Source organism: Adiantum capillus-veneris, chromosome 12, assembly GCF_014529385.1.
Source record: "Adiantum capillus-veneris isolate H3 chromosome 12, ASM1452938v2, whole genome shotgun sequence".
NCBI lineage: Eukaryota > Viridiplantae > Streptophyta > Polypodiopsida > Polypodiales > Pteridaceae > Adiantum > Adiantum capillus-veneris.
This window is the reverse complement of record NC_140942.1, coordinates 331,216-403,304: the sequence shown is the minus strand read 5'-3', so window position 1 is coordinate 403,304 and position 72,089 is coordinate 331,216. Positions and strand designations below refer to the sequence as shown.

The window sequence follows — 72,089 nt, the reverse complement described above, 5'->3', positions numbered from 1 at the left end:
ATTTTTTGTGAATAATCATGTGAGTTTTGGTAAGCTCAGAAATAACTTCATTCAGAAAATGTGTCCCCCTAACAATTACCAATTCAACAAGACATTTAAACCTTGTCATACTATTGTGTACAGAAACTTAGCTACACTCTGAGCCTTATTGTCTTTTAAAGCAACAGCTTCCACCCACTTAGTATAGTAATCAGTGGCAACCAAAATATACTTGCATCCTTTACTAGTAGTAGGTTTTACAGGCCCAACAAAATCCATACCCCACTTTTGAAATGGTTCTAATTGTAAAATAGGATGATCTGCCATCCTGTCCCTAGAATCAAGCTGGCCAAATTGCTGACATACCACACAACTTCTAGCATAGGAATGAGCATCCTTTAATACAGTAGGCCACCATAAACCAGCCTATAAAATCTTTTTACATATAATGTCACCTGAAAAATGACCTCCTGCTGCCCCAAAATGAGCTTCTTGCAACATAGTTGACTGCTCAAAATCAGGTACACATGTCCTAATTACTTGATCGATCCCTTTTCTATATACGGCTCCAGCAATAACCAAAAAAGGTATACTATTAAGAGCAAAAATCCTCCTTTGATCTATAGAAAACTCGGTGGGCATGATACCATTAGTTAAGAAAATCAGCATATGATCATACCAGGAATCAAAAATAGGACTATGTACTTCAAATAATTTTGCATCTGGTAAGTCATCATGAACGCCTATAGGTTCTTCTCCTGTCTCAATCCAACTTAAATAATCAGCTATTGCATGCTCTTTTCTAGGTGTATGTACAATCACAAAGTCAAACTTTTTGTAGAAGATAGTGCCTATTTGGTCAGGGCATAAACCATTCCTAAGGCTTCTCTTTTAGTAACTGCATAGTTCCTTTCAGTAGGACTTAACACCCTGCTTGCATAATAGACAGGTCGGAACCACCCTCTGATCTTTTCTTGCATCAAAACAGCTCCAATAGCCACATCCAAGGCATCAATAAAAACATGGAATGGCAATATCCAATCAGGAGGTTCCAAAATAGGAGCAACTGACAACATCTTCTTCAGCAGTTGAAATGATTTTTCTTGAGGTTCAGACCATACAAAAGCTACATGCTTTCTGGTCAAGTGAGTAAGAAGCATGCACACATTGGCCAGATATCTGATGTACCTGCTATGCCATTTGACTTGACCCACAAACCTACTCGATTCTTTAATATTGATAGGTGCCTGAGAGCTGATTGAATCACCTCAATCTTTTTTGCATCAATGGACATCCCTTCCTGAGATACCACATGGCCTAACAAAACACCACTTCTGACAGCCATTACACTTTTATAAGGATTCAAAGAGAGTCTGAACATCCGACATCTTTCAAAACACAACTTTAGATGGTGGAGATGCAAATCCCTTTTCCCAAATACTGAGAAGTCATCCACAAAAACTCTCATAAAATCCTGTAGATAAGGCTCAAATGTTTTATAAGCTATAAAATTAAATGATGGTGGCCCATTCTTGAGACAAAAATTCATCACTGTAGATGCAAAAGCTCCCCAATTTGTTATGAAGTTGTTTTGTGTTGATCCTCCTCAGCCACTGTAATATGATTATACCCTAAAAAAAGATTCCAAAAACCTATACATTTCTTTCCCTGCTAACTGCATCCAATATGGAATCACAAAAGGGCATTGGAAATGGATTAGTAATAGTGGCTGCATTCAGTTTTTTGTAGTCAACACAAACTCTGATTTTTTTATTTTTCTTGGGTACCACAATGATTGGTGACAACCATGTAATTTCATGGATTGGTTTGATAAACCCAACTGCTAACAACTTATCAATCTCTGCTTGACCTGTTGTGCAAAATTAGGATTCATCCTATATCTTTGCTGCACAATCGGAACTACATCTTCTGTCACATTAATATGATACTGATGCAACATTGGATCAATCCCTTTGACAGCAGAGTAATCCCAGGCAAATACATCCTTAGACTCCAATAACAACTGCAACAGATCCTGTAGAAATTCTCCATCCACATAAATACTGACCATAACCATTCTAGGATCATCCTCAATTCCCAAATTTAGTTCCTTCAATTCATCTTGCTAAACTCGTTTAGAGCCACCAAACTTTTTGTTGTAGATCTTCTCCACCATGTCTCTGGCATCCTTTTCTTCCTGTTAAACAACTTCTTTTTGTTGGGGGTTCCATCGTTGCATAGCTCCAATAACCAACAAAATTATCAATCCGAAGGGATGAGCTACTTGGCTAGGGCATGGAAACACTCACACGATTAGTGAGCTAATCATGGCAACGTGAATGGTTAACTCTACGAGGTGAGCTTCTCGGCCTATGGAGGAGCTAAGCCACAATGAAGGGCAATCTCCACATCCACTTCTCTTCACCTCCAATCAACCCAATCACACACACTAACAATTGCAAGACGCACACAACACTAATCCTATCATGCAACACACTAATCACAAGCACACACACATAGATCTATCGAGCACCACACTCCAATCAGACCTACATGCACACACAAGAAAATGAGGGCAATCACACAAGACTAGAGTGGGATTAACCACTAATTAGTAAAGATCTAGATAATCTAAGCATCATAGGCAATCATAAGAAGCATGAGAGAGGCATAGTGAAGGAGAATTAAGCATTGATTAGTGTTAACCAAGTCACATGAGCAAGGAGAAGCTCAAGAACTCCATAGCCACACACCTCAAGAGCTCTCACCAAAGAGTGCTCTCAACAAATGAGCTTGAGAACCCTAATTTCTTTTACATACTGCTTTATATACGTAGGGTAAAAATATGCAATGTCCGGGTACCCAATGCCTTTAGGGCTCCACCACTTACTGAAGTTGCAACCTAGGCACACTAATTGACCTATTCTTTATAGCTTGGAACTCTCATTGAGCCCGTAACACATTAAAATATTACAATGGCTTGAAATAAATCGGGAATTTACAATACGTGACCATTTTAGGAAAATGTAAAAAATGTGTAACTCCAATCTTTACTGCTTCTTGCTGTTGATCTTTGATGTGCATCCATACGTCTTTTGTCTTTAGCACCTCCTATTAACTGACGTTGACTTAGTTAACATTCCCCCTTCCGATTTTAGTGCCCGTCCTCGGGTGCATTGCTGAAAAGTGTCCTGGAGACTGTGGAAGGTTTTGATTGGTTGTTGATGGGGTAATAGTCTTCATTTGTCATTGAATTTGTTGATGAGGTTCAATTTGCTGCAACATCTTAATTGGTCCAAATATGTGTGATGTGAGAGATGATGTTGCATTTGTCCTTTTGTAATAGCATAATATGATGCTGTTGTTTTTTTATGAAAAGTATGTACAAGGGAGGTAGAATATGAGGTTCTAACTAGGTTCTAATACTTGGATAACCAAAGGGGAAAAAACCTAGTGGGGAAATATTAATAAAGTACTCAAGGAATTATTTGCTGATAGATATAGAATTGAAAAGGCGGCAAATATGAAAGGGTAGCATGATGGAACGTTGGTCTGCCTATTGTAGTTCACTCAAGGTGCATAGGTGGAAGCAAGAAAGAGTGTCTAATGCATATGTCCAATGGTGGGACATCCTATTTATGCATACATAGAAAACAATATGTTGTGCAAGAGAAGTTTTGAGGGGTTCTTCAGAAAGATGGTGTAGCTATAAAAGCACATGACATGGCTTTGCAAGCTGGCACCCCTTTAAGAATGGTTTTCGTCGTCAAGGATATGTGCTCTCATCTTACTGTACACTATGCGTGAGTGTTGGACTCTACAACACTCCACCAATTGTAAGTTAATGGACTTCAACTCTTATGCTCATCTCATCCAACATGAGCGACATGACTCTAGATATGCTCAACTCTTCCAGCTTGAGTGTAAGCCTAATAACTACGACCCTTAGCGTAGAGTTTAATATGACTTAAAGCTTTGGGACTAATGCTTTGTTCATTTTATGGCTCAACAACCCGACTCTGACTATGCCAAAGAGTGTTTTTTGCACCCTGGTGACTTGAATTTTTACATTCTTGTGCTCGCTACAAACATTTCTTCAGGTAAAAGTAAGCTTGAATCCTCAAAAAGAGGATTAGTGAAGGACCAAGTTGGCATTGAAGGTTTCTTTTGACATACCTGTTTTATCATCTTTGAATATGCATTCACGTTGATTGGGTTGTCCTTCTTTGACTGTGAAGACTCCATTATCTGGTTGATTCTCCAATTAGTCCTTTTGATAGGAGTCTTTGATGTTTTTGTAGACCTCTATTCACTGTCAGCATTTGGCTTTTGACTAGGAGCATTGGAAGAATTAGGAATCCAAATCTCTTGATGACCTTTGTATCTCCTTTGTTGTCTTTGCTTCGCTCTAGGTCTTGTTGAGTTCTTGAGATCTTCATGCAGGTATGGTGTAGTTGCATTTGGCTTGTGGTTGATTGGTAGCCAAATCTTTGGATATCTTGTGTAGAATCCTTGTCTAAGAGGAAGATTCTTTGAGATCCGTCTTTGTTGTGTATCCTCTTGTGAGTTGTGGTGGACTTCAGCATCTTTTGATGTTGTTCTATTGTATACCTGCTTCTTAGGTATCCTAGGATATTGTCGAGGTTGATACCTAGTGGGTCTTCTTTCTTGGGAGAGGGACTTGAAGTTACTTCATATGCCCTAACCTGTGGTTTGGGTACCCATATCTGTTTGTTACCTCCATAGTACTCTTGTTCCTTTAAGCTCCATTGTGATACTATTCATCCCATGTGTTTGTCTTTTTGTGTTGAATTCCCGTCCTTAATCCAAACCGAATCATTGAATTTGACTAAATTGCTCAGAACAAACACTTGCTTGAGTTTTCCTTTCTTTTATAAGTACTTTGGCTGATATACCTTTAATTTGTTGGGTGTTTCCTTAGAGGTTTCAATTGGGTCACCAATTGACTTGAAGTTTTGAAATCTTGTTTTGCTTGAAGAAGCTGATCCATGAGGGTTCTTTGACGTAGAGGCATATGCTGTCACACCTTCTTTGCTAGTCAGTGGAAGTTCCATTTTAGCTTTACCTTTGTCTGCAAGATTTATATTCAATTCTGGTGACTTTTGCAACTCTGAATCTAGCATTAATGATACGTGTAAATGTTGATGGCTACCTCTTGGAGAAGAGAGTATTAGCTTGTATCTTCTTTGTAGGCCTTGTGTTGGTCTAACCAGTGATGTCCAAGGATGACATCTGCAAGAATTTTGTTTGAATACTTTATTTGAAACTTTACCTGCTCTTCCTGATTTTGGATGCTAAGGGTAGCAACTATTTCTTCTTGACTTGTAGCTTTACCCATGATTTCTTTATTACTTGGCTTGCCCTGAGTAATCTCTAAAATGCTCTGGATTTGTCTTTAACCATATTGCACTTTGCTTCATTATCTAGTATAGCATTGCATTTGATACTCACTCCAATTGTACTGCTGAGAACTATAGCTATTCTCATTGTTGGCTCTACTGAAGATTTATGTCCTGCTTTTTCCATGGTCTCATCTTGATCTAACCGTATCTATATGGAGAGTGGATTGAGACTTTTTGTTCCAATCTGAATTACAGTAGCTGATTCGACTAGCAATGTCTTGATCTTAGGACTTTCTATTCCTTCTTGACTTATTGCAACCTCATTCTTCTTAACTTCTGACTTTGGTGGCATTCTTTGCTCAATAGCTATTGTGGTTGTCCTTTGCTCTGTTTGATCTGCAATTGCTATTACCTGATTTTCTTTAAGCTCTTCTAAAGTTCTGATTGATGGAGATGAATCATCTTCAATAAGATCTTCCATTTGAATTGTGCTTGAGGACTTTGTGCTGTCGTCCACAGGTGACCAGTCTTGGTCTTCATTCTTTGTTGTCTCTGAAGACTACATTGTCATTGAATTCTGTATCTCTAACATCTGTTGGGCCATTGGCATTCCCATTATGATGTTGTCCGGCATATCTTTTCTATGATCACTGAAATTGAGCTATGATGATCAGTGAACTTACTTCAATGGTGGTGGGGACAATTCCCCAGCATTCTGCTCGTTTGTCTCCTAATATGCTCACAAATTCAGGAGCATCTTCTCGTTGTGGTTGGCCACATCTTTTACAAGTGCAAAAGGACATGAGGTTCTTGTCTAACTGAAAATCTAGTTTTACTTCTCTTGAGAGTTTTTCTTCATTCTCACCAACAATGTTGCACTTGATTGTCTCACAATTTGTGCTTGAATTAACTGCTTTTGTTGTGGCAGTGTCCTTAACTCGAACTTTTTCTTCAAATTCATTGATTTGATCACCTGCTTCAATTGATGTTGACTCCATAAGCAATAATATTGCACCTTTTTGCAATTGTTGAGCATTTTTCACTTGCATCTAAGTAAACTTTGATCTTAATAGATCCACTCTACTTTCTAGCAGAATCTGTCTCTTTGGAGGATATTTTGGTGGTGACCTTTGTGTAGATTTCTAGATTGTAGCTCCCATTGACTTTGACTTTTCTATCACTTGTTCAGGCAGCTTGAGGCTTTGCATCATCTTCAGATAGTCCTTGACTTCAATCGGGCCATCCATATGGGTTTGTACAAGATCATGATCTTGCTAATATTTGTTACCATGTGCATCTACATATGCATGTGTGATCTTGGTCACATGTAACAGTTTGAACATTATTGGATTTGTTGGCTTTTGACTTTGATTTGTGAAGATCATTTGAAACTTTTGTCCTTGATGATCTTTATATAAGCATTTCTGTAGACTCTGATGGAATCTGGGTCAATTGGAAACTTCCAAAAACCATATAATCTTTCAAAGGTTTCTGCCCAAGGGGTCTGTTTACTAGAAGCTCTAGGGCTTCTAATTGGTATAGCATTTCCTGGTATATAAGCTGAGCTTGATGAATTTACAGCTCCCCCCTTTCTAGGGTGATCAATATAGCTTGCTTCATTATAAGAGTTCAAAATTATTTCGATCTGATTTAGTCTCACCTTCTGGGACTGTGAAGGTACACTTTGGGTAGCACTGTTGATGTTTGGCATCTGTGAACCTTCTGCATAGTTTCCTATGTATCTACGTAAAACATGACAAATTATTTCCCAAGTCACGTTGTAGAGAGCATTATCTTTGCCCTCATATTATCTATCATGGCATGGCTCTCCTATGATACGAGCTTCTGTGACTTCAGGACCCAAAGCATCATAGATGCTAGACTCTCGTAGACTATATCTACGACTGTTTTGATCAAAGTATATGCTCGTTGGGTTACAACATCGAAGCTTGATTTTTGATGGAGGAGAGTTTGGCCCTGAACAGATTTCTGGGTTCACTCGAGTAATATCCTTCAACTCTAGAGAGGATGGGCTATAATAAATTATTTCCTCTAAAATGAACCATCCTTTCTGATCTATCACTGGACGTACTTCTATGAGCTGGTATGTGTACCATTCAAACATTGCTTGATCCTTTTTGTACAGTTTCCCTTTTTGGTCTGCATAGTGTGCATATGAATTATGTGTACCATACAATGCTAACAACATTCTGTTTGATGTGTCCCTTAGACTCATGAATGATTGCACACTTGTGGCAGTGGATGTAGAATCATTTGCAAACCTAACAGTCTTTTCAATATTCTGTGATATCTCGACACCTTTACCAAAGTCATGCAGGAATTTGTTATTCAAAGAATCAATTTTAAGATTTTCAGATGCCTGTGTATCTTTATGTTGATTTTGCACTCGTAGTGCAATTACTAGTGCTTCTAATGGTAGTGCAAAATCATCTGATTATATTAAAAGTGATAAGTTAAATGCACTTACATCAAGATTTACATTTCCAATTTGCTATGTACCTTGCTTTGCAGCTGATATATTCCTGTTGTCTGGATTTCTTGGACAATCTTCAAAAAAATGTCCACCTTTTCATCCACAATATGAAAAATACTCCATGATTGGTGGTGCTAGGGGTCCATCGTTGCAATAGCTCCAATGACGAACAAAATTATCAATCCGGAGCTATGAGCTACCCGGCTAGGGCATGGAAACACTCACACGATTAGTGAGCTAATCATGGAAACATGAATGGCTAACTCTATGAGCTGAGCTTCTCGGCCTATGGAGGAGCTAAGCCACAATGAAGGGCAATATCCACATCCACTTCTCTTCACCTCTAATCAACCCAATCACACACACTAATGATTGCAAGATGCATACAACACTAATCCTATCATGAAACACACTAATCACAAGCACACACACATAGATCTATCGAGCACCACACTGCAATCAAACTTACATGCACACACAAGCAAAAGAGGGCAATCACCACACAAGATTAGAGAGGGATTAACCACTAATTAGTTACGATATAGCTAATCTAAGCATCATAGGCAATCATAGGAAGCATGAGAGAGGCATAGTGAAAGAGAATGAGTTATTGATTAGTGTTAGTCAAGTCTCATGAGCAAGGAGAAGCTCAAGGACTCCATAGCCACACACCTCAAGTGCTCTCACCAAAGAGTGCTCTCAACAAACGAGCTTGAGAACCCTAATTTCTTCTACACGCAACCTTATATACCTAGGGTAAAATTATGCAATGTCCCAGCACCCAAGGCCTTTAGGGCTCCACTACTTATTGAATATGCAACCTAGGCACACTAACTAGCCTGTGAAGTCCCATTGAGCCCATAACACATTAAAATATTACACTGGCTTGAAATAACGAAATTTACAATATATGACCATTTTGGAAAAAAATGTGAAAAATGTGTAACTCCAATCTTTACTGCTTCTTCACTTTGATCTTCGATGTGCATCCGTACATCTTCGGTCTTTAGCAGCTCCTGTTAACTGACGTTGAATCAATTAACATTTCCCCCTTCCAATTTTAGTGCCTGTCCTCAGGCACTGTTGAAAAGTGTCCGTGGAGGCTGTGGAAGGTTTTGATTGGTTATTGATGGGTTGATTTTGTTAATTGTCATTGAATTTGTTGATGAGGTTCAATGTGTTGCAGCAGCTTCATTGGTCCGAATATGTCTGATGTAAGAGATGTTGTTGCATTTGTCCGTTGTAATAGCATAATGATGAGGTTGTTGTTTATTTATGAAAAGTATGTACAAGGAAAGTAGAATGATGAGGTTCTAATTTAGGGTCTAATACCCGGATGACCAAAGGAAAAAAACCCAGTGGGAAAAAAGTGCCCTTGGATACGCGCATTATTGGAGTACTTACTAGCATGAAAAATATTAATAAATTACTCGAGGGATTATTTGCTGATAGATATGGAATTAAAAAGGTAGCAAATATGAAAGAAAAGCATGATGGAACATTGGTTTGCCTATTGTAGTCCACTCAAGGTGCATGGGTGGAAGCAAAAAAGAGTGTCTAATGCATATGTCCAATAATGGGACGTCCTATTTATGCATACACAAAAATGCATGGAAAACAATATGCTGTGCAAGCAAGATTTTTTGAGAGGTTCTTCAGAAAGATGGTGTAGCTATAAAATCATATGGCATGGCTTTGCAAACTGGCACCCCTTTAAGAATGGTTTTCGTTGTCAAGGATATGTGCTCTCATCTTACTGTGCACGTTGTGTGAGTGTTGGACTCTACGACACTCCACCATTTGTAAGTTACTAGACTTTGACTCTTATGCTCATTTCATCCAGCATGAGCAACATGACTTAGATATGCTCAACTCTTCTAGCTTGAGCGTAAGCCTAATAACTACGACTCTTAGCACATAGTTTAATATGACTTGAAGCTTTGGGACTAATACTTTGCTCATTTTATGGCTCAGCAGTCCGACTCTCACTATGCCAAATAGTGTTTTTTGCACCGTGGCGGCTTGACTTTTTACATTCTTGAGCTTACTACTATAAAAATTTCTTCAGGTAAAAGTAAGCTTGAATCCTCAAAAAGAGGATTAGTGAAGGACCAAGTTGGCATTGCATGTTTCTTTTGCCATACCTGTTTTATCTTCTTTAAATCTGCATTCACGTTGGTTGGGTTGTCCTTCTTTGATTGTGAAGACTCCATTATTTGTTTGATTCTCCAATTGGTCTTGTTGATAGAGTCATTGATGTTGTTGTAGGCCTCTGTTGGCTGTCGGCATCTGGCTTTTGACTAGGAGCATCGAAAGATTTAGGAATCCAAATCTCTTGGTAACTTTTGTATCTCCTTTGTTGACTTTTCTTCACTCTAGGTCTTGTTGATTTCTTGATATCTTCATGCAGGCCTGGTGTAGTTTCATTTGTCTTGTGGTTGACTGGTAGCCAAATCTTTGTATACCGTGTGTAGAATCCTTGTCCAAGAGGAAGATTCTTTGAGATCCGTCTTTGTTTTGTATCCTCTTGTGAGCTGTGGTAGAGTTTTAGCATCAATTTATGTTGTTCTATTGTATACCTGCTTCTTAGGTATCCTAGGGTATTGTTGAGATTGATACCTTGTGGGCCTTCTTTCTTGGGAGGGACTTGAAGTTACTTCGTATGCTCTTACCTTCGGTTTTGATACCCATATCTATCTGTTACCTCCGTAGTACTCTTGTTCTTTTAAGCTCCATTGTGATGCTATCCATCCCATGTGTTTGTCTTTTTGTGTTGATTTTTTGTCTTTAATACAAACCGGATCATTGACTTTGACTAAATTTCTCGGAACAAACACTTGCTTGACTTTCCTTTGCTTTCTTGAGTACTTTGGCTGATAAAGCTTTGATTTGTTGGGTGGCTCCTTAGAGTTTTTAGTTGGGTCAGCAATTGACTTTAAGTTTTGAAAGCCTGACTTGCTTGAAGAAGCTGATCCATGAGGGTTCTTTGATGTAGAGGCATATGCTGTCACATCTTCTTTGCTAATCGGTGGAGGGTGCACTTTGGCCTTACCTTTTTCTGCAAGATTTGTCTTCTTCACCTCTGGTCTCGGTGGTATTCTCTGCTCAATAGCTATCGTGGTTGCTCTTTGCTCTGTTTGATCTTCACTTGTTATTGCCTAATTTGCTTTAAGCTCTTCTGCAGTTTTGTTCAATGAAGATGTATCATCTTCAACAAGATCTTCCATTTAAATTGTACTTGAGGACTTTGTGTTGTCGTCCGCAAGTGACCATTGCTGGTTGTCAGTCTTGGTTTTGTGTGATGACTCCGTCATGTTTGAGTTCTGTATCTTTGACATCTTTTGAGCCATTGGCATTCCCATTATGACACGTCTAGCATATCCTTTGCAGTGATCACGTGAAATTGAGCTATGATGATCTGTGAACTTACTTCAATGGTGGTGGAGATGATTCTTCAGCATTCTGCTTGTTTGTTTCCAGATATGTCAATGAGTTCAGGAGCATCTTCCAGATGTGGTTGGCCACATCTTTTCCAAGTGCAAACACACAAAATAACTTGTAAAGATCGCAAAATATCAATTTTTTAATAAAATTAACCGAAAATTAATACAAAAATTAGCAAAACATCACCAAAATTTTGAAAAAATTGGCCAAAAAATATTCAATTTTTTTCTAAAAATTCTCCACACGTAGGAGATTAATGCAGCCAAATAAAATCATAGAAATCACATTAATTCAGTTGCCAAACAATTTTATCAATAAAATCAAGACTAAACAATTAAACCGGCAAAATTACCGACAAAATTAGGTCAAAAATTGACGCAATTGGAGTGTGTAAATCCCTGTTTTGAGCATAAAAATGCAGCAATTAACCATTGCACACATTAATTATGCAATCAAAACATTGAATTAATCATGCAAATTGAATATTTTTTAGGCACATACACACTAATCAAATTGGCAATTTTTACCAATCTCTAGGTGCGCACACAAAAGGGTTAAACTTGTCGAATTTGCAATGTGACTCCACGAATCATTAGTTCGGGATGAGCACAACACAAAGCAATCATCACAATGAAAAATCATTAAGCACACATTGATTTTTAGGTGCACAAACATGGGCAAAATAGTGTACACACACCTAAAATTAGGCATACACACACTCAATTAGAATGCACACACACTTGATTTTAGTGCACACACACTTGAAACTGACCATCCAAGCATGCAATTAACTCAATTAAGCACCCAATTAGCAATACACATTCACCAATTAGCAATTTAAACTTGTCAAATTCATACGCCGTCAAATCTTTAAAATTTCGGCATTACGACGGCATGAAAATGAATAATAAAAAAAATTTCAATCCAACATAGCATCAACATTGCATTGCATCAACATACCATCAACATTACATTGCATCATGGTGGGATCTCTAAACAATTCTGCACATCTTTAGATTCTAGGGAGGTTGAGAATACCACCTTGATTACCTTTCCATTGAAGATCAATTGAATGGGTGAATGCTCCAATCCTTCATAGAAAATTAGTAAGTTAGCAAAAATTAGTCAAATTAGCAAGGGGTTAGTGTGAAATTAGAGTGCGTAAACACACAAATGGCAAGATACGGTGACACGTTACGGAATTATAAACACATTGCTTCATGCACACACATTCAAAATCCACAAGAACATAAACACACATGTGAAATTAGTAGTGAAATTAGTGAGGGAACGCGTTCGATTATGCCCCAATTGCACTAGCGTAGGCTATCGTCCCCAGCACCGGCGCCAAATGTTGGGGGACCCATCGTTGCAATAGCTCCAATAACCAACAAAATTATCAATCTGGAGGGATGAGCTACCCAGCTAGGGCATGGAAACACTCACACGATTAGTGAGCTAATCATGGCAGCACAAATGGTTAACTCTATGTGGTGAGCTTCTCGGCCTATGGAGGAGCTAAGCCACAATGAAGGGCAATCTCCGCATCCACTTCTCTTTACCTCTATTCAACCCAATCACACATACTAACGATTGCAAGATGCACACAACACTAATCCTATCATTATGCAGCACACTAATCACAAGCACACACATATAGATCTATCGAGCACCACATTCCAATCAAACCTACATGCACACACAAGCAAAAGAGGGCAATCACACAAGATTAGAGAGGGATTAACCACTAATTAGTTATGATCTAGCTAATCTAAGCATCATAGGCAATCATAGGAAGTATGAGAGAAGAATAGTGAAAGAGAATGAATCATTGATTAGTGTTAATTAAGTCTCATGAGCAAGGAGAAGCTCAAGGACTCCATAGCCACACACGTCAAGAGCTCTCACCAAAGAGTGCTCTCAACACATGAGATGAGAACCCTAATTTCTTTTACACATTGCCTTATATACCTAGGGTAAAAAAATGCAATGTCAGGGCGCCCAAGGCCTTTAGGGCTCCACGACTTACTGAATTTGCAACCTAGGCACACTAACTGACCTGTTCTTCATAAGTTGGAACTCCCATTGAGCCCATAACACATTTAAATATAACAATGTCTTGAAATAATTTGGGAATTTACAATACGTAACCATTTTAGAAAAAACGTGAAAAATATGTAACTCCAATCTTTACTGCTTCTTCACTTTGATCTTCGATGTGCATCCATATGTCTTCGGTCTTTAGCAGCTCCTATTAATTGACGTCGACTCAGTTAACAGGTGGTATTTGATTTGGCTCTGTCATGTCAAGCTCTAACTAAGAAGCTTCTCCTTCTTTGCTTGACAAATTGTCGGCATTTCCTTTTAAAACACTAAGCATCAAGTTGTAGATTGCTCCATCTTGATCTTTGTACCGTCTTTGACTTGGTTCTCCAATTAGACTGGCTTCTATTGGTTGATCTGTTGGATATTGCAATTCTGGTTCTCGACTATAGATCTGACCATCGTAATTCATGTACAATGATCCTGATTGCATAAACTGTATGTTTTGCTGGCTTGTGCAGATTTCTAGATAACCACTTGGGTCAATTTTTTGAACTTCTATCTGCACTTCATCTTTAAGCTTGCAATACCTAGCTCCACTGGAATCTGTGAACATCTGGGAGTTCTTTGAATCTAGCTTTACTCTGATCAATAGAATCTTGGCTCATATGTTGCTTTTGCTGCTCATCAAGTATCTATGGCCTTCTGGATCTTTTACAAAAATTTATCCCCATTGTAGCCATATAGCTGTAGAATCTCCTCTGTTACAGTTGTAGTTGTGTTGCCACCGATACTAGCTTGCTCTGCTGTACTTGAACTCTTGGCTCAATTTGAGTCCATGTTGGTTTGATCTGTAAAAACTGTCTCCTAGCAGATTTTGGTGTTGATTATTTCTTCTGTGCTAGGGTTTGATAAAATTGCTTGTGCCAAAGCACTTTAGCAGTTGATTGCTCTTCAAACTCAGAAAAGTTGATTAACTCTAGCTTAAAAGTTTCAAAACTGATTCCAACCTCTTGAAACGATGAAAACCTGGGCTCTTAATAGCCTAATCTGCAATCCACCGTGACTGGTGCCTCTATTCGTCCGATTAGAAGCTAATTTGCAATGCAATTACTTGCACTTGCCAATTTCCAGCGTACCAAATTGTGAAGTTTGCCTGCCGCTCAAACGGCTTTGAGTTGATCGTTTTCAGTTGTTCTTCTGGCTTTCTCATGGTTTGTTCCGTGTGATTCTCCGAACCGTGAGTTTTTTGCTTTTCTGGGTCTTTTTGGCTCTTTCAATGACTTTCTTTTTGTTTTTATCTAATTTTTATGAAATTTTGAATTTTCTAAGTTTTTAAGTATTTTTATGGTTTGTTTGTTTGGAAAGTTTTAATTTTTGTTTTATAATTTTTTGGTGAATTTTCTAAATTTATTTTGTAAATTTTATCATTTTTACAAATTTTTTTAAAGATTTTATGAAAATTGTGATTTTTTGGCTATTTCTTATTTTTTATGGATTTTTTGAGTTTTTATGATTTTTTTACAATTTTTTCATGTATCTTTGTTATTTTCTATTTTTGATGATTTTTTTGTGTTTTTTATGAATATTTATGTGTTTTTTTATTTTTATAAGTTTTTTAAATTTTTTGTGAATTATCTATGTTTTTTTACTTTTTTGTAAATTTTCTAATCCCTTTTTTCAAGAAAATTTATGAGTTTTTTATTTCTTTTTTATAAAATTTTTGGTTTTTTTTGTGATTTTTTAATCCGTTTTTTTGAATTTTTTATTTGTTTTGTTTGTTGTTTTTTATTTTATTGGATTTTTGGACTTTTTATTATATATATTTATATTTTTGATTCGTTGGTCCGCACCGTAACTCCAAATCCGCTTCTTTTTATTTTCGAACATCCAAAAGTGTCAAAATTAGCCACAAACGCTAAAATTGACCCAAAAATCCAAAAAATCACCAGAAAATCCAAAAATTACCAGAAAATTCTAGAAATCTTTGAAAATATCGACAATTGCAATCGTACTTTCGACATGTAAAAGCACACGAAAATAGCAGTTTTTATCAAAAACGCCAGATTCAACAAAATCATCAACCCAACCCTCGAAAATAGTAAAACGCTCAAACTTTGACGAACGAAAGCCAAATGCGCTGGAAATCAAGCCATAAGCGCACATTCAAAACAGCTCGTAAAGATCGCAAAACATCAAATTTTTATGAAATTAAGCAAAAATTAATGCAACATTTTGCAAAAAGTTATCAAAATTTTATTAAAATTATCCAAAAAATACCCTTTTTTTAAAAAAAATTCTCCACACATAGGGGATTAGTATAGCCAAATAAAATCACAAAAAGCACATCAATTCAATTGCCAAATAGTTTGATCAATAAAATCCAAACTAGGCAATAAATCGGCAAAATTAGCAGCAAAATTAGGTCAAAATTTGACGCATTTGGAGTGTGTAAATCTCTATTTTGAACTCAAAACGCAGCAATTAACCATTACACACATCAAATATGCAATCAAAAATTGAATTAATCATGTACACACACATACTAATAATTAACAGTTTTTACCAATCTTTAGGTGCGCACACAAAAGGGTTAATCTTCTCAAAATTGCAATGCGATTTCACAAATCTCTGGTTGGACATAACGACAACACAAATCAATCATCACAATTGAAAAATCATTGAGCACACATTGATTTTTAGGTGCACAAACAAGGGCAAAATAGTGCACACACACCTAAAATTAGGATACACACACTCAATTAGAATGCACACACACTTGCAATTGACCATTCAAGCATGCAATTAGCTCAATTAGGCACCCAATTAGCAACGTACAATCACCAATCAACAATTGAACTTGTCAATTTCATACGCCACCAAATCTGGAAGATTTGGCATTACGATGGCGTGAAAATGAACTATCCAAAAATTTCATAGCATCATAGCATCAACATTGCATTGCAACAACATAGCATTGAAATTACATTGCATCATGGTGGAATCTCTACACAATTCTACACATCTTTAGATTCTAGGAAGGTTGAGAATACCACCGTGATTACCTTTCCATTGAAGATCGACGGTTGAAAGCTACAATCCTTCATAGCAAATGAGTGTGTAAATTAGTGAAATTAGCAAGGGGTTTAGTGTGAAATTACAGTGTGTGAACACAGAATTGGCAAGATATGGTGACAAATTAGGGAATAATGAACACATTTCTTCATGTACACACATCCAAAATCCACAAAACCATAAACACACAAGTGAAATTAGTAGTGAAATTAGTGAGGAAACACATCTGATTATACTAGCGTAGGCCATCTTCCCCGGCAATGGCACCAAATGTTGGGGGTTCCATCATTGCATAGCTCCAATGACCAACAAAATTATCAATCCGGAGGGACGAGCTACCCGGATAGGGCATGGAAACAATCACACGATTAGTGAGCTAATCATGGCAACGTGAATGGTTAACTCTACGAGGTGAACTTCTCGACCTATGAGGAGCTAAGCCACAATGAAGGGCAATCTCCACATCCACTTCTCTTCACCTCCAATCAACCCAATCATACACACTAACGATTGCAAGATGCACACAACACTAATCCTATCATGCAACACACTAATCACAAGCACACACACATAGATCTATCAAGCACCACACTCCAATCAAACCTACATGCACACACAAGCAAACGAGGGCAATCACACAAGATTAGAGCGAGATTAACCACTAATTAGTTAAGATCTAGCTAATTTAAGCATCATAGGCAATCATAAGAAGCATGAGAGAGGCATAGTGAAAGAGAGTTAAGCATTGATTAGTGTTAACCAAGTCACATGAGCAAGGAGAAGCTCAAGGACTCCATAGCCACACACCTCAAGAGCTCTCACCAAAGAGTGCTCTCAACAAATGAGCTTGAGAACCCTAATTTCTTTTACACACTGCTTTATATACCTACGATAAAAGTATGCAATGTCCGGGCACCCAAGGCCTTTAGGGCTCCAACCACTTACTTAATCTGCAACCTAGGCACATTACTTGATCTATTCTTTACAGCTTGGAACTCCCATTGAACCCATAACACATTAAAATATTACAATGGCTTGAAATAAATTGAGAGTTTACAATACGTGACCATTTTAGAAAAATGTGAAAAATGTGTAACTCCAATCTTTACTGCTTCTTCTTGTTGATCTTCAATGTGCATCAGTACGTCTTCGGTCTTTTGCAGCTCATGTTAACTGGCGTTGACTCAGTTAACACTTTTGAACCAGAAGCTACTCTCTAATACCATTAACCTGAGTATATCAGATCCCTGAATTTCCTGACTCAAAATAGGTTCATCAACATTCTCTTCAAGTTCCTGTTCCTTTTGCAAGATATCTGCGATATCAACCTCAAAAATTGGAACAACAGTCGGATTAGCCTGCAAAAAGGCTTCCTCCTCATCATCCTCCACCTCTGCAACCAAATTAAGATTGGGCAAACAATGGCCTTTCTTTGCCAGGAATATGCTTTCTCTTCAACATAGGAATAGTGAGTACCTATTTACCCTGGGTAAGAACCACCTGCTTCTCACCCCAATCTTGTTTTACCTTGGCTAACCTGAACCAAGGCCTTCCCAACAACATCTCATAAGAAGCATCTCCCTCCTTCATCCTTAGTACTACAAGATTGACTTGAAACTGCAAACCTGCAATCTAAATGGAAGAGTTCCTCAAAATACCCACAAGCTAGACCCTTCTATGATCTACCATTTTGACTTGAAAAGGTGTTGGTTCCAACTTCCCTAAGCCCATTGTAAGATACATTGACTCATGTATAATATTGGCTCTAGATCCTCCATCCAACAGTACCTCATCAAATATCATGTCTTGTAAGGTGACTTTAATAATAGGAACTATAAAATCCACATCAGAAGGATGAATTGTGTTCACACCAGGTTCCCCCATTTGCTGAGTCGGAGCTTCATAGTGCTTACCCAGCAGTTTATGCAACAACCATTCTTTAAAGGCTGGAACTATAGAAAGGATCCGATCCAAAGATAAATGTAAAGGAGAATTAATGAGTACCTCAAACCAATCAGGTTCAGATACTTCAACCTTTTGCTGGTGTTGCGGTGGTTCATCGAAAGAATCAGAATTATCCTCCAAAATATGATGTTGTCGCTCCTTTTGAACATGCTTATGCACCGGATCTCATACCCCTTTCTACGCCCAATAATAGGACCCTTGGCCTTAGACCTTGTTACAGCCAATACCTCAATCTCTTGCTCTAGGTGCTCTGGATTATTGCAACTAATTTCCTCCTCTTCATAATTGTCAATCTGAACTACTACATCTGATTCAATTTTTGGTAAATCAGAATATCAATGATAATGACCTTAGCTTGTGCCTGAGGTCTAGGGAGGTTGTGAAGGACCTGCTTACTGGTTCTCCTGATTAAAAGGAACAACTTGAATACCTCTTTCTTCTCTATGCCCATAATGCACAACGAAGTCCAATCCAATGATTAGGATCACCACAGTAAACACAAGGCATCACCCCTTGGGGTCTTCTTTGATTGTTGTCTTGGTTTCTCCCAGGTGCTCTCTAACTTCCCTGACCAGGTGGTCTTCCTCTGAATTGAGCCACTTGATTAGCCTCAGTTGAAGCAGTACCTCGCCCAGTATTAGAAGGTGGTTTATTCCTCTGCTTTGGATTTTGCCAACACTGAGCAGTTGTATGATCATCCTTCTCACAAATTTCATAGAACCTTTTCTCTTTAAGAGCAATTATTGAATATCCAATACTCTTTAACTGTTGAATCAAATCAATATCAGCACCTATCTCATCTTTCTTTTTCTTATTAGGAGTCTTTTTCTTCTTCTTTTGATCCTCCTCATCAGATGAATTCTTTGAATCAGATTTGGAAGAAGAAATTGTACCTAAACCAGAACCAGATTCAGACTCTTGCTTTCTCTTTTGCTAGACTTGTCATGCCAAGTCTTTTCTCAACTCTGGATGCAGTGTGTACCAAGTTATTAAAACCACCTGCAATATCAATACTGGCCACAACATTCTTAAGAACACTCCTTAAACCTTCCAAAAAATAGCCAGCTAACATCTCATTAGTGGGTATTTCACTACCCTGTAATCTTTCAACAAAAAATCTTGAATTTTTTATCAAAATCTTCTACAAGCATGGTACATTGTTTGATACGATGTAGCTTTCTTAAAATGTCTGTAGGAGTTTTCTCCTATGTAAACCTTTGTATAAAGGATTCTCTAAGTGCATTGTAAGTACCAAAGTGAGCCATACCATATTGGCTAAACCAACTCATGGCCTTACCTTCCAATGTAGCTGTAAATTGCTGTAATTTGATAGGATTCGTGTACATCACTTGATATCCACTAGCTTGCCATCTCGTTTCAAATTGCACCACGTGACAATCTGCATCTTCCTTAGACTTTCCTTTGAGTTTTGCTGATTTAATCTGCGGACTAGGAGGTGGTTGGGCCTTGGGGATAGGATTTGGGATTCTTATAGGTCTTTGCCTGTTAGAAACCCTCAATGGGTCAAAGTGGAGTCGTCTTCTACTTCTCGCAGGTCCTCCTGTCAAGAGTAACGCCCCAACAAATTGCCTCATTGTCCCTTCATCTGCTACGCCAGAACTCTCCACACCAGAATTTAACAATGATTCTTCAGGTGGTGGATCAATTCCATCATCATCACGAACAACATCATAATGAAATGGATCTATGTTGCATGCACTGGCTTGAGCCCTCGTGTAATATATGTGAGAGATTCTCCTACCCCTCTCGAACATGCATCATCCCAGAAAAACATCCATAAGCGCAATACCAAACGACTTCTTACAACCTCAGAAAAGAGGACATAACCCGTAGGATCGCCAAATGTGTTGTGATTCATCAACACAAAGAAAACTGAATTGAAATACTACCGTTGACCTCACATAACATAGAACCTCTAGGAATCCCACTTAGACAACAAGGTATGCAACCCTTTTCTTAGAAGGACCAAATGCCCATGGAGTGCTGGTATATGCCAATGCAAGGGGACGTAAAAGCATATGCATAGGATAAAAAACAGCCAATGGAGTGAAAGCCCTTCTATTGTACGATGATGGGACAGATTCCGCGATGATGAGGGAACACAATAATTCATTGTTAAGGACCCGAAGAACTATAACAAATACGAGGACAATGTTGCAAAAGGAAGATGGTTTTTGAGATGACAGAAATGCCTCCTCGGATAGATCTTCCTAACGCCATCCTGGTGTTTGACAAGAAGGTGACTAAAGTAGTGACAAACCAAGGAGTGGTAGGAATCTATGAGTACGTGAATGGTAGGGCCAAAACATATTTCTGGTGTTTAGCACCCTACACTTTTGAGTTAAGCACAGAACAGACTCTATACCTATTTTTGTATGTATCAGGTGAAGAGAGTGTCATAATGTATGTTGACAAGTATGGACGGGAGTATGCACCGTTAAAAAAAGTGAAAGTAGCAAGAATGATAGGCACTAGAATAATTCCAATAGATCCAGTTGCCACTCAAGGCCCAGACCCTGCCCCTAGAAAGTCTACAAATCCCTTTGAAGAAGTGGAAGATATGGCCAGGTTTACATCTAGTCAAGCTAGAATGGTTGAAATGCCAATTTTTCCTTCATATCTAAATCCAGCCCTTAAAACCTTGCAATCCTGGCTACATCCCATAGTGACTAGGGAACATGAATTTTATAGATGAGAAATCCCTATCACAACAGGACCATATGTAACCCCCATAGTGTCACCAATGCCCCCTTATTCTTACACTTATCCCAAGGAGGGCAAAGGAACGACAATGATGCCGACCACAGCAGGATTTCCCTATATGGAAAGGATCAAGAGGAAAGATGATTTTGCAGCAGAACCACCTATTAATAGAACCTATAAAGGATGCGCGTTGGAAGAAGCATTTCATGCCAGATCGAGACATGAATGAGGCCTGTAAGAGGAGAGGGATGAGAAGATTCTACAATAAGGCTAGTAGACCAAAGACGTGTTAGACCCTCTCAAGTCCAAAAATGGGTTAACAAGGAATATTCAAGGGAAACAGACCCTAGAACCACGTGGCAACATTCTTGAGAGTGATCCAAGTAGAAGAGGTCAGGGACTTTGATACACAGTTTGCCGGATTTGAACTTACCTTAGAGGAAGACGCCACCACTTGGTTTGATTCTGTTGAAAGACGAGATTTTGAGACCATCCAAGAAGTATTTGATGACTTTGTGGAGGAATTCTCTCAAAGTGGGATAGCTCACAATACGGTCTCAAAAATCCATAACTTCAAAAAGAAAGAGGGAGAATCTGTCGAGAAAGCAGCCCTATGATTGAAATAATACGTAAAATTCTACCCAATGGAATAACTACCCACTCAATCTAGACTCATGTTGATATTCATCCAAGGATTAAGAAATTCGGACCTTCAAAAGGATTTGCATATGAAGAAGAGCTCCGCCCTGAATGAGTTGACCAAGGAAGCTCTATACTTAGTAGATAATTGTGCAGTCTACAAGAAAGGTGACTACAAGGACTTAGATGATGATGATTCATCACAGCATAGTGGAACTAGGTCCACAAAGTCTTTACAAAAGAGTGAAGCAGTTGGGAGTCAGGAACAACTCATTGCAGAAATGCTCAAAAGAGTAAGCCCATTTGCAAAGCCATGGGCTAAGTACACAAAATGGTGTTCCATTGAGCAAAAATGGACCAATCAAGCAATGGAGGAGTGTTACTTTAACAAGGGATATGTGAGGGAGAGACAGTATGTACCTTCAACCCAAGTAGCACCCCATCAAGTACAACATGAAACTTTCCAGGACCTGTAGGGGTTGAATGACCACAGCCACTCTTGGGGCAACAACCACCCCTGCCAAGAGCAACACCAGTGGGTGTAAGGTATACGCATACTATAGAGCAACAACAGGAACAAGCATTAGTGCATGTACCTGCGTATTATGAAGAGTCGAGTGGATATGTGGCAAGCCCGGTATACTATCCACCCGAAGAGATGGTAGCACCAGTACCATGGAGCGTGAGTGGAAATGTTGAACCACTAACTGCCACACATGCTGTAGGTGAAAGCAGATATAGCTTAGATGAGATAAATTTGATGCTCATTGCACATGGAGGGTTAGTGGGACCAAGGCCTACTTATTAACAAAACAAGGAGCCCAGGGAGAACCTCAACAACCAAAAGGACCGTGCTACAAGTGTGGTTGGGAGCATTGGTTAAGAGACTGTCCTCATGAAGAGATAATTAGAGTAAATGCATATTGCACTAAGTGTAGAGTCACTCATGTGATTCCCAATTGCCCAAAGAATCCTAACAAGGGAGCAAAGGTAACATTAAACCTCGGGGGGTTCACTATGTGTAAAACTACCATATCCCGTGCGTTCAAGACATGTTTGTAAAACCCCTTATCTGTGAATTTTGTAAAGAATATAATGTACCCTTTACTTTTAAAATCTGCAAGTTTTTTCAAATTTGAAAAAATAATGCTCTTCTGTATAAATATTTCTGTAAGTTTCAAAAACTTTAAATACCCTTCTGTTGAACTCACGTGATAGGTTACATTTTTATTAGGTGACCTCCCCGTGCATTAAACATACTAGGGACTCTGCCATCTAGTAGTGGGTCGAAAAACAAAAGAGTGATACCCATACAGGTTGTCACAAGAGCGCAAATGCAGAGGGCAAGAGAAGAATCATTGATTGAAGAACCCCAAATACATTGTCAAGAGGAGAAAGTCAACAAAACACATGGAAGGCTAGGAAAGCACGTATGAAGATTAGGAAGTTAGAGAGATTGGAGAGTTAAACAAATCCAAAAATAGGAATTACAAAGACCAGAGAACCAAATGAGATAAATAAACAGAGGAGCGTAAGCTCAAGAGGATTAGTGCTAGTCGAGAAAGTGAATGAGCTACTCGACACACTTATGAAAGCCTATGAAGCACGACTTCACATGAGCCAGAATCATGAACACAAATGGATAAGTTATCCCAACATAGAGTTGGAGAAACCAAAATTGGAAAAATGATTCAAACTGCCCAAACTCTATTGGAACCACCAGAAGGTAAACCAAAGACTGGGGTAGAAGTTCTAGTTCCAGCACTTGTCACTCCATCGGGGCATGAAACCAAAAAATTTGATGAGGAACCCTCGAATGAATTAGAAAAGCCTACGATAGTGATGAATACCACAAATCCAGCATATGAGGATTCCATTCTACAATACTTGAGGCCTATAGAGAGGATAACAGCTTAGAAAAACTTTGGAGACAAATAAAAGAAGCAAATGAAGTAGCAGGACGAGTCAAAGAGTTAACCAAATCAGTACAGGGAGGGACGTCTTTCTTCCACCAATAGAGGAATTTGAGACAGGGACCCAAGTGGATCTAGATATTTGCTCTTATTGGGGGGATATAGGATCTGTAAGATCTTTAGAGAGTCAACCTCAATCTTTGAAAACCCCACCTTCATACATGTGTGAGTACGAAGCAAGGTCTGATGTGAAGGTTGTGCAAGCACAAAGACTTTCTTCAAAAAAGATGATGGACTCAAAAGGGTTGATAGACATATTATCAACACAGTGACTTGCAACATTAGGTTAGCTGAGCTTCTTAGGATAAGACCAAACATGTGGGCGACTATTGGGAAATGCTTAGAGAAGTTTGGAGTCAAGGATTCAAGAAGGGATTTGAGAACTAGAAAAACCTCAATTGAACACAAGACATGTGCCCTTAAACAAGGTTGGAGAGTATTACGAGGGTGAAGATGTAAAAACTACGCTTCCAATTGAATTCCAAAGTGTCAAAACAATGGAAATTCTTGATAGTGGAGTTGGTGTTGCTATTGCCACCAAGGAGATTTGGAAAAAATAGGGGAAACCAACCTTTATGAGACAACTCAAGATGGTTCAAGACTGGGGGTATGATCACATATACCTCAAGCAAATGGAAACCATGATACACATAAATCTAAAAGACCACAACTACAAAGATATGAATCGAACACCATTGGACTAATTTGATTCATCTACATTAGCAGGGTCGGAGCTTCCAGCTTGGTTAGGCAAGCCCAAAGATCTATGGTTGTGTGGTGCATCAAATTGTGGAAGCTTGCAGCGAGAAGAGTGTATATTGGAAAAAGCACTTGAAGATAAGAGTTACATTCTTGAGCCTTTTTCAAAAGAGGCCCTCAATCCATTGGAGTGGACCCAGATACTAGCAACCCTAGATGTGTGTGCTATTTTAGATGGCCCCACTACAAATTTCCATGACAAGGACGGATATGATGTGGCTCCTTACTATATGGTCAGTATGGTGCAAGGGGCACACCGAGAGAAACCCTCAAAACAACCCAGCACTGATGAGATGGAGAAAGAAGAAAAAGGAGAGTTTTACAACTCTCTAGAGCAATTTGAATGCGAGGATGATGTGGACAACAAGTGTTCGGACAACCTGAGTGACCAAGAGGAAATAGGAGCAGATGTTTGGTTTTACGATTTTGTTGGACCAATCTCACCACCTGCTTACAGATGTCATGCCCAACAAATCATTGTAGCTACGGACTATCTCACAAAATTGGTTGAGGCTAAAGCCACACAGAAAGCAGATGCAAGGACCATTGCACAGTTTCTATATGAAAATATCTTTGTTAGATATGGCCTATCCATAGAAATTGTCAATGATCATGGCACACATTTCATCAATGAAGTGATTGCAAATCTCTTAGATGAATTCATGGTGATCCATCAAAAGTTTGATCCATACCACCCACAAGCGAATGGATAGGCTAAAGCCACAAATAAAACTTTATGCACTATCATGACAAAAATCGTATCACATGCACGGATGGACTGGGACCAACAATTACACTCAACACTATGGGCTTATCAAGTAGTCTACAAGACTTCAATTGACACAACACTGTACAACATGGTGTTTGGACTTAATGCTATATTGCTTATGGAGTTCCTAATCCCAACACTCAAAGTGGCTAAACAACTCGAATGGACGTGCCATGAACTCTCTTCCAGGCTAGATGACCTTGAAAAATTAGATGAGCTTTGCCTAAAGGCTGTAGCTTCTATCTATTCTCAAAAGAGAAGGCAAAAAGAATTTTTCTCTAAGGAGTTTAAAATAGGACCCCTTGTGATCAAAGATTTATCACTAAGTGGAGCCATCAAGCTTGCTACATTGGATCGTGAAGAAATGCCTAACTGGATTAGTGGTTGTCGGCTTAAAAAGTATCATTTACCACTAACCCAACATATGCGTTAACAAATACATGCGGAGAATTAAAGATCTCAAGAAAAACAACAAATAGTCAAGGAAGCTCAAGACGAAGAAAAGGAACAAATTGCTAAACGAAAGCTTCTATGACAACAGCAACAACATGGGCGGCCATTACGGATCAATGTCATCAATACCTTGGATTTTGATGAAGAGCATACAATGGATCCGGTAATACAAGTCAAACTTGGAGATAAGCAAGTGGAGACTCATGCACTCCTAGATTCTGTAGCTCAAGGGAATCTTCTTTCCTACAGCTTATACATGCAACTAAAACTTGCAAAAGCACTCAAGCCAACAAGCCAGGCAATTCATAGTTATTCAGAAAAGTCCATCAAGGCAATGGGATGGATCATACTACATGTATAGGTGAATCAATATTTCTATCCGCATAAGTTTTATGTGGTAGAAGATATGTCAGTGTAGCATCCATTGTTGCTCGAACAACCTTGGCAAAGAACGTACAACGTACAAATTGACTGGAGATCAGATATAGTTAAAATTCAGTATACAAACAAAAATCACGAGGTTCCCCTTGTGTCATAACATAAAGACCAAGATTTGATAATAGAAATACACGCTACGTCCCAACCAATAGTTTGTAAAAAAAAAAGGGTTACAAAGAGCAAGGAAAAAGTCATTCCTACTGCAAAGAGAAAATACGGGAATCGTCAAAGAACCTAGTCAACCAAACCACCAAAGAAAAGCAACTAGAAAAATCACAAGCTGCATGAAAGAAAGTTTGGGTCAAGAAACCACTGGTCGAACAATGCAAAACCTCAAACTACCTTAACACAGCCAAAAGACAGATCCGAAAAACAAAACCAAAGGTATCAGCAAATATGGGTGCCGAAGAAATTGATTGCGACACAAAGTAATCAACTGCAAATCTGGATTCTCAAAAGGAAGAGTGTGTCAATCCATACAAAAAAAAATTATCAGACAAAATTGAAATCCCGGCCATATGATTAAGAAATGAGGGAAAAGCAGATTTGGGTACCCAAGCAATTACGACAAGTTCAACAAGATCACTCACAATTGGCAATTGAGGGTATCCAATTCGACAACAATGTCAAATAGACAATGCAACAGGAACCAGCAGTACAAATACATCCATTGTCGATCAAACAAAGAGTGGAACAACTCCAATGGTTGTTATTTATCCGCTCCACTCTCGGTATTAAAAATAAATAAAACCTCACCATCGCATGCCAATAAGCATATTCACTTATGACCTTCTCTTACACAACATAAATTTCCATGCATTGATAGCGTATGCAGATAGGGTTGCATTACATGGAGTGCATTAGCACAACGTTTGACCCATGCTCGACATATACGAGGGTGATACCCTGTCGTCTTGGAGGACTCCCAATAGGAGAGGAGAGGCATTCTCAATGAGAACTCGACAGACCTAGAAAATACTAAAAGGGCATTGTTTTCTATGATTTTAAGTTGATTGCATTTGATTGCAAGAAATTATGGGTAAACCCAAATGTATGGGTTCTTATTTTATGTGAGTCTACAAAAAGATGCGGACAGAGGTCAGAAATGAGCCTCTAGGCGTGTGTGTATATATGCAAAAATAGCAATTTTTATGCTGCAAAAAATTAAGAAAAATGGAGTCATCTGGCCAAAAACATGAAAAGTAAGAGTACATAGTGGATTATCGTGCTATTTTGGATTTATTTGTTTTTTTTTGGTTACTTTTATTAATTTCCTTTTATTTTTCACTAATTTCAAGAGAAAAACAAAGAAAAATAGAAAAGTCAAACAAGATGGAGACAAAATGACAAAGAAAGAGACAAGAGTGATCTACACATCAAGGATAACATACGCACTCGGGGTGCAAATATGGAAAAGTTGCAAAAAGCTAAACGAAATGACAAATTTTCTAGAAATGGGACAAATGGAGTCCAAATAAAGAAATTTTTGAGCCTAAGGTGCACCTTGCGACAAGATAGGAGCACATAGCAAATTTCATGAAAAGTGATCCGAGAACCCCCGATATAAGATATTTTGGGTCCACTTACTACCTGCGCTGCATTTATACGCCTGCACAAAAAAAAAAGTATAAAATGTCATTATAGGCCGAAATCCCAAATAATCACCGAATAGCCATATTTTTCTTTTTGATTGAAATATATTTCGATCAAAACATCTTTCGATCGAAAGATCTTTCTATCAAAAAAATCTACTTATATAAAGACCGTTGTCAGTTTCAATCAAAACCAGCACGGTTGCAGTTGAGAGTACAACAAACATCTAGAGTTTATTGAGGTATAATCTTAAAGTTAATTATATTTATTCTAGCTTGTTTTTGTGTGTTGTGCCAGACTCGTGTGGTGCAGTAGTTTTTCTCTCACCATAGAGTTGGCTTGCAGGTTATAGAGCACTTCGTGGTGTGTAGCCATCCGGCTCACTCCAGAAGTGAGTAAAAACTAATCGCTTTTCTCTTGCTGTGTAACCACTTGGCTCACTGCAGAGAAGGGTTTTAGGACAGACTTAGATTTTCACTCCTGTGGTGCAGTAGTATATCTCTCACCACATGGCTGAGTTAGAATTTAGTGGTTGACTTGTGGAGTGCAGTAGGCATGATACTATACCTCTCACTTCAGAGTGACCTATGGGTTTCTCAATTTTAGATTAGATCAAATCATCGTTTGTATCACGTAGAAATGCAAGAGTTCTACTCGTCAAACAAAGAGTGGAGAGATGCATAGTTTATGCCCTCTTCATCTCTGTGTGACGCACTGTTTACTCTTGTGCTTTGAACTCCAAAGACACGTCATTGTTCATCACTAGATGACTTGGTGTTGTCTTGGATGTAGATACATAAGATATTTGGCCTACATCTAAGATTGTTAAGTTGTTCGCTGATGTTTATTCACATCATTGTTCTTACTACATAGAAATACGAGGGATACGTTTGTCTACCTAAGAGTGGGGAGATGCATACCTATGCTCTCTTCATCATTTAGCATGACACGCCTTGCCCTTGTACTTTCTAATCCACAGATACACCACTCATCAATAGATGACTTGGTGTTGTCTTGGATGTAAATATGTACGATGTTTGACCACAATCAGAGATCGTTAAACTACTGGCTGATGGTTGTGTTGTGCGTTCCACACACTTCATCAAGGATTAGATTGATTAAACTATAAATAAACATTACAATGATGTCCAGGACTTGTACTGAGCGTACCTCACATAAGCTGGGTTGTTCACATGTATGCTCCAATCATTTACGTGTATTATGTAACGCACATAACAGGGTCCAGTTCTTGTGATGAGTGTCCCTCACACTCCTAGCCTGTTTACCTCTCTCCATCTCTCTCTTTGTGTGTTCTCCTCTCAATTGTACAATGTATAGATTGCAATCATAATATATTGTTGTTTGCTATGAATTATGTCAATTGTGTATGGATTAGGGTCATGACATGATTTTAATAGTTTCCCCTCTCCTCTGACAATGTTTATGTTTTAAAATTAAATCTTGCAGATATGGCGGATACTAAGCTGGCGAAACATCAACAAAAATTTGCCTTTGAAGTGATAGTACCTCACTTTCATCACATGTCAGAGCCTGAGATTCGTTGTTGCCTAAACCCCTCTACTCCAAAATATTATTTGCAATTCACAAAGGCCTTAGCGAAGTCTGTATTTGAGCAGCTTCAGCTCGCATTTACGCCCGTTGCTTTTGACATATCTCTAATGACATCAGGTTCATTATTGAACATGGTCAAGCAGTCTATTGGATAGATCGCAAAGATTTTTTAGGATCTAAAAAATCTTGAAATCATTACTTTGCTAGGCATAGCTACTCGCATACAACTTGTGCAACAATTGTACATACTGAGTTCAAGAGCAAGGGAAAGCTGGAAAGAGCAGCAAAGTGCACAAGAGTGGAAGACAACTCTCATGATGCTACTGAAGAGCCAAGAGCTACTCTTAGAATAGAGTCTACTGCTAGTGCCACTCTTGCTCTCAATCAGTCTCAGCTCCCCCCTGCATTACATCTTTTACCAGAAACTGCAATCTTCAACATACAGACTCCACAGATGAGAGAAGGGAGATGGGCACACGTGAATCGTGTAGGTGTCACACATCCTGCATTTAAAGAGCCGTTGTATGGAAATCGAAGATCTTCAAAGTCCACTTGTATGGACCCATAGTGGATCAACAGGTTAAAGATGAAGCCACAGTTGTGTACATCGCTCATCGCGACCTTCACTCCCACAACATGATGCTTCACTTTGGACAGAAGGGGCTCTATGCAGGCATTGTGGATTGGGGGTCATGTACAAAGACCAAAACAATGCCATGCTTTCCTCCTCTTTGCAACCTGCAAATTGTAACTAGAAAGCAGACGGAGAGAGATTTTCCATGGGCTATCCCAGAATGCATATCTACTGATCCCCTCCATGGAGTAAAGCCATGGATATCTACTCCATGTGTCATACTTGTAAACGACTCTTGAAGTGCATGTCAGTGCCACAAGAGCAAAACAAAAGGGATTTTTAAAGCAATGTACGTACCCACCTTGAGAGTGGCAAGAAAAACAATCCCTCAACCAGACCTTACGCTTTTGATCTTTCTCTCTATCTAAATGGGGCCCATAGAGTGGGCTATGACATTGTAATGATTTCTGGTCTACCACCAGATAATTAAAGTGATGATTTGATTATTGTCCTTTTTAGTCGTGCTTGTAAATTATATAATTGATCAAGTTATCTTGTCTCTTTCCAACGACATGGTGATAAATATTATGTCTCTTTCTTGTAGCATGATTAAGTTATCATATATTTTTCTTTGAAGATTTGAAAGTGATGACTTGTTAACTTCACGATAAGTCTTTCTAATGATGATATATTTGCTTGATTGACAGATATGGAAGAAAAACTTAACCATGCTGAAGGACAAGCCATCTACAAAGAATAAAAAGAGCATTATGGCCAAGAGAAAGACCTTGAAGCTATTGCGCAAATCCAAGAGGACGAGTCCGGGTTGCAAGGCGAGCCTTTTAACCTTAAAGAGTGCAAGAATCTATGTCCAAACCACTTTGTGTGCCAGCAACTATTTTGAATCAACGGCAATACCAAGGAATGAGCTCGTGTAAGGCTATCAAATTTGCAGCACAAAGGACTTGCACGAGTATTGCTACGAAGATTCATACGTCGAGAGAGAGTTATGCCAAACAATAACCAAATGGCACTCTACTTTATACAACAATGCTATGTTTACGACATCCTTGGGAGACATGTAGATTGGTTAGACTACCCCAAGAATTCTAGCGTTGGGCATGGTCTGATTGCAGAGAAAGTGGCAGCAAGTCATGCCAATAATCCAATGCCTGCATGCAAATGTCCCATAGTTATGCTTCCCAAAGAATTGAAGACGCTCGTTGCATTAGCAAGCCAAGGGCAAGATCTTGCAAGCCAAGGAGAGACACCTGATATTTTGCATGGCAAACTCCTTGAGCTTGAGACAGAACTATCAGAGGCCCAAGCCAAGCTGCAACAGTATGCATCACTCTATGGACCATTGCTAGATCAGGTTGGTCCTTCACAATAAGAACCTGCAGGCCCATCTCCCGCGCCTGGAAGTACTGAGTTTGACATAGATGAACTACTCAATGAGATGATTCAATCTTTGGCTTCAGCACTTCGCTCACTTTACTCCTTTCTATTTTGATTTGAAGAAAATGCAAAGGGCTACAGTTTTTGTAATCACAGCTCGTCATTTATCCCCTCAACTGTACATTTTTGTATTCTCGATCAAACAAATTGTATTGTATTGTATCTAACTGTAATACTCTAGTAGAGAGAGAGAGAGAGAGAGAGAGAGAGAGAGAGAGAGAGAGAGAGAGAGAGAGAGAGAGAGAGAGAGATCGAGGAGAACATCTTGTACTGTAACATGGTGATGTGTCATAATTTTCACATAATCATAGTGAGAGAAACTTATAGGCCTTTAGGCATACATCTTTGTCTCCATCAAACACACCAATCATATCATCTATTTCATCCATATTAAAGCATTCTAAAGCTATCTCCCATTCCATATCATCGTCATCGTCTACTTCCGCAGTTATAGATTCATGGGTTTGAAAGACATTGTAGTGCTTTTGTGCTACTCTTGAAGCAATGTTCATTGGCTTATAAGACCAATTTAGGAAAAATGGGAGTTATTCAAGTCCATTTTTTTAAATGGACTTTTTCTTTTTCAAGGGAATTCTTACTCTTATTGAAATTGAGAATCGTGAATTAAGTTGTTCACTTTCGCTTCTTTGATACCATCTGATAGAAAAAACAAGTGGAATATATAGAGAACCACTATGATATTGAAACAAGAAATCAAGAAATTTAGCTCATATTCAAGTGTCAATATTGTTGTCACTTATCATTAAATGAGAAGGATTTTCTCTTTTGATACATATTGTTTATTCTTGTTTTTTTGAATTGTTACATGTACTTTGTGGTTTTTGTAAACTAAATTTCATGTTTTCAACAATAAGCATTGGTGGAAACATTATAAATTTGATACTTATTGTTTACTATTGATTTCTTTAGATTGCTATGATTACATGTAGTTATAGGATATACTCTTTAGCTTTGGCAGTCTAAAATTTCATGTTTTAAACAATGAGCGGTGGTGAAAAGATTACAAATTTCATACATATAATTTATTCTTAATTTCTTCAAATTGCTCTAACTTGTAAATATAGGATTTACATTGTGGTTTTGGTAGTCTAAATTCCAAGTTTCAAAAAATATGCATTGGTGGAAAAGATTAGAAATTTAGGAGAATAGATAATTATGTTAAAAGGAATTTGCAAAATGGAAGTTTCTTATGTCATTTATGACATATCTAAGACATCACCTTATATATTGGATAGAAGTTTGAGCCTCCTCCAAATGATGATTATGAACTTACAAATACCTTTGATAAGCCTTCATCCAAGTGTCAGCTGCTTTTTGGCAGGGGCTATTTTATTCTAGCTATAGTGATAGAGTCCAAAATCTATGACAATGCAAACCCCTATGACATGACTAACAATTTACAGAATAAACTAAAGCTTAGTGCTAGAGTGTCACCCATATCTACTGAGGAGGAAAACCCTTACCTTTAAAACAGCTTGAATGAAAGATAGAGATCCCATCTGTTCCACTTGGAGGCTAAAATATTCCCAAATAAAAAGAGGCTCGTGTTTGCCACTTAGAAATTATAGGTCTCAAACTTAACATCAAACGAGTGGAGTCTCAAACACTCATAGTATTTCCCACATAGGGTGGCTAGAGGCTCGAACTCAAGCTCAAGCCTTGTGATGGTTTCTTATCTAGTGTGACTAGAAGTTTGAGCCTTCACCCACGTTACATCACTAGGAAATTACATTATAGGAGTTCGGGCCTCTATGCCTCCACCTATGAGGACAGAGGCTCGAACTTAAGTTGGAGCCTGAATTCTCACCTAGTGTGGCTTAGGTCCGATCCCCCATCCTTAAAGGTGGTTATTTGCCTAGTGTGGCCAAAGAAGGGCCAAAGGCTTAAACTTCAAGTCGAGCCCCCAACATCCTTATAGGTTGTATTTTTCCTAGTGTCCTTATAAAGGATCTTTTGCTCCTTGTGGCTAGAGGGTTCAAGCCTCCATCCTTATAAATGGTTTATGGGAAAATGCCCTTATAGGTGGTTCTCTTGTCTAGTATTGCCAGAGGCTCGAACTTAAGTTTGAGCCTCCATCCTTACAGATGGTTTCTTGCCCACTATCCTTTGAGGTGGTTTCTTGCCCAGTCTGGTTGGAGGCTCATTTAAGCCTGTATCCTTATAGGTGTTTTCTTTCCTAGTCTGGTCAAGAAGGCTTAAACTCAAGTTCGAGCCTCTATTCTTATAGGTGGTCACCTAGCTAGCATAGTTGGAGGCTTGAACTTACGTTCGAGACTCTATTCTTATAGGTGGTCTCTTGGCTAGTATAGTTGGAGCTCATTCTTTTCCCCACCTTGAAGGCTCAAAATTAGGTGTAAGCTTCCCCACCTTGGAGGCTCAAATTTAGAATTTTTGTGTAAGCCCCATGGTAATAGGCTCCCCAACTAGAGTATGCTTTAGACATTAATTAGAGTGGCTTGCTTCAAATACTCATGAAATTTGCTTTCTTTATTGTATAGAAAATACACTAATTCTAGCCTAATCAATGACACTAATTAAACACCTCACTCTTGTCAATCCACAACCAAAATCACTCAACTCGCAACCTCCAGTTAGCTTGTAGTTGCATGCAACATGCTCAGCCATAATTGCCATACAACTCCTACTCTACCCTTATTACAAAAAATACAAATGCCTTCCACCCAACATGGCACAGCCAGTTAGTAGCCTCTATAAGCGCTATCCTTATCCAAAACTTCAACGGGCTAGACCCTCAACACACCAAAGCTTGTCCTTGTACGTACGTAGAGAAGCAATTAGCCGCTCACAAGTTGGATCCCAATCCAATTAGGAAGACACAATAGAGTGTGCGGTTGCCATACTCACAGACATGGTAGTGATGAAGAGATCCCACCAAGATTCCAAGGAAGGAGACGACAAAGTGCTGGAAAAATCAAATCATGTGGTTGAGGCTGAGAGATTGCACTAGTAGATAGGAAATGCAAACCTAGCATACTGCTACTTTGCAAGCTTGTGTTCAAGGTCTGCTGCACTCCGATTTATTATACCTTGCCAGCTTGTAAGCTTTGGAAATCTCTTGCCCATGGACATCTACAATATGGAGATATCGACCTGCACTCCAATTCATACCTTGCTAGGTTGTGAGCTTCAAAAATCTCTCGAGCCTGCAAACCCGGATTGCAGTCCGGGTCATACTTGCTAGGTGGCGAGCTTCAGAAATCTCTCAAGCCTGCAAAACTTTGAGCAAACAATGAGTCGAATCGATTTTAACTTACTACTTCATCAATCCGGCCTTGATCTTCCTCAAGCCATGGAACTTGAGAAAGATCGCCTACTATTCAAAGGACCTCTGCGTGTAATAGTCATGCCAAATAGGGTCATAGGACCAAATCAAGGTCGCTAGGGCCATTGCTCACTGCAGCTCCTTCTGTCTACATGAGTTTTGAATTTTTTCATTAAATTCAAAATTTGAACTTAGCTGGCGCCCTCATGGCGTGATGTGTCCTGGTTCTGGACTTATCTAATCTAACAAATTTTTTTTTATACCCTCATGGAGTAACGACTTTGTCTTTCTAGAGTCAGCTCTCAAGCTTGCTCTTAAGTTTGATCCATCCTAGCCCAAGTAATACTAAATGTCTCGCTCCAAACACATACGGTCATACTCTTGTAATGTCTTTGAGGCATGCTTAAACTCTTGCAATTCCTTTTGGCTCCCTTTTTCTAGAGTCCTCGTGACCAAACATGCACGTACTACTCTACAATATGAGAGCTTGTGTGCTCAATGTTCCGTTTTAGCTAGCCTAGTTGAAGCAAGACCAAGGATGCATGGCTTTCTCAAGGCTTCCTTTTCAAGTCAAGGCTATCCTTTTGTTTGAACATAGTGATCATGTGGTATGATTTTTTTTCTAGCAACCTTTAAACCATTGCAATGGACTACTTGCTTCTACAACTAGAGCATGCCCTTGGAGTTGTAGAGAAACCAGAGCTTGGGTGGTCACGTTTGAGTTTGGGTCAGCCTAGATCAAGTAGGACTACAAGTTTACAAACGTTTCTCAAGATTCCCTTGAGTCAAGGTCCCCTTCTTTGTCAAAGCACTTGTCATGTGGTGATAGTTTTCTTCTTGTAGGTTGTATGTTGTTGAAATGGACTAGCTAGCTTGCTTCTAGAACTCAAGCTTATAGCATGAGGAGAGTATCAAACTCTTATGTTGTAGGTATGCTTGTGAGCTTCAATATCAAAACCACCTTCCAAATTTGTATGAAGCAAACACTTGACTTTCAACTCTTAGTCATTTTCTAACACTTCCACATAAGCTCCAAGTATGAGTTTCATATGTTTGATCTCTTTGTTTACAAAATGGCTCTATTGATACTAACAAGCCCACCTAGTAAGTACTCTAAGAAGGATATCAACATATCACTTCCTTTCAAGAAGGCCCCACGTTTTGTGTTTTCCCTTTATTTCTTCATTAGACTGTGAAACACCGCCATTATCCCGGAGAAAAGTCGTGTAGTGCCCTACTTGATCAAGTCATTTGTTGCTCCATGAAGTAGCTTCAAGTTTGGTTGGTCTATCATCCACAATGTACATATCGTGAGCATCACAAAGTTTACTACCTTATGAGTCTTCTTCTATTGTAAAATGTAAGCTTGACCCCTTCGCATCCTTCATGATTGGGAGTTAGATTTTGGTTTGACATGGAAAGCACTTCAAGGGGATTCAACTTCAAATATGTCATAGAATTACGCATTTTTCCCATTCCTAAATAGGCATAAAAAAAGTAATTGATACAAGGTACCAAGATGAACATTACTCCTAATTAGCTTGGCATGAACAATACTTGTAAAAGAGAGAGAGAAATGATTAGAGAAATTGACAACAGTTGAGGACCGGATTTATGTGGAGCCGGTCCCCCCTCCAAAAGGCTTTTGTATTATAGATTCCCCCATAAAGAGAGATTTGGTACAATACAATCTTGTGTTCCTTGAGACCTCGTTGGTGCAATGAAGATGGTAGACTTCATACACCAAAATTATGCCCTTAATTAACTTGCAAAAGCATTAAGATATCCCCGGCCTCAATCCCAAGACCTCAAACACCTTCAAAGGTGGACAGAGCTAGCAAGGAGTGAGGGAAGGGAAGAGGAAGAAGAAGTAAGATACGAGAAAGAAATAGACTCCTCACTTGTTATTACTGTTGTTGCTTAGCATAGCATGATAGCATAGTAATGGAGATGAAGGAGATGTCAAGCATGCACTTTGGAGCATGGCTCTTGGTTGGATTTGCATTCCATAGACAAGAGTTGTTGGTGTAGGCTCTCCACTTCCCAAGCTTGGAGAAGGAGATGGAGTTCTTGCACAACACACTATGAGAATGAGAGTGTGTGTGAGTGTGTGAGAGAGGGTATATGGGCAAGCACACCCCCTCCTTGCTTGGGTCAACCCCTCCTTGTAGCTCATTCTTGAAGCTCATTGGCTCATGCCAAGCCTAGCCAATCACGAACCTAGGTCATTTCAAGCAATAGAGGTAGTCTTTGGGCAACTGTCCTCCTTTCCCCTTTGAGAGGTAGGGCTTGAATAATGCTTAAACAATGAATTAAACAAACTAAATTCTCATTGGACCCCTTTAGAAGCCAACCAATAGGCTTTAGGAACCTTATGAGGGCAACATGGGGAGGAGCTTGAAGTGTGTCCTTGTTGCCTCTTTAGACTTGGCTTGCCTTGAATGTGTGTGTGTGTGTTCTCTCTCATGCCCCTACTTGTAGGGCTCGCCCCCCCTTGTGTAGGGATGTTGTTGACTTTTTGGAACACCTCCAACCCCTCGCGCACCTTAGTCATGAAGCACCTTAAGCACCTTCGACATAAAGCATGATAATCACCTCAAGCACCTTAGTCATAAAGCATGACAAGCAACTTAGCCATAAAACACGACAAGCACCTTAGCCAACTCAAGCACGACAAGCACCTTAAGCACATGCTTAGCTTGTCTAAGGTCTAAAATACCCTAAGGTCCTAGGTCTAAGGACTTTTAGCACTAACCTTTGGAGGTCTTTAATGAAGCTAACCCTAAGGTCTTTTAAGCTCCATTGTCTGGTCATTGCTCTTTGATAGACCCCGTTGCCTTCTCTCCCTTTGGGTCCCGTGCTGTGATAGACCTAAAAGCACATGTCTATATTCTAACTCTTGTTCCCGTTTATTTCCCCACATTAAATGATCACTTCAATATGAGAAAATCATTTGGGTTAGTTAGATATTAGATTTTATGACACACTCTGTACAGGATCGTTGCTAGTGCTAGACATAGACTTCTGTCGTGGCCTTGGTAAAATTTTCATTGAGAACATGATTGTTGTTGCTCTATAGCCTGCGAGGCCCCATAATAGGGAGACTAACACGGGGTGTTGCAATAGGGCAGGGCTACGACAACTCCTGGGCAGAGGGTGTGTTGGGCGAAGTTGGCAGACAGTGGTGGCTCCGAGGGGGGTGCACTACCATGGTGGTCCATGTCTTCGCCAATTGCTTTTCCATGTCGGCCCTTATTTTTGGCTCTACGAGAGTGGTTGTCCTGCTTTTCCTTGTTGGCCCTTATTTTTGGCTCTACGAGAGTGGTTGTCCCTTCCACCTCTTCTTGGGGAGGGAAAAGAGCACCAGCTATGTTGGTCTATGCTCGTTGCTGCTCCCATCGGGTGACAAACGGTGGGCCCAACCGATTGTGGAAAGGGCTTGGCCCCCTATTTAAGGCGTGCTTGACCTTGGGGATGTGACATGCAATTGGTTTTGCCCGTTTCCTCTCTTGCTTGGGCATCGTTGGTGGTCGACTTGGCTTCTATCCATTGAGGTGGAAAGTTCTAGTTCTGCAATATTCCCTTTTGATTTGTGTATTGAGCTTTATGAGCGCATCGGGTTTGCCCCGGTGGCAACGGAGCCATCATGATGGCAACTCGCAAGGCTTTTGTTGGTAGTCAACAAGTTGTTTGGTCGTGCCTGCACGGAGGACATGGTGGGTTGGGGTGACATACCATCCACCTTGGTGGTATCCCCCTTGCAGGTCTGTCTCTATGTATCTTCGGCATTATGTTGCTCTATTGTGTATGGGAAGGTTGTGGCTCCTTGTAAAAGCTTGGACTTGGTCTGTGTCATTAAATAGTTCGATGCTCATGGCAGTGTCTCTGCATGAGCTCTTTGTGTATTCTTTTTGGTATAATATGAAGGGAAATTGACCAAAATATCCCTCTAATTTGTGGAAACTCCCAAAATACCCCTCAAATTTCTAAAATGCCTTTCATTTTTTCCCAAATTCCCAAAATACTTGTGGTTGTGAGATTAAATATTTGTAGCTTTTCATAAGAAGACTCATTGTCTATCAACACAAAATGCAGAAGTTGAGTTGGTTATGTAGGCTTTGGAGAATTTCTTTTTCTATAGACATAATTGCCTGTTTTGTGAGGTAATTTGTGACAAATTACGTGTTAAGCAACAAAAAAATGGATCTCAGTTGTTTGTTAGAAAGGAAGAAAGCGTAGAAACCTTGGACAATCCAACCAAAATAGATAAAGGGTATTTTGGGAATTTTTGAAGTTTGAGGGGTATTTTGGGAATTTCCACAAATTAGAGGTGCGTTTTGGTAATGTTCCCTAATATTAATTGGCTCACTCTTGTGAGCATTACCAAAAAAAATAAAAACTACAAAAATTCACCCAGAACGCAAAAAATAAAGGCATACTTGTTCCCCGAGCTGTTCCTAACTTCGTACTCCTTCTGCAGCCTGCTCTCTCTCTCTCTCACTCTCTCTCTCTCTCTCTCTCTCTCTCACACACACACACACACACACACACACACACACAAACACAAACAATGGCAGCGAAAGCAGCTGTGGGAGTTGCTGTCAACCGCATCCTCGATTTGCTGGAGGCATCGCCGGATGTAAAGCTTCTCTTAACACTTAATCGTCCCGTCTTCAGTACTTTTTGACAGAAACAGTTTGCCTTGATCAGGGATTGCCGCAGGAAAGCCTGAACGACAGCTTGGGCTCCATTGACCAAGCAGTGGCAGCTCAGGCTCTCAATATGCTTCTTTCCAGGGTAAGTAGTAGTAACACGCCCGCCCCCCCCCCCCCCCCCCCCCCCCCCCCCCCCCCCCCCCCCCCTTTTCCAAAACACACACGCACGTGCACGAGAGAGAGAGAGAGAGAGAGAGAGAGAGAGAGAGAGAGAGAGAGAGAGAGAGAGAGAGAGAGAGTGTTGCATGCTGTTCAAGGGAAATTTCTCCTTGGTGGGCAGAGGCAAGTCCAAATTTTCAAGCAAGGGAGCACACTTATTTACAAGCGGCAAGCTAAAGATGAGGCTGGCAAGTGAGTGCCAAGTTTGCTATTTTGACAGGCTACTTTTTGTATTCATGGTTGTACAGATGGATTCACATGTTTAATAGATAGCCTGGCATTTTGGTAGATTCAAAGGATTGACTCCGGATGATATGTTGGTGTACCAAGTGATTCAACAAGCATCAAATATGGGTAATGATGTTATGTTCAATTTTCTTTTGGTGGAGTGGACATGTGGTGCCAAGAACTGTTCCTGGGGTTTATGGGGTCATGCAGGTATTTGGACAAAGGACATGAAACGCAACACTAATTTGCAGCAGCCACAGGTGGCCAAGGCTTTGAAGAACCTTGAAGCAAGAAACTTGATAAAAGCGGTCAAGTCTATTGCTGTAAGATTTCTTTCACTCCAACGTAATGATTTTTATTGTGTATCAGAATTGTTGTTCATGCAAATAGTCCTCCTTGTAGAACAAAAACAAGAAGGTATATATGCTGGCAGAACTGAAGCCTTCAAAGGAGCTAACTGGAGGGGCTTGGTATACTGATCAACAATTTGACTCTGAGTTTATCAACGTTATGAAGCAGCAATGCGTCCAATTTGTCTTGAAGCAAGTAGGTTTGTTGTCTTTCCGCAACTGCCTAAGATGATTTAATTCAATATGTTGCTCATTTATTACATGACTTCTTCAGGGCTTGGCAAGTGTGGAGAGTATAGCGGATGCTGTAAGGAAGTCTGGCATCACGAAAGAAGAGCTTCGAGTAAAAGATTACAAGCAGGTCATTTACTATTTCTTGGCTCATTCCTAGGTCAATCTGTAATTGATCCTTGGCAGACTTCTACCTAAACCCAACCTAGCAGCCTAAAATCTTATTTACGGATTTTCTCTTACATTATAGCTCATGGACATGCTGGTCTTGGATGGGGAAGTTGAGGAGACAGTGAGTACAGGTGTTGGACCATTTGCTGCTTTTCCTCCTGTAAGTACGGATTTAATGTTTTAAGAGGCTGTAAATTTAGCCTGTGAGGAGGTGCACGCATTTCTTTCTTGGGGTTTCTTAGGAACCCAAACAAATATGAAGTGCTTTCTTTTAGTATTGTAGGAGTGACAACCATTTCTTGAGTCTGTCACAAGTGGAAATTTTTGCATTGCGTTTTGTTTGCTATCATCTTGGATGTTTGGTTGTAAGGGCCCTTTCTTGTACCATCCACCATATTGTGCACCCCCTCTTACGCTGGGTGGGGTAGGGGTTTGATTATTCTACACTTCACGTCGCTGGCTATCCTCCTATATTTTGAGGGGTCTTTATACTGCCCGACCCATTCTTGAGGGTGCTTTTGAGCACACCATCACTATGTACTCGTATTATCGTGGATCCAGTACTGCATGTCTGTTACATCTCGTTCTGATTTTACAGGTAGCAGCAGAATATGTGGAGTATTGTCGGAGCCTCTTTTGGTGCAAGCTGATTTTTCCGTTTTTCAGCCCATATATGTCATAGATGGTGCCTTAACTAGCAAAACTACCACCTTTTCTTTGTTTGGTGACAAGCTTTGTGGTATCTCTTGTGGTGATACAATTAGGTTCGATTCTAAAGGAGTGGGATGACCACAAATGTTTAACAGTAGCAAACTAGCAAAAACATGATAGTCACTGAAGGGATTTGCTGTTGTAGTGCGATGAAGAAGGGCAACAGCAAGAGGCACCTGGCACGGGGAGAGCACTGGGCTTGAGATGCATAGTCACAAGGGACGCATCCCGAGTGGGGACGGGGGACGGGGCTCAAATGGATTTTTAGTGTAAAAAAGTGGGCGGGACGGCAAGTGGCGACAGAAAAGTGGGATGGGAAGCCCAAAAATGGGCGTCCTCTGTGATTATGTTGAGATGATCAAAATGAAGAAAGAAAACTGGCTCTAGCCTCTAGAAACAAGAAAGGAGCGCTGTTGGGTATCCATGTATATAGGTAGGTAGGTAGAGTACAAAAGATCTAAAGCGATGCATGAATCCTGTTGCAAATCACGGTGGCAATCGTGGGCAATATAGGGAATTGTTGACGTGGCAGTTTCCACACACAGAGAGAGAGAGAGAGAGAGAGAGAGAGAGAGAGAGAGAGAGAGAGAGAGAGAGAGAGAGAGAGAGAGAGAGAGAGAGAGAGAGAGAGAGAGAGAGAGAGAGAGAGAGAGAGAGAGAGATGAAATGAAATGAAATGAAATGATATATTAACGTCTTCAAAAGGCCAAAAGGACCTATGAGACCAAAAGTTTACAATAGTTGGTGAATCTGATAGAATGTCCGTGAAAGCTGAAAAAACAACTAAACATCTAACTTAAATGGGAGGGGGGGGGGAGGAGAGTAGCCTACGGTAGGGAAGAGAGGGATACATACAAGGGCCTCTCTGGCATGGACCACCTACCTAGAGAGAGAGAGAGAGAGAGAGAGAGAGAGAGAGAGAGAGAGAGAGAGAGAGAGAGAGAGAGAGAGAGAGAGAGAGAGGGCAGCAAAAGAAAGAGAATGAAAGAAAAGAATGTCCACACTTCATTAATATTTACACAATATTTCCCCAAAGTAAAATTTATGAGTAATCTTTCAGACATACATTCATGTGCAATGGTGGTAATGTGCACAAAAGGGATAAGCTAGCTATAGACACCTCGAGTGCGTCTGAAAATTCGTCATGTGGCTAGTATCATAGCCAATGCCTACGAAAGGATAGTGGATCATGCTTGGATGCTAATCGTACAACCAAGATCATCGTAATCATAATCGTCATTTGCTATAAATTCTTACAAATTTTATAAAATAAGTCAAAATTTATGGTTAATGTCATGGGACGGGCACCACGTGGCACGTGTGCCAACGGAAAGAACATATTGAACAACTTTAAGCACTTCAAATAACAACTAGAGATGCAGGACACAAGACGGGAGTGGTCGAGTTCCAACCCAAGAGAGCACAGGCCCCAAATGTTGGCGCCCCTTTCGATATTTCTTTATATTATTTGAACTCAATACAATTCCCATGGCTCTGCTTTACATCCCTCGCGGGTAGACTACCAGAGTGAGAGCCCATGGGTCATATTTAAAGGCCCTTGGCCTTTAAAAGCAATTTACATGAAAAGCATCAAACTCAAAAGCATCTGGGCCAAAAGCAGCTATCGCGTTTTGATGAAATCCGTACAGTTGCCACGTCAACACCTGTCAACGCAAAACGTGAAACCGTACAGCATGTTACAAGACATAGAAACATAAAGTTGTCGATGACCACTCCCTCCGGAGATAACCGTCCAGGTCCGGCGGGCCATGAGATGTTCAACGACTCCCTTATCACTCCTCCCGCCTAAAAAGGCACGGGCCATGAGATGTAGAGGCCTTTTACAACCTAACGCCCCTAGGACCGCAACCTGCGTCGTTTGGAGGTGTTGAGAGTAACCACTGCTGAGACTTCTTAATACTCTCCTCGTAAATAACCATCGAGGTCCGAGCCATGAGTAACAACAACAATACTCTCCCCGTAAATAACCACAAGGGTTCGGGCCATGAGTCAAAACATCACTTTTCAAACATTCAATACTCCCCCCGCAAATAACCGCAAGGGTCCGTTCCATGAGTAGGAGCAAGCATTCTCAAACATCATTTCTCACTACTCCACGTGGAGTAAAATCACCAATCATTGAAACGAGTAATAATATCAGCGTCAAACAATTCAAATTGGCACCAAGACGGGTTTAAAACAGATACCATCCATTACAAACAAATTCCAAATAGGATCACTGAACAAGTTCTCAAACATAACTCAAATTTAAAAGGCAATTTCGACATTAGTCGAAAAGACGATTGGCTTTTCATCGTGAAACCTGCACCAAGATTAGGATTCTTTCATAAGCTTGTAGTTGACTGCACCATGGTCCATAAGCACTTGAATAGTCGAAACAAGCTTTGATAGATAGTGTTCTTGTGGCAGTGATGGTAGCCCCAAGATATACCAATCACATTGGACCTCCAAGGTTATCAGCTCGAGAAGAGACACAAGTTGAGAGACGTAGAGAAATTTCAAGTTTTAATTTGCTAGGGTTTCTGTGACGAGCCTTTCAGGATACCTCACTCTGCCAGAAGTTGCAATCCGGAGGAAAATGTCTGAAGGCATGTAACTGTTGGCAAAAATTTTCTTGAAGCTTGCCAAGTCCTTGGAGTGTGCGGCTTGGTAATTATAAACATCCACCATTGCATGGCACTGCCTCTGAGAAAAACAGCTGCTTGAAAAACAATCCTTGATCGCCCTTGTAGTAAAACTGCCTTTTCTTCTTACGTAAATGGAGCTTTGGGTCATGTAGTTACTGCTGATTGTTCTATCCTTCCTTCGGATTCCTTGAAAGACCTTTTCTCAAGAGGTACTAAATATAGGCTCCCTTCCTCAAACGACTCTTGCCTTCTCAAAGCCATAGAAAAAGGAATTTCTAGTTTCGTAGTAAAGTTTGAGGAGTCTTTAGGAGTTGAAGGTATTTTTACCCATTGGAAGTCTGTAATCCTCAAGAAAGCTTCTTTGAAATTAGCATCTTGCTCTCGGAACGTTTCTTCAGGAAGGAACAACTTATCTTCTTCTGATCGTGATGCTCTTAGGAAATTTCATCGTGATTTTGTAATCTCTTATGTAGATAAGTGCTCTAATAACTTTGTTGTTACTAGCAAAAAGTTCTATTTAGAATGCTTGTTAAGTGAAGTAAATTCTCAGACTTATAGTGATTGTGATCTTTCAATACAAGAGGTTATCTTGAAACATCAAGACTTTTGTAAGTCTTTTGGTTTCAAGTGCCAGCCTAAATTACCTTTTTAATATACCGTTTGGAAGTTCCACAAGAACCCTATAAAGCCTAGATTTATAGCTGCTTCTTGTAACACCTCTTTGACCGAGGTTTCCAAATGGATTAGTTATTGTTTCAAAGCCATTTTACCTAGCGTAAATGAATTGTGGAATAATATTCTGGATTTTAAATGATTCAGTAGGTGTGATTCCTGTTTTAAAGTTTTTGAACTCTTCAAGAAGCCTTAAGGAGAAATCTTCTCCTTTATGTCTCCAAACTTTTGACTTTACAACGCTATACACGAAGCTAAATTTGGAGGACCTTAAATTTAGAGTCAAGTCTCTTATTTCAAAAGTTGTTGCGTACAAGCTTGAGAAGGATAGGTACAAGGCATTGCTAGTAGAAAAGTCAGCCTTGAACTTTGACTTCTTATGGTTGAAAAATAAGAATGTAGATGTAGACAAAGGAAGAAAGAGATTCACCAGGATTGTAGATGACATTGACATCATATCTTGTTTAGATTTTCTTTTGGACAATTTGTATATAATCATCGGCGACTCTACTCTCTTTTCAAGCAAACAATTGGTATCCCTATGGGCACCAATTGTGCTGTTTTTCTTGCTAATTTCTATCTTTTTACTTATGAGTTTGATTTTATGGAGCGTCTTGTCCTTGCTAACACTTGCCCAATATTTTTGCACAAGTTATGCAATGTAAGATGCTTTGTAGATGATCTTTTTGTCCCCGACGTTCCTTCTTTTCAAGATTTTATGTACTTGAATTCGAGTTCTGTAGGCGGAGAGATTTATCCCAAGGACCACAAATAGTGATTGTTGTGCATTTTTAGACCTTAAGATTTTTCAGACTCCCTTGGGATTAGAAGTAGATATCTATGATAAGCGCCTTGAACCAGAATATGCCAATCTAAAAATCATCCGCATGCCTCACATTTCTTCCAACATTTCTCTTTTAGCTAAGTACGGTGTCATTTGCTCTCAACTATTTAGATTTTCTCGTCTTTGTTCTAGTAAATCTACTTTTGTTGTTCAATCTTGCCATCTTATTTCTTTACTAGTTGAAAAAGGATACTCATTCAAAAGAATCATGAAAAAAGTTCGTTCATTTTTGCATCGTAGTAAGTTTATTTTTAGTGTTTCTTCCTTTGGAATGTTCAAGATAATCAGTAGTAAATTCAATAGAAGTGGGGAGCTAAAAAGCCCACTTATTGTTTGACTTAATAACACCTTATGTTGTTGTTTTGATCTTTAGCGCTTCTAGTATTTTCACTATAGCTTGACAATTGCTAGCCTTTATCATGGCTGAGTATGCCCATCACCTCCGGAGGGTGATAGAAACTCAGCTCGTTGGTTTTGTAGAGTACGTTCAAAGCATGAATGACCTCTATATAAACCTGCACCTACTCTTGGGCATTGACGACGTGAGTAGGGATGTCATAGATGTTGTCCAAGCTATGCATGATAAAGGTGATAATCTTATTCTTTCTGTTTGGACAAGCAGTGAAGTTGAGATCACATATTGTCAAGTTTGGTTCTTTGCTCTTCGTAGGTTTGTAGTAGTATCCATTTTTCGATTTCATATTTAGCTTACCTGAGGACTTAAGAATGTGTTCCGTTATAGGTTGTTGTGTGAAGTTTGATTTCTAGGATTAAGTTTTTAAGATGTCTTATTCTTTTTTTTTTGCTTAAAGTTGAGTACTTGTTTTAAGCCAAGTAAGTTGCGTCAACTTATTTTACGCATGTCTTTTCTGAAAACATTTTTAAGTTAATAATTTATCTAGTTTTGTTTCGAAGCAATCAAAGTGATTTAGTTAGTTAGTTTGTTTTTGTTTTTCTTTTCTTTTCGTGTGTCCCTTGCTTTTATAGTTTTATGAGTGCTTTATTCCCTCTTATAATTCGTGAGTTCAGACTATTCTGAACTTATGAAGGTATAATCCTTGATCCTTCTTTGCAGGCAGGTGATCTTTATGGCTTAGCCCTGTAAGACAGAGCGATGAAGACTGGAGCGGCGAGCTCACCCGATGCGCGATGAATTAAGGGTGGCAGTCGCTAATAAGTCCGGAGTCGGGACACGAAGATTCTTTGATAAATTTCAATGTGAAACTTGGAAGCGTCATCTTGCTCTGTCTGCTCTTTGGTAGGACTGGTGTGCTTTTAGAAAAGCACACGCCTGAAGCTCTGATACCACTATCACAGGTTGCGCACCACGTGTGCCAACGGAAAAGAACAGACTGAACAACTTTAAGCACTTTAAATAACAACTGAAGTGAAAGAGATGCACGACACAAGACGGGAGTGGCGGAGTTACACCCCAAGAGAGCATTGGCCTCTAACGTTGGTGCCCCTTTCGACATTTCTTTGTATTGCTTGAACTCGCTACAACTCCCATGACTCTGCTCTACATTCCCCGCGGATAGAGTGCAAGAGTGAGAGCCCATGGGTCATATTTAAAGGCCCTTGGCCTCTAAAAGCAATTTACATGGAAAGCACAATCAAACCCAAAAGTAGCTAGCGTGTTTTGCGGAAATCCGTACAACTGCCACGTCAACACCTGTCAGCACAAAACACGGAAATCCGTACAATTGCCACGTCAGCATGTCAATGCAAAATCCGGGCCTTCAGTACAATTGCTCCACGTCATCAGTTGATGGCTAGAGACTTTGTGTACGTGTGTGTTCGTGCTTTATTTTAATGTCTTTAGGTCGCTTGGCCCCCCATCAGATGGGGTTCCATAAGTTAGTGGGACTCTTTTGGTAAGACTTTGCAAGTTGGTAAAACTTCTTCGTTGCTTCTTTACTTAGGGTTTAGGCCCCTCGGTAGGGATTTGCAAGTTGGCTACGTTCTTCAGTGGCTTGACACGTCAACAATTTGTGACAGTTCATGTCTACAATCCAAAAATTATAGCATTCACTCATAAGCTGTTGTCGCTCCTTGATTTGCCGGTATACTCAAGTCCAACAATAACTTTTTGTTTCCGTGCTTCAGTTGGATCGTTCATTCTTTTGCGTCGAGCTTGGCATAGTACTTGTAAAACCAAAGCATGCCCAACAGAACATTACATCCTACTAACACCATGATCTAAAAATTAAATGGATATGCAAATTCTTCAACTTGAAGTGATCCAATCAATTGTAAGTCCTGTTTTCTATTTGTCCTTCAATCTGAGTCTCTTTTGCATACTCGTCAATGCCCAATCTTGTGAGATAAAATTTTTCATGGATCGTGAATCAGAGAAATTTTGATATGTAACTTTTCCTACATGGTTCCTTGGATGGATTTATGGTAGGGAACCCAACCGGAGGTCTTGGCTTCTTGTTTTTTAAGATATCAATTAGAAGTAGTCGTTTATTGCTGTGCCATCTCTTTGGAAGTCAACCGTTTCGCAAAAGTGTCAGATGATGTGCAAGTTTGTTGTTGTGAGGTATCCCGAGTGAGAGATCGCAAACTTTGGATTCTCTTTTGGGAGCTGAAACTGGTGCGTCGGGCGGTAGGCTTTGGCTTTCACCTGAAATTCTTTACTTTAGACACACACATAGAGAACTTGCAATGGTAACCTGCGACGGGGATTAACACTTAAAAGTTAAAACACACACGGCTCGGAAGCTAGAATGCTTCGAGCAGACGTCGACAACCTGTAGGCCCCAAAATTGGCGCCCCTTTCGGTATTTCTTTTAAGAGGGTAGCTTACAAGAACAGTCCTGGGAATTCTTACCTGTATCCAACTAGATATCACGTGTTCTGGCAAAATTTCGGCAGCATAACAGCCCCAAAACTTATCCGAAACCAATTCCCCTGCTGGAACTCACTTCCACCGACATAAACCCTCTGATTTCTGCCCAAACAGTAAATTCAGCATGCTGTATTTACTGTTTTTTTGCCTTGTTTTCAGCCCTAAACAGCCCTGAACTGTCCTCTAACAGTGGGGCACTGTTCCCAATGGTTCTGGCATTCGTATGGTTGAAAAACAGTCCAAATTCAGCGCAAAACCAACGCTGAAAACGCACTATATGGTGAGGTTATCACCCTCACCGGTGCCTGCGTTTGGAGCAACTGTTAGCTACTCCTGCTCTTGCTCGGAGAGGCTCTTGCCTCAGCAAAAACGCATATAACCACACAACTGTACATGAGTCAAATGAAGAGCCCTCTTGTGGGGCATCACATTACTGCACGTAGGGGAGAGAGAGAGCAGTGTGAGGTGTGCAGGACATGACTTCTTGCACCACACTGTACATGAGAGGGAAAGCTTGCAGTCAATAGCTCTTAATGTGTGACAGCTTGCAAATGAGGCCCCTCCCAGCTAGAAATCGAGCGCCAGGTTTTTTGCATGAGACAAATACACAGAAAGGTGCCACTTGGCACATTTACAAGCAGTTTCCCGCTTTGGGCTTTCGCTTAAAAATCTCCATTGACTTTGCAGTAGAGTTCTAAAATGTTCCTCATCATTTCGGAGGTAATGACGCGAACAGATTTCGTGGCTAAAAATAGCAGTTCCCTAAATTTTAGGTGATGCTTCCATTGGGCTCCCACTGGTCTTCTGACCATCTATTCCCATTGGGACCGCATCCAAAAATGCAATGTGGCCCAACTGTTGGGTACTTTCCCTTGGTGTCCCCTTTATTGAGTTCACTTCCTAGTATCCACCAACTTGCTAGGTGCGACGGGGGAACCTACATGATCTTGAATTGAGCCTAGACATCCTCTTACTATACGAATTCTAGTGCCAACCAACTTCCCGTCTACAGGTGAAACTACCGTTCACATTGGCCATACAATGCCCGACCATTGGCAACTTCAAAAAGAGGGTAAACAAAAATAATTAGAAAGAAACCAACAACTAAGGTTAGCAGTTGCCACGTCCTCGTGACATAGTTAACAATTGCCACGACCTCGTGACATACCCCCCTCTTGAAATCGCAAACGTCCTCTGTTGCATACAATAAATACATGCCATTGATGATCTTGTGTTGTTAGCACTCTTTTATTATCGCATGTATCCGCAAGAAAGGTCGTAACACAAAGATACAAATGACTTAATGAGACCTTCATACGTTTGTCATTTCCATCTATTACACTGAATTCATATGTACATTTGATGTGCTAGCTCTATCATTACCCCTCCTTTGCACACGTTGGGTTGGGGCATAGATAGGCTGTAAGCCAAAGGCTTCAAGGTAAAGCTGCAATACATTTGATGACTCTGACAGTTCATGCTCTTTCATCCACTTTGCATCCATAGGTGGATAGTTCTTGAACTTCACCAAATAGCGTCTTGCATCCTGTCCTTTAACTTTTTTGTCCTTCTGTGCCAAAACTTGCTCAGGTACGAGGATCTCATTAAGTTCCTCAACTTCGGGCCGATCCTCATGTGGCATATCTTCTGGCACATCACCCACGAAGGGTCTTAGAAGACTCACATGAAACGCATTATGAATCTTCCACGCATCAGGCAATTTTTGCTTGTAAGCCACATCGCTGATCTTGTTAAGCACTTGAAAAGGCCCAAAGTAATGCATGCTGAGCTTAGGAAACAGCCGTTCCTTGCCCTTCATCTTCTTTAACCTTGCCTTTTTGAACCTTAACAGAACCCAATCACCAAGTTATAACAACAATTCACGACGGTGACGATCAACAGCCTTTTTCTGTTTTGACTGAGTCTTTTCCAATGCAACCTTAATTTTCTTATACATTTCATCCATGTTCTCAACATATCGATCTGCCTCAAAGATCTTGTCCTTTGTATGCAAAATGGGAGGAACTTTTTTACTGCCTTCAACAATCTCAAAAAAAGCCTTGCCAGTCGACGAATGCACCGTATTATTGTACCCATACTCAAGCATAAGCAAATACTGTTCCCACTTGCCCTTATTATCCGACACATAGCATTTCAACAGATCCAAGACAGTAGAATTAGCCTCTTCTGATTGCCCATCCGTTTGTGGATGAAACGAAGAGGAGAACTTGAGCGTAGTGCCCATGTTCTCAAACAATCCTCTCCAGAACAAACTTGTCATGCGAGGATCACGATCACTGACAATTGATTGTGGCATACCATGGTACCTGAAGACATTGTACATGAATAAATGTGTCATCTGATAAGATTTTATCTTCTTTCTAATAGGGATAAAATGGACCTGCTTGTTGAACCTGCAAATAATGGTCCATATACCATCATTCCCTGTTGATGTTCTTGGAAGATCAAAGATAAAGTCCATAGCAATGGTTTCCCATGGCTTATCCGGAATCGGCAGTGGTTGTAACAACCCTGGTGCCTTTTGCCTGTCAAACTTGACCTTTTGGCAAATCATGCATGTTCGCACAAAGGCATCCACATCTCTCCTCAAGGTAGGCCAATAGAAGAATGTGTCTATCGCTTTAACTGTCGCATCAATACCACGATGCCCTGCATACGGTGGGACATGACTCTCTTCCATGACCTTATGTCGCAATGGCGTAGTGACACAAAGTCTGCCATGCATCATCATAAAATCATTTTTGAGGAGGTAGTGCTCATGATGTTGCCCCTCTTGCAACTGTTCAAAAATCCTTGCAAAATCTTCATCAGTAGCATATTGTTCCTTCATGTTATCCAGCTCATGACGATAAGAAATTGGCAGAGCTGAAATTTGTTGCTTCCTTGATAACGTATCAGCCACAACATTCTTCTTGCCTTCCACATGCATAATCTGGAAGTGGAACATAGAAAGAATGTTTGCCCATCGCATATTTTTTTCGGATAGCTTTGACTATGTCAAGAAGTATCGCAAGGTCTGATGGTCTGTTTGGACAACAAAATCAGCACCTAAAAGGTAGTGCTTCCAACTAGAAAGCGCATGAATCACGGCCAAGAGCTCTTTCTCATAGGCTTGCATAGTCTTCTCTGGCCCTTGCAAAATTCGGGTTTCATAAGCTACTACCCGTCTTCCTTGCATTAGCACCAGGGTGGTCTCGTACGGTCACGTACGTTTTGTCCACGTACGAAGACGTACGGTACTCATCGAACTAGAAAATTTTATGTCGTACGACATGGTTACGTACGTTCAAAAATAAAAACATGCAATTCTTAACCCTAGATTTTACACTTGGGACAATTAGACAATTGGTTATCATAGTGGGGATGTCGTGGTATTTAGTCAATACTATGCAGGATAGAGCTGATGGTTATATTGTCTTGTGGGTGACTACCATGGGTCTATACCTTGCACTTTCCTTTAAGGGTGAATGTGGGCTTATCCTGGATTCATAATTTCATCGAGCCATTGAGCAACCTCTCATGACTCATGAGAGAGCTTGAGAATGACTCGTGAGCTTGAGTCTTGAGTTGGAACATAATGAAGAAGAACAGAAAGAGGGCATCCATATATAGATTTAGAGTGTATATACTTGCCCTTGAACAAGAGAGAGTTAGATGAGAGAGAGAGAGAGAGAGAGAGAGAGAGAGAGAGAGAGAGAGAGAGAGAGAGAGAGAGAGAGAGAGAGAGAGAGAGAGGAGCCTAATGGAATCCAAGGTGAAGGACCAAAGCAATGAGAGAGAGGGAGAGGGAGAGGAAGAGAGAGGAGTCCAATGGAATCCAAAGCAATGTGTGTGTGTGTGAGAGAGAGAGAGGAGGCTCAGGGCATGTGGGAGGGGGGGGGGGGGGGGGGGGGAATCCTAGGCTAGGTGGGACGGATCCTATGCCAAAAGGTAACCCAAAAACCTCCCAAAAAAAAGCACAGTCAACGGACTAAAAAACCGATCAAACGTACTAAAAAACCACCGGACGCAACGGACGCCTTGACCGGACGGGACGCCACTGTACGCCTCGTTCCGTCCGACGGACGAGAACAACCCTGATTAGCACTGCTCCGATGCTATTGCCACACGCGTCACACTGGACCACAAATGACTTCCCGAGATCTGGCAAAACAATTACTGGATCTGAAGTCAACTTTTCCTTTAAGAGACTAAAAGCTGAAATCTCTTTTTGGGTCCATCTGAAAGTGACCTCTTTCTTTTGCAAAACGTGAAGAGGTGATGCTATCTCTGCAAAATTCCTGATAAACCTTTTATGGTAGGAACACAATCCCAAAAAGCTTCTGACATCGTGCACAGTCTTCAAGTCTGGCCATGTCTTAATAGCTTCGACCTTGGTGGGATCCATTTTGACACCATCCTTTGAGACTATGTGGCCAAGAAAGTGGATCTCTTCCAAGAAGAATTCACTTTTCTTAGGATTGACAAGTAGCCTGGGATTGCACAACTCTTCGAACACAATGGTCAAGTGACGCCTATGCTCCTCTTCATTCTTCGAATAGACTATCATGCCATCGAAGAATGCCCCAACAAACTGTTGATGCGAGTGGAAAATCCGGTCCATCATTCTGTTGAACATGGCAGGAGCATTTGTTAGACCAAACGGCATCACTAGAAACTTATAAAGACCAAATGTCGTTCTAAACGCAGTCTTGTGCAGATCCTCTAACCTTATACGGATCTGATGGTACCCACTCTTAAGGTCTATCCTGTTGAAAATTGCAACACCCTCTAAACGATCGAGAATATCATCAATCCTAGGAATAGGAAACCTATTCCTGGTGGTATCCTTATTCAACGCACGGTAATCCATACACATGCGCCATGTGCCATCCTTTTTCTGTACTAGAAGCACTGGGGAGCAAAAGGGTGAAGAACTAGGCTGAATCAGCCCCTTCTTTAATAACTCCTCAACCTGGCCCATAATCTCTTTCTGCTGCGCCGCACTAACCCTGTAGGGAGGTCTATTTGGTGGGCTACACCTTGGCGCCAAATCTATCGGTTGGTCCTCAGGTCTCTCTGGCGGCAATTGCGACGGTAATGAATTAGAAAAATAATTACTAAACTCTCGCAAAAATGCTGACCTTTGTTTATCTAACACGGATAAATTTGACTGACATTTATCTAAGACATCACGTGCAAAAATCAAGTACACAAAAAGATGATTCTTTATTACAGAAGTGATAGCCGAAGCAGATACAATAGGGACATACTCCCCTTTGAGCTTTACATCCAAAACCTGAGTTTTGCCCCTATGTTGAAGGGTGATCGTCTTGCCGAAGGCATCCAACACGCCGTGTACTTTGAACATCCACGGAATTCCAAGTAGCGCGTCGCACCCTTCCAATGGCATGATATAAACTTCTTCTGTGTCTACATATGACTGAATATGCAGACGCAGCTTTCCAATAATGGGAGTAACACACTCTGAGTGGCCAGGACATGCCAACCCTGCCTCTGCCGTGTACCCCATCTCTTCAGCTCTGATGCCTAGCTTCATAGCTAACTCTGGTGAGATAAAGTTTGCTTTGGCACTTGGATCAAAGAAGATGAGTGCTGTCTGATCTCTAACTTTACCCCATGCTCTGCATAACTCGCTAGCATCTGTACTGGACGTGTCACCCACCATATCTGGCACCAAACCTGCCGTGGGTTTAGGCTTCTTGCCTTTCTGGTCCTCTTTATCATCTGAGTCAGCTGGTCTTTTCCTTTGTGGACAATTGGTAGCAAGTGACCAGGCTGCTCGCATATAAAGCATTTGTTTTCAGCCATTAAGACCTTCTTTTCCTCGAGTGACTTACGCACAAAAGGCTTCCTTTTTTGTTTCTTTGCCTATGCTCGAGAAGTCCCGGCTGAATCCTTATCTTCGTTGGCCTTTTCTGACCCCTGTGACGCTTCAGGAGCCGTTTTCACAAAGGGCTTCTTCACTGGAATTTTCTTTTGCTGCCCTCCTTTCTCGTTGCTCGGAAACCCACTGTCCTCTCCTTTCAACAGGGCAAGACCAATGTTAGCAACTTCCATGAGCTGGGTGAGGGTAGCTACTGGTATAGTAGTCCCGAAGCCCTTTAGGCAGCCCACAACAGTACTATTTGCTCTGTCAATGGCACAAATCTGTAGGAGGTTACTGAGAGTAATGCTTTACAAAACCTCCGATTGTACTCCAACAAGCTCTTGCATGTAGCTGAAGTGAGTTGGCGCCAATCTGTCTTGGTTGTCAAATTCATTTGACAGCCAAGCAGATGCAAACATTTGCTTGAAGTAGACCCAAGTGGCGGGTGCGTGTCCTTGCATTAACAATGCCATCCATCATGTAAGCGCATTGTCTTTCAAGAAAGTGGCAGCTTTCCTGACCTTAGAGGCCTCTGTAAAATTCCCTCCTGCATAAGCTGTATCGAATTGCTGGAGGAAAGTAAGAGCCTTTGCCTTATCCTTGAAGCCACTAAAAGTGCTCAACTTTACAGCTGCACCACCTTCTTTGTAAGCTTTCGGCTTTTCCAGTGCCCCCAAATTGTCATAAGGAATGGTCTGCAACATGGGCATTATAGTAGGAGTCATCCGTGCATCTTGGCCATTAACATTTTGCGTCATAGGTGCCATATCTAGCCGCTGTCCGTGGCACCCCAAATTGGCCCTGGTTGCTTTGAAAACCTTGCTGCATGCCGATGCTACCATACACGGGGTTTGGCATCATGCCTTGCATACCCCCAAACACTGTTCCTGGCATGTACGGCTGGCTTCCAGGTGCATAACCAGCCATACTCTGGAACATAGATCCACCCCCGAAATACCTAGGATGTACCGTGGGTGGTGGAAAAACTGGATGCTTTGCCTGGTAACCAGTTCCCTGTCCATTCATGACAGTATGCGGGCTCTAAAAGGTGACGGGCTGAACTGGCATAGCCTGTAAAACAGGCGTTCTAACCACCTGTTCAAGGACCCGTGGGAGGAACATGCTTTGGAGCTCCTAACCCCGCAACATGCGAGCGCTCCCTATCCTGTTGGGGCGCATGAAGTACTTGGGCTTGAGCCTCAACAAGCTCTGTTCGCGGTGTAGGTTGTCTATTTTGCTGTGGCACTAGTGGCGCTTGCAAGAACTCCATAAACCTTTGGTTTTGCACCAATTGTGAAAACACATTCACCGCGGCAACTAACTGAGTCCTGAACGCATCATCCTCAAGTTGCCCCGTCATAAAGCCCTGTTTTGGAGGAACATTCACATCAATAGGAGGTGCAGCCAGTCGTGGCCGTGAACTCTTGCCAATCTCGAACACCATAGGAATTTCCTGTGTGTCCTTTGAAGAGGAACCCTCTTCTATAATGCCCTTCCCTTTGTCAGCCATAGTGTAATCCCGCGTTTCTGTACTCTGTGTCTTTACCCAAAACAACCGAGGCTCACTTCTTGAGGAAAAAGTGATTTATGTTCCGGCAACGGAACCTTGAAACCGGCCAGTGGGGTGGTAGGCTTTGGCTTTCACCCGAAATTCTTTACTTTAGACACACACAAAGAGAACTTGCAACGGTAACCTGCGACGGGGAGTAACACTTAAAACACACACACGGCTCGGAAGCTAAAATGCTCCGAGCAGACGTAGACAACCTGTAGGCCCATTGGCGGCCCTTTCGGTATTTCTTTATTCTTTAACACTAGGTTCGTAATGGGACACTTTTATGTTCTGTTAAGTGACCATTTTCCTTGAATTATGTCAAGAGTTTCAAAATGGATTTTGAGGTGCTATTTGTCTAGAAAGTTGTCTCATGAGCTGAAAAAAACTTGACATTTCTTTGGAATATCAATTCCATCTTTAACCTTGTCCTTGCACAACATTTCACAACCTAAACTGTGTGAAAAAACGGATCCTGTTTTTGGCTTTTTTCAACTTTTTGCAACTATACCACTCTAGAATTCATGTTTGTGAGGTCTATAATGCTAGAGAACTATCTTTAGTAGTCCTCAACATGTCCTGATGCTTCTAGAGAGAAATAAATGTTAAAGTTGTAAGTTATGACCAAATTACAAAAATTGTCAAATCCTGTTTTTTAGCCAATTTTAGCTCCTCTATGATTTTTTTGGTGGCTTTCATGATATCCAAATGCAGTTTTGATTTTCTATGTCGCATATTGTAACACAAAGCTAATATTCCTTGAGTTTTGGGGCACCTAATACCCTATTTTGCATAGTAGACAACGATGGTTGATTTTTTCAATTATAGAAGAAAACGAAACATTCTAGTATATCAAGTATAGCTTTTTCAATATTGTTAGTTTCTTGTGACAACTACATGCATTTTGTAGGTAGTAACCATATCTAGTCATAAGGATCGAATTTGGCTAGATATTGAATAGTTTCTATGGGATTCTACAACTCATAATGTTGAACCCAGTTTTTTCATGTTTGCTGTATTTAGCACTTCATCTTTGTCCCCAAGATTCCCCTTGGTAAGAGATGTATTATTCTTTTGACATGCACCATGGCTCCTTATGAACCTAAAGGACAATAGAGAACTAAGAAAACATGCATATATTATTTGTATTGAGCGTGGCTATAGAAACTTTGATGATAGGTTTGCAGAATGGTAAAAATTCAACTTTTTTGTACCTATTTCTTTTGGCAAAACAAAAAATAGTGAGTGAGAAGCAATCATATGTTCTGATCACCAACCCATTGAAGTTAACTAGGGAATTTATCTCAAGTCCTACAAAAATCCCTAATCTTATTTTTATGCAACAAAATGTAAGAAATGACTGTTTCGATGAAAATGTACTGATCCATCAACTTTGGAGGCTTGGTGTGACCAAAAGATGAGAAATTTTACAAGTTTCTTATTTTTTCCATGTGTAGTAGGCCTTGAACTATAACCTCATGAAAGGATTTTACAAAATGAGTGGATCTACTATGGTTTTGGAGGTTTTTTTCAAAACCCTGAAAGGACACTTTTATGTCCTGTTAGGTTACCAACCTAGTGTTAAGAGGGTAGCTTACAAGAAGAGTCTTGGGAATTCTTTACATGTATCCAGCTAGATACCACCTGCTCTGGCAAAATCTCGATAGCATAACAGTCCCAAAACTTGCCCGAAACCAATTCCCCTGCTGGAACTCACTGCCACTGACATAAACCCTTTGATTTCTGCCCAAAAACAGTAAATTCAGCATGCTGTATTTACGGGTTTTTCCCTGTTTTCAGCCCTAAACTGTCCTCTAACTGTGGGGCATTGTTACCAATGGTTTTGGCATTCGTATGGCTGAAAAACAGTCCAAATTCAGCGCATAACCAGTGCTGAAAACGCACCTATACGGTGAGGTTATCACCCTCATCGGTGCTTGCTTTTGGAGCAGTAGTTAGCTACTCCTGTTCCTGCTTAGAGAGGCTCTTGCCTCAGCAAAAACGCATGTAACCACACAGCTGTACATGAGTCAAATGAAGAGCCCTCTTGTGGGGCATTACATTACTGCACGTAGGGGAGAGAGAAAGTAGTGTAAGGTGTGCAGGACATGACTTCTTGCTCCACACTGTACATGAGAGGGAAAGCTTGCAGTCAATCGCTCTTAACGTGTGACAGCTTGCAAATGAGGCCCCTCCCAGCTAGAAATCGAGCGCCAGGTTTTCTGCATGAGGCAAGTACACAGAAAGGTGCCACTTGGCACATTTACAAGCAGTTTCCCGCTTAAAAATCTTCTGACTGGTTCCCCAGTTGACTTTGCAGTAGAGTTTTAAAATGTTCCTCTTGTGATTCCGGAGGTAATGACGTGAACAGATTTCGTAGCCCAAAATAGGAGTTCCCTAAATTTTAGGTGATGCTTCCGTTGGGCTCCCTTTGGTCTTCTGACCGTCTATCCCCATTGGGACCGCATCCAAAAATGCAATGTGGCCCAACTGTTGGGTACTTTCCCTTGGTTTGGCACTATGCGTTTATTGAGTTCACTTCCTAGTATCCACCAACTTGCTAGGTGCATCGGGGGGACCTACATGATCTTGAACTGAGCCTAGATATCCTCTTACTATACGAATTCTAGTGCCGACCAACTTCTTGCTACGGGTGAAACTACTGTTCACATTGGCCATACAATGTCCGACCATTTGCAACTTCAAAAAGAGGGTAAACAAAAATCATTGGAAAGAAACCAACAACTAAGGTTAGTAGTTGCCACGTCCTCGTGACATAGTTAACAGTTGCCACGTCCTCGTGAGTCGTGACGGGAGCCGTAGCAATGTCTTTAAACTAGCTCTTTTTTATTGATGTGATAACCTACTCTTGCGTGTGACATGAGTCGACGTATGTTGGAAACCACTTTGTCGATGCGATACTCGGGCAAAGAAAAAGGCAAGTCCCCTGTGTATTTTTCAATCTGTTCCAATAAAGCGATTTCCCTAAACATAGAGACCGACAGATAAGTATCTCAAAATCTTTGGTTGTATGAGTGTTATAGGCTTGGACACTCTAAGTGGAAAATCAATAGCTAGAATCCATGTGTTTCTGCAGAAAGGATCGGATCAGATTGAAAAATACACAGTGGGTTTGCCTATCCCTTTGCCCGAATTGCATCGACAAAGTGATTTCCAACGTATATCAACTCTGTCGGATTCATTGCTAGAACCCATGTGTGCTGCAGGAAGGATCGGATCTATTGGGAATTGTGGGCTTTGTCCTATATTGGTGTGTATCTCCTCTATCCTACTGGGATGCATAGGTGGCACAGGACAATGTGTTAGCATGTGGAAAAGGTACTCAGGGTGTGGGTACCCATGGTGTAACAAACTGCTACGTGTCAAAGCCTAAAGAATGGAGCCAACTTACAGATGTGGCCGAGGGGCCTAAACCCTAAGAAGAACAAGTAACAGAAGAAGAAGTCCTACCAACTTATGAGGACCCCGTCCGATGGGGCCCCAAGTGACACAAAGGATTAAAATAAAGCAGGACCCGCACACACACAAAAACTGATGACGTGGTAGATTTTTGAAAATTGCGCTGACATGATGACGTGGCATGCTGTACGGAATTCCGCGTTTTGTGCTGGCTGATGACGTGGCAGGCTGTACGGATTTCTGTAAATTGCGTTGGTAGCTTTTTGGCTTTGCTTTTGGACCATAAGCTTTTGAGTTTTAAAGGCTTTTTACTGTAACTGCTTTTCAGGCCAAGGGCCTTTAAATATGAGGTTAGGGCTCATTCTCTGGCATGCTTCAGAGAGAAGGTGCAGAGTCTGGAGTACCGGCTTGTACCGGCTGGAATTCCGCCACTCCGTGTTGCGTGCCGTCTCTCTCTTTCAGTTCAGTTGTTATTGAAGTGCTAAAAGTCTGTTTAGTAGGGCTCATTCTCTGGCATGCTTCCTGGAGAAGGTGTCACCAGCGTGTGACTACTATCTATCCTTTTTGTTGATTTCTTTCTTATTATCTATTTACTTTCACTTTTTGGAAACACCCCTCGGGAAATCTAACTGCCCTGCATTGCATAGCTAGTGTGGAACTGTCCAGAGGGAGTCCAGGCCTGAGGGCAAGAGAGCACTAAGGTTGGACAAGGACTATGGTTAGCCAAGTGGGGTCATTGACTAGCCAAAGTGGAATCCTTTGCTACAGAGGCTACATTTCAGTTTTGGATGTGGCCGCAGTGTACAAAGAGGGTCGGATGACCTAGAAAGATACAATGGCAGCATCTCCTAAAATTTAGGGAACTGCTATTTTGGGACCTGAAAATGTCTTCGCGTCATTACGTGCAGTTTGACATGGGGATCATTTTGTTACTCTGTGGCCAAGTCAACAGAGGCTGCAGGTGAGATATTTTTAGACCCGAGGGTCTAAAGCGGGAAAATGCACAAATGAGTGACACTTGGCACTCTGAGGCCAGTTTACTACTTATAGAGAAGGCAAAAACGTGATTTATAGCTGGGAGGCTCATTTTGCAAGTCTCTGTCACAGGTTAAGAGCTATGGAGTGCTTGCTTTCCCTCTTATGCACAGTGCGGTGCCAGGAGTGATGCCCTGCACGCTACGCACTGCCCTCTCTCTCCCCTTTGGCAGTATGTTATGCCCCTCTAGTGGGCTTTTCATTTGACCAATGTACAGTTGTGTGGGTTCATGCGCGATTGCCGAGGCAAGAGCCTCTTGCACAGGTACTGGATTAGCTAGCGGCTAATCCCCCCGCAGGTACAGGTGAATTCGGAGAGGTTTCACGCCAGAAATCTCGTCCGATTCAAAGGGCAAGTAGCCCTACAGGTGCGGGAGCTCGAGGACTTGCTAGGGATGCGACCGGCACGCGAAACGGAGCCCGAAACAGTGAATTACAGCCTGCTGTGTATTTTTGCAGGTTTAGGGTTTTGGCCCTAAACGGACCCTAATACCCCCAGGAGGTTCGGGGACGCAAGGGGACCGCTGTACAGGCGATCTGGCGCATTTTCAGGGCTGAAAACAGAGAATTCAGCGTGCTGCAGATTCTCGCCAGGTTTTGCAAAGTGCCCGTATGCGTCGGGAAAGTCGGTCAATGCGTGGGAATACTGACCGTGAAGGGTTCTAGTACAGTTATGCTGCCGAAATCAGGCTGGAACAGTGGAAATTCAGCCGAGTTTGTGCGGGGCAGCTTGTAGGGAACCACAGCGTTTATTCCCTCTTTTGAACAATAAAGAAATACCGAAAGGGGCGCCTAAGTTAGGGGCCAATCTGGTGTCCGTCTACTCATACAGGTGCAATCTAGCAGCCTGTATCCCTCTCCCCTTTGTTGTGTCTTGAAAGTACAGGTAAAATAGACGACTAATAATGGGTGAAAGCTAAATCAAGGTTTAAAGTAAAGTCTACCGCCCTTTTTGGATTGAACAGGCCGGTTTCATGGTTCCATCGACGGGATTAAATCACTTTTTTCCATAGAAGTGAGCCTTGGTCAGTTTTGGGCTTGAAGACACAGGGGATCATAGACCAGACACAGGGAATTGTAATTATGGCTGACAGACCAGATGATGTGACTGAAGAGGTTTCCTCTTCACAGGGTCAACAGACACATGAAGTGGGTGAGTCCTCAAGACCACCACAGACTGATGATGATATATTCAGGACCCAGTTGGCTACTGCTGTGGCTATGTTCACACAAGTAATGCAGAATCCGAGGTTTTTAGCCTTTCTGCAACCTCCGGTTCCGTCTCAGCAAGTTGGGTCACTGGATCATATTCAAAAGCCTGTTAAGGCTCGAACACAGGTGATTCATACCGCACAGTCAATGGAAACACCTGTACACTTGACGGAGAACATGCAGTCTCCACAACGTATGCCTAAGGTGCAAGAACAGGTGGCTGAGATGCCAGTTTTTCAAGCTGTACCAATTCAGCCCGCCACCTTTCAGCAGCCTATAGCTGGTTCTAATGGGCAGGGAAGCAACTTACAGGCTATGCAACAGGTCTTCCCACCACCTTCAGTACACCCTGGCTATTTTGGAGGTGGATCCGTATTCCAAAGCATGGCTGGTCATGCACCTGGAAATCAGTTTTATACGCCAGGAACAGTGTTTGCGGGTGCTCAAACGATGATGCCTAACCCCATGTACAGTGTCATGGGTATGCAACCAGGGTTTCAAAGCACTCAGGGACAATTTGGGATGCCACAAGCAAATTTTGGTATGGCTGGAATTACAAATCAGCAGCCAAATATGGCATTTCCAGGTCAAGTTAATAGCGGCCAAGGAACACAAATGAACCCTAATAGTGTTCCCATGTTTCAGTCACTTCCATATGACAATTTAACGCCGCTGGAGAGGCCAACTCCGTACAAAGAAGGTGGCAAAGGAGTGTCATTCACGACCTTTACAGGGTTTGATGACAGGAAGAAGGCTCTTTCATTCCTCCAGCAGTTTGATAAGGCCTATGCAGGGGGAAACTTTACAGAGGCTTCAAAGGTCCGCAAGGCAGCCACTTTCTTGACAGGGAATGCGGGACAATGGTGGACAACTTTATTGCTTCAAGGGCAAGCTCCGTCCACATGGATTTACTTCAAGGAGATTTTTGCAGCAGCATGGTTATCTGATGATTTCGAAGCAGATGTCATGACAGAATGGCACCAGCTTAATGCTGCCACTTGCAGAAATCTGGATGATTACAATCGGAAGTTTTGGAAAGCTCTACTTCCAGTAACTTCCTATAGGTTTGTGCCATTGACAGAACAGATAGAAAAATACTGTTGTGGCCTACCCAAAGGATTGAGAAAATACTGCACAAAGACCAAAGTCACTACTTTGACGCAGCTCATCGAGGTAGCAAACACTGGCAATGGTTTGCTCAAGGGAGAAGATTGTGAATTTAACACTGGCGTCAAGGCAGGATCAGGCAAGAAAAATTCAGCCAAGAAGCACGTTCCCAATGAGGCTCCTAAAGGGACTCAGGAGTCAGCCAACGCAGGGAAAGACAAAGCTACGGCTGAATCAGAAAAAGGACCAGCAAAGAAATGGAAAAGACGTTTTCCTCGCAAGTCAGAAGAGCAAAAGAAGGTCCTGAGGACAGAGAACAAATGCTTTATATGTGAGCAGCCTGGCCACATCGCTTACAACTGTCCTACAAAGAAAAGGCCAGCTGATTCTGAAGACAAGGAAGACAAGAAAGGAAAGAAGCCCATGGCTGGTCTAGTGCCAGATATGGTGGGCGACAAGCCAAATTCAGATGCAAGTGAGCTTTGCAGAGCATGGGGAAAGGTTAGGGATCAAACAGTGCTTATCTTCTTTGATCCAGGTGCCAAAGCCAACTTCATTTCCCCAGAATTGGCTTCAAAGTTGGGAATCAGACCTGAAGAGATGGGGTATACAGCAGAGGCAGGTTTGGCATGTCCTGGCCATACAGAGGCTGTGACACCCATCATTGGAAAGTTGCGTCTACATATCCAGTCCTATGTAGATGCTGAAGAATTTTACATCATGCCACTGGACGGATGTGATGTGTTGTTAGGTATTCCTTGGTTATTTCGTGTACAGGGAATCATGGATGCCTACAACAAAAAGATCACTGTACAGAGCAGGGGAAAGACTCACATTCTGGATGTAAAGCTTAAAGGGGAGTCTATTCCTACTGTATCAGCTTCTGTTATTACTTCTGTAATGAAAAAGCATCTTTCTGCGTACTTGGTTTTTGCACGTGAAGTGTCAGATTGTGATGAATCAAATTTATCTGTGCTAGATAAAGAAAGGTCAATGTTTTTACAACAGTATAGTGACTGTTTTTCCGATTCATTACCGTCTCAATTACCGCCAGAGAGACCCGAGGACCATGCGATAGATTTGGTGCCAGGCTCTAGCCCACCAAACAAGCCTCCGTACAGGGTTAGTGCGGCTCAGCAGAAAGAGATAATGGGCCAAGTACAGGAGTTGTTAGAAAAGGGGCTGATTCAGCCCAGTTCATCTCCATTCTGTTCTCCAGTGTTGTTGGTGCAGAAAAAGGATGGCTCATGGCGTATGTGCATCGACTACCGTGCACTGAACAAGAATACCATCAAGAATAGGTTCCCTATACCTAGAATTGATGATATTATGGACAAATTAGAAGGAGCAGCTATGTTTAGCAGGATAGATCTAAAGAGTGGGTACCATCAGATCCGCATTAGATCAGAGGATGTGCACAAGACTGCTTTTAGAACGACGTTTGGCCTTTACGAATTTTTAGTGATGCCCTTTGGTCTCACAAATGCTCCTGCTACGTTCAATAGGATGATGGACATAATTTTCCGTCCACACCAGCAGTTTGTTGGTACATTCTTTGATGACATGATAGTCTACTCAAAGAATGAAGAGGAGCATAGGCATCACTTGGCCATTGTGTTCAAAGAGTTACGCAGTCATAGGTTGCTCATCAATGCAAAGAAAAGTGAGTTTTTTCTGGAAGAGATTCACTTTCTGGGACACATTGTCTCAAAGGATGGTGTCAGAATGGATCCTGCAAAAGTTGAAGCGATCAAGTCATGGCCAAATTTGAAGACGGTGCATGATATCCGAAGCTTTTTGGGACTATGCTCCTATTACAGAAGGTTTATCCGAAATTTCGCTGAGATTGCTTCACCTTTACATGCTCTTCAAAAGAAGGCAGTCACCTTTAGATGGACACAGAAAGAGATTTCAGCTTTTAATCTCTTAAAGGAAAAGATGACTTCGGATCCAGTCATTGTGTTGCCAGATCTTAGGAAGTCATTTGTGGTCCAGTGTGATGCCTGCGGTAGTAGCATTAGTGCTGTGCTAATGCAAGATGGCAGGGTAGTAGCCTATGAGAGCAGAATTTTGCAAGGGCCAGAGATGACCATGCAGGTCTATGAGAAAGAGTTACTGGCTGTGATTCATGCGCTCTTAAGTTGGAAACACTACCTGCTAGGTGCAAATTTTGTTGTCCAAACGGACCATCAGACCTTGCGATACTTCTTGACACAGACAAAGTTATCTGAGAAGCATATGCGATGGGCAAATATCTTGTCCATGTTCCATTTTCAGATTGTGCATGTGGAAGGCAAGAAGAACGTTGTGGCTGATGCCTTGTCAAGAAAGCCACAAATTTCAGCTGTGTCGATTCCTTATCATCATGAACTTGATGATATGAGAGAACAGTATGCAAATGATGAAGATTTTGCAAGGGTCTTCGAGCAACTAATGGATGGACAACGTCATGAACACTATCTTCTTAAAGACGGGTTCATGATGATGCATGGCAGATTGTGTGTCACAAAGCCATTGCGACGCAAAGTTATGGAAGAGAGTCATGTCCCACCGTATGCAGGGCATCGTGGTATTGATGCTACAGTTAAAGCGGTTGAGACATTCTTCTATTGGCCTACATTGAGAAGGGATGTGGATGCCTTTCTGCGAGAATGCCTAATATGCCAAAAGGTCAAGTTTGACAGGCAAAAGGCACCAGGGTTATTGCAACCCCTACCTATTCCAGATAAACCATGGGAAAGTATTGCTATGGATTTTATCTTTGATCTTCCGAGAACGCAGACAGGAAACGATGGTATTTGGACCATTATTTGCAGATTCAGCAAACAGGCTCATTTTATTCCTGTCAGGAAGAAGATAAAGCCAGATCAGATGGCACGCTTATTTATGAGCAATATTTTCAAGTATCATGGCATGCCACAGTCGATTGTTAGCGACCGTGATCCACGCATGACAAGTTTGTTCTGGAGAGGCTTGTTTGAGAATATGGGCACCACGCTCAAATTCTCTTCGTCATTTCATCCTCAAACAGATGGGCAGTCAGAAGAGGCAAATTCTACTGTCCTAGATCTGCTGAAGTGCTATGTGTCAGAGCATAAAGGAAAGTGGGAGCAGTATTTGCCATTAGTGGAGTATGCATACAATAATACAGTGCATTCATCAACTGGCAAGGCACCTTTTGAGATAGTTGAAGGTGGCAAGAAAGTTCCTCCCATACTGCATACAAAGGACAAGATATTTGAAGCAGATAAGTATGTTCAGGACATGGATGAAATGTACAAGAAGGTCAAAGTGGCCTTAGAAAGGACTCAGGCAAAGCAAAAGAAAGCAGCTGATCGTCACCGTCGTGAAGTGGTATATTCACTTGGTGATTGGGTGCTTCTACGGTTTGAAAAGGCAAGGTTAAAGAAGATGAAGGGCAAGGAAAGACTGTTTCCAAAGCTCAGCATGCGTTACTATGGGCCTTTTCAAGTGTGCGACATAATCAGTGATGTTGCATATAGGCTGAAATTGCCTGACAGTTGGAAGATTCACAATGCGTTTCATGTGAGTCTTCTCAGACCCTATGTGGGTGATGTGCCAGAAGATATGCCAGCTGAAGATCAGCCGGAAGTCGAGGAACTTGACGAGATCTTGGTCCCTGAACAGATTTTGGCACACAAAGAAAGGAAAGTGAAAGGCAAGGTTGCTAGGCGTTACTTGGTAAAGTTCAGAAACTATCCACCAATGGATGCTAAGTGGATGGAAGAAGGTGAACTTGCAGAGTCACCAACTGTGTTATCACTTTACCTGGAAGCCTTCGATTTGCAACCTACCTTGACCCCTTGAGTTTCAAAGCTAAATGGATTGTCAGTGTGACAATGGCTTTTGAAACAAATGATGTACATGGTATTTAAAGTGAGCTCAAATGAAATACCTGTTACATGAATGTTAGAGCTGTACAGATTGTCAGTTTGGCAATTGCTCTTATGGAATGTCCAAAAGTTTGGTTAGTGCTATAGAAGTGACTATTTCTTGTCAGTCTGTCAAGGATACAGTGATTGCTTCTATTAAAGAGTACATGTGTAACTGCATTCTTAAACTGTCGGTTTGGGTATGCTCGCAAGTGTTACGGGATCCAACGTGTACTATAAGACAGTGGCAAAATGTGCAGCTACCATTTTGTCATTGGAAAGTTCGTGACTCAAAGCAATGGCAGAGTGCGAAGCTACCACTATGTCATTGGGACAGGGTTCACACGCAGGCAATACATGAGTCGACGAGGTGTTGAATACACCAGGGTTGACAATGAGCATGTATGTGTCGTATATGTGTCGACAGGTGTTGAATACATCAGTGTTGACAGTAAGCATGGACGACATAGATGCAAACGAGGACGTTTGAGATTTCAAGAGGGGGGTATGTCACCAGCGTGTGACTACTATCTATCCTTTTTGTTGATTTCTTTCTTATTATCTATTTACTTTCACTTTTTGGAAACACCCCTCGGGAAATCTAACTGCCCTGCATTGCATAGCTAGTGTGGAACTGTCCAGAGGGAGTCCAGGCCTGAGGGCAAGAGAGCACTAAGGTTGGACAAGGACTATGGTTAGCCAAGTGGGGTCATTGACTAGCCAAAGTGGAATCCTTTGCTACAGAGGCTACATTTCAGTTTTGGATGTGGCCGCAGTGTACAAAGAGGGTCGGATGACCTAGAAAGATACAATGGCAGCATCTCCTAAAATTTAGGGAACTGCTATTTTGGGACCTGAAAATGTCTTCGCGTCATTACGTGCAGTTTGACATGGGGATCATTTTGTTACTCTGTGGCCAAGTCAACAGAGGCTGCAGGTGAGATATTTTTAGACCCGAGGGTCTAAAGCGGGAAAATGCACAAATGAGTGACACTTGGCACTCTGAGGCCAGTTTACTACTTATAGAGAAGGCAAAAACGTGATTTATAGCTGGGAGGCTCATTTTGCAAGTCTCTGTCACAGGTTAAGAGCTATGGAGTGCTTGCTTTCCCTCTTATGCACAGTGCGGTGCCAGGAGTGATGCCCTGCACGCTACGCACTGCCCTCTCTCTCCCCTTTGGCAGTATGTTATGCCCCTCTAGTGGGCTTTTCATTTGACCAATGTACAGTTGTGTGGGTTCATGCGCGATTGCCGAGGCAAGAGCCTCTTGCACAGGTACTGGATTAGCTAGCGGCTAATCCCCCCGCAGGTACAGGTGAATTCGGAGAGGTTTCACGCCAGAAATCTCGTCCGATTCAAAGGGCAAGTAGCCCTACAGGTGCGGGAGCTCGAGGACTTGCTAGGGATGCGACCGGCACGCGAAACGGAGCCCGAAACAGTGAATTACAGCCTGCTGTGTATTTTTGCAGGTTTAGGGTTTTGGCCCTAAACGGACCCTAATACCCCCAGGAGGTTCGGGGACGCAAGGGGACCGCTGTACAGGCGATCTGGCGCATTTTCAGGGCTGAAAACAGAGAATTCAGCGTGCTGCAGATTCTCGCCAGGTTTTGCAAAGTGCCCGTATGCGTCGGGAAAGTCGGTCAATGCGTGGGAATACTGACCGTGAAGGGTTCTAGTACAGTTATGCTGCCGAAATCAGGCTGGAACAGTGGAAATTCAGCCGAGTTTGTGCGGGGCAGCTTGTAGGGAACCACAGCGTTTATTCCCTCTTTTGAACAATAAAGAAATACCGAAAGGGGCGCCTAAGTTAGGGGCCAATCTGGTGTCCGTCTACTCATACAGGTGCAATCTAGCAGCCTGTATCCCTCTCCCCTTTGTTGTGTCTTGAAAGTACAGGTAAAATAGACGACTAATAATGGGTGAAAGCTAAATCAAGGTTTAAAGTAAAGTCTACCGCCCTTTTTGGATTGAACAGGCCGGTTTCAGAAGGTGCAGAGTCTGGAGTACCGGCTTGTACCGGCTGGAATTCCGCCACTCCGTGTCGCGTGCCGTCTCTCTCTTTCAGTTCAGTTGTTATTGAAGTGCTAAAAGTCTGTTTAGTCTGTTCTTTTCTATTGGCACGTGGTGCCCGTCTTGTGACAGTGGTATCAGAGCATCAGGCGTGTGCTTTTCTGAAAGCATACCGGTCCTACAAAAGAGCATACAGATTTTATTCGAGGTATCTTCGCTCTCCAACCCGGACTTATTAGCCACTCCCACCCTTACTTCATCGCGCATCGGGCGCGCTCCCGTCTTCACCGCTCATGTCTTACAGGCCATAAGCCAATTAAGATCACTTGCAAGAGAAGGATCCAGATTTGTTTCAAGCAACTGTTTTTCTCAAAAGCAGTGCCATGCAGATGTTGATGTCTACAACTACCAAGCAGCATACTCCAAGGACTTGACAAGCTTTCAAGAAAATTATTTTTCCCGAAGTTATATGGTTTCTCGCATCTTCCTTCGGAGTGCAACTTCTGGCAGAGTGGGGTATCCTGAAATGCTTGCCATGGAAACCCTAGCAGATTATAACTTGAAATTTCTCGACATCTCTCAATAGATGTTTCTTCTCGAGTCGATAACCTTGGTGGTTCGGTGTGATTGCTATCTTGGGACTACCATCGCCTCCAAAGAAACACTGTCTGCTGATGGACCATGCTGTGCTCGGCTACGACCTCATGGAAGGAACCTAACCCTAGTTTTTAGTACATAAGCTGGGATTCCTTTTGTTTCTTCTTCTTTACTGGGTTTTAGGCCCCTCGATCGGGATCTACAAAATTGAGTCAAGTCAGTCCAAGACTCAAAGGTCACTCAGATGTTCGTAATGCCATGCAAATGTTTTCTGATGCAAATATAGTACATAGAGAAACTGATCACGGCATAGAGGATTCTGGCTCTGACAAACAGATTGGCATGGACCACCTTTCTAGGGAGAGTGAGTTTGTGAATGGTCAAACGAATGCATTGATCAAATGTGGCTATGACCATGACGCAAATGCCCTTACCCTAAAACTCGTCACATACCGCCTTCTAAAATCAAAGCAATCGTCCTCGATTGCAGGAGAAAAATAAAAGGACAATGTGCATACTTTCAACACTCATCAATCAATAAATGAGGCTAGTGCCTTAAATTTTGCGGGATCCATACGAAACTCCTCTGACGATATGATATGTCCGAGGTAGTGGATTTGTTTCATAAAAAAATAACTTTTCTTCCTGTCGATGACTAACTTATGGTTTCGAAATTCTTCAAATACCATAGCGAGGTGTTGCCGATGCTCATCCTTCATTGTTGGAGAATATAATCAAGTCGTCGAAGAAAGTGCCAACAAAATCATGGTGCTTTCGAAAAATACGCTCCATTATAGAATTGACGGTGGCTGGGGCATTTGTCCATCCTAATGGCATGACTAAAAATTCATATAACCTAAAAGTGGTACGGAGAGTGGTCTTTGGTATGTCTGATGGTTTAATCTCTCTCTCTCTCTCTCTCTCTCTCAATCTCAGATGTCCTGTCTTTTTCTACTGCAGTGGTCTCCACAGTTGGCTTGTATATGTATGTGGAAGTGTAAGTGTTCTCTAGTGTCAGAGGATCTTATGGGAGTCGAGCCAGATAGGAGTCTGGATCAGAGGCCAGTTAATGTCTTCATTGCATCTTCCGCTGCCTATTCTGAGAGTAGGTTGATTAACGTTCTTGCTTTCGAGTGCTTTCAAATCTGTAGTTATGCAAAATCTCTCTTAAGGGCTTTTAAATCTGTAGTTATGAAAAACTACGGGCTTTAATCTGTCTACTTTTGGAAGGTCATTTCCAAGAGATTTTTACTTCACTTTTGAGAGACTGATGATTTAAAAGTATGAGTCAATCTCTACTTCATTCTTGTCAATCAATAGTTGAATCTTACTTATTGGAAACTGAACAGGACACGGTTTTGTACAGAAGTGCTCAAAGTCGACTGTCTGAAACATCAGCCTTCACAAGTATTCCATGTGGAGTCTGCCCGGTATCATCATCTCTTGGCAAAGTTACCTGCGAGACATTTTGTTTGTTGATATATTGGACAGTCTCTTATTTGTTTTGTTTCTTCTTTGGGGGTTTCTGCATAGGTTCTACATGAGTGCACAAGTGATGGCCTCATTTCCCCCAAAACATGTGTTTATTATCAGGATTGGCTGAAGTTTTGATTGGCCTGAAATTGCACATTTAGACGCTGTGGCAGCAACAATGCAAAGTGCTTTTTCCTGAACAACTTTGGAGTGACTTGTCAAGGCCCAAAAGCAAGGTACAGACCTCCTTTCAGTCAGTCAGTCGTTCCGTTCTCAAATATCTAGGAACAGAAGATGACCTCTGAAGGCTCTTGAGGGCAGGTTGCAAAGGATGCTGTACGAACCACAACCGTGAAAGCTAAAGTTGGGAAACCTGATATTGTTGCCCCTTATGAACAAATAATCAGCCAGGATGAGGGAAATCCATGTACTGGATGAAGTGTCTACCCACTCAAATATTAAATGTTATTGATTGGTGTCCCAACTGTTTATGAATTGAGAGGAACGTAAGATTGTATGTGCACTTTGTGTGTGTGTGTGATACTTTGAGAAAAGGTAATAGTTGTTAATCCTGAATAATTGCACACGTAAACGTCACTTTTGCTTATTTATGCTTTTTCTTTCCGACAACATGCTGTATGGGTGTGGTAACCTTCTAACTTTTTGAGGGCTGGTTCTGTATATTTTGGTTTCCCAGTATAACTATGCTCTCAACAAACTCCAATGTGCAAGTTTGAGCACACACAACTTTGCTGATGGTGAACTCGCACCCATATGGGGCCTTAGAGTTCACATGAGAGTCTATACACTACAATATTCTGGAAGGGTATAGACTCTTATGTCGCTAGCTGCCTTCAAACTGTTGCCTTTGACATGCTTGTAGATGTATCCCCTGGCGAGTACACATTTTAGGTGATACAAAAGAAGAGCGTTGAATTTTGTCTTAATTACTTCGGCCACAGGTGACTGACTTTCAGGCTATGAAGTTGCATAAAATGATAGAATTGTCAAAATGTACATCGGGGGGGGGGGGGGGGGGGTGCGCTGGGCAAGTATGCTCATATCAAATTTGTGAATAAAATGTTTTGACTTCATGTTTCCTAAAGATGCCTAGTAAGCTCTAGATAAGATCACACTCTAGATATGGCTGGCTTTACACAAAGAAGTGTTATTGTTCTCGCCAAAGGTCTTCTCACTATTTCTGTGACTCGCAAGGGATGGGTTCTCATCTGTTGACATTAGAGCGTCGGATAGATTCCACCAGAAAGCAACTAACATGAGAAAATAATTGTGGAATAATAAAGTGAGCTTTCAGTGGGGTGGGCGGGGAGAAGATGAAAAAGAAGGAAAATTCAAAGCTTTAGCTTTTTTCTAACATAAGAGTGAAAATAATAGTGAAGCAAAACAACATTAGTAACCTTTGTACGAAGGAAACTCAATTAATTTGTCTCCGAAGAGTTGGTCCACCGGTAAGGCTTAGGCTTCTCAACCTACGGGTTGTGGGTTCAAATCCCCCATTGGGTCATCTCTAGAGGGACACCTTGTTCTAACTTGGTGTTGATGTTGTTAGGGCTCTTGCCCTTGGACACTCGAGTCTCCTCAAGGAGGAGGTTCCCAGTTGGTTGCTACGAGTTCTCTCTGTTCTGAGCACGTGGTGCATCAATTAGGTGGATATGGTGATGCCTACGTGCAGCTCTTGC

At 41.2% G+C, this 72,089-nt stretch overlaps 1 protein-coding gene across 3 annotated transcripts; it reads left to right on the top strand.

Annotated features, from left to right (window-relative positions):
• Positions 1–39,050: 39,050 nt before the first annotated feature.
• Positions 39,051–70,996, top strand: LOC147445193 (DNA binding / DNA-directed RNA polymerase). 3 transcript variants are annotated; one of them, XM_086524746.1, is made up of 12 exons: positions 39,051–39,258; positions 39,330–39,416; positions 39,615–39,685; positions 39,783–39,847; positions 39,932–40,044; positions 40,124–40,267; positions 40,346–40,432; positions 40,553–40,633; positions 70,266–70,346; positions 70,450–70,497; positions 70,551–70,625; positions 70,711–70,996. In XM_086524746.1, exons 1-12 carry the CDS (start codon positions 39,190–39,192, stop codon positions 70,825–70,827), a joined length of 1,038 nt encoding a protein of 345 aa, XP_086380872.1. In that variant the 5' UTR covers positions 39,051–39,189; the 3' UTR covers positions 70,828–70,996. The 3 variants fall into 3 exon arrangements, 2 of the variants coding, with proteins under 2 accessions (XP_086380872.1, XP_086380871.1); XR_015189759.1 differs by having other exon boundaries at positions 39,055–39,258; positions 39,592–39,685; positions 39,767–39,847; positions 70,450–70,625; XM_086524745.1 differs by having other exon boundaries at positions 39,055–39,258; positions 39,592–39,685; positions 39,767–39,847; positions 70,450–70,996.
• The last annotated feature ends 1,093 nt before the right edge of the window (positions 70,997–72,089 follow it).

Coding starts and splice junctions, on each gene's coding strand:
- LOC147445193 (XM_086524746.1), top strand. CDS start 39,190: ATGGCAGCGAAAGCAGCTGTGGGAGTTGCTGTCAACCGCATCCTCGAT. Junction 39,259..39,329: donor TGCTGGAGGCATCGCCGGAT/GTAAAGCTTCTC, acceptor TGCCTTGATCAG/GGATTGCCGCAGGAAAGCCT. Junction 70,347..70,449: donor TTCCATGTGGAGTCTGCCCG/GTATCATCATCT, acceptor GTTTCTGCATAG/GTTCTACATGAGTGCACAAG.